We start from the raw sequence: 70458 nt of genomic DNA on the forward strand, positions 1-70458 counted from the left end.
CCTGAGGCCCCTCATTAGGGGTTCCCAGCATCCTCCTTGGTAAACACCCTAAGAGACCCGGCCACATCTTCGTTTCGCCCCTCCCTCTCCCAGGCCCTGAGCCCTCCTGACCCATCTCCGGGTCCCCTGAGCCCAGTCTCCCTCTGGCTCGTACAATTTCTGGAATCTGATGGGACTAGGTCAGAGTGTGTGACCTGCTAGAACTCTTAGCACCCACTGGGAGCCCCCCTCAAGGCAGTAGAGGACAGCAGCAGCCCTCCCTGGCAGTGGTAGCAGCCTCTGCGGCACCACTAACTGGCCTCCTTCAAGGGGCCCTGGGCGCTCTCGGGCAGTCCAGAGCCTGAAGTGTTGGGCACGGTGGGAACCAGCCTTTCCCTTCCTGTGCTAACAAGGAAGGTGCACCACAGTTCACTAGGGACTGGAACTTATTTTAAATTTTGGAAGTGGCATGGTGGCACACGCTTGTATCCCAGCATTTGGGAGGCTGAGACAAGAGGATCACAGTTCGCAGATAGCCTCAGCTACTTAGTGAGGCCCTCTGTAACTTAGTGAGACCCTGTTTCAAAATAAAGAATAAAAAATAAGACAGGGGGTGTAGCTCTGAGGTCAAATACCCCTGTGTTTCATCTCCAGACCCGCCAAAAAAAAAAAAAAAAAAAAAAAGGTCCTGGGGATTGGACCCAGGGGTGTATTTTGGGAGTCACATCCCCAGCCCTTTTTCTTTTTAAAAAGAATTTTTTTTTTTCAGAACTGGGGATGGAACCCAGGGGTATTGTACCTCCAAGTTACACCCTCAGCCCTATTTTTTGTCTTTATTTTTTTAATTAATTAATTAATTAATTAATTATTTTTGCGGGTCTGGGGATGGAACCCAGAGGCATTTGACTTCTGAGCTACACCCCCTACCCAATTTTTTATTCTTTACTTTGAAACGGGGTCTCACTGAGTTGCAGAGGGCCTCACTAAGTAGCTGAGGCTGTCTGTGAACCGTGATCCTCCAGTCTCAGCCTCCCAAATACTGGGATTACAAGTGTGTGCCACCACGCCTGGCTTTTTTTTTTTTTTTTTTTTTTTTTTGCAGTACTGGGGGATTGAACCCAGGGGCATTCTACATCTGAGCTACTCCCCCAGCCCTATTTTTTATTCTTTATTTTGAAACAGGGTCTCAATGAGTTGCAAAGGGCCTCACTAAGTAGCTGAGGCTGTCTGCAAACCTTGATCCTCCTGTCTTAGCCTCCAAATCTGGGATTACAAGCGTATACCATGCCTGGCTTTTAAAAATTTTTATTATTATTATTATTTTGTGGTACTGGGGATGGAACCCAGGGGCTTTCCACCGCTGGGCTACACTCCCAGACCTTTTTTTTTTTTTTTTGGTGGTGGTACTGGGGGTGGAACCCAGAGGCTTTCTATCTCCAGGCCATACTCCCAGACCTTTTTTTTTAAAAAAAATATTTTATTTGGAAACAGGGTCTCACTAAGTTGCCGAAAGCCTCACTAAATAGCTGAGGCTGGCTTCGAACCCGTGCGATCCTCCTGTCTCAGCCTCCCAAGCACGGGGATTACAAGCGTGCGCCACCACGCCCGGCTCTCCCAGACCTATTTTATATTTTATTTGGAAACAGGGTCTCACTAAGTTGCTAAGAGCCTCACTAAATAGCTGAGGCTGGCCTCGAACCCGGATTCTCCTATCTCAACCTCCCAAGTACTGGGATTACAAGTATGTGCCACCACACTTGGCTATTATTTATTTATTTTTAATTTGCTTTTATTTTTTATTTTTATGTGGGTCATATTGGAAAAGGCATACATTCACACAGTGCTTGGTGCCCTCCCCCTCCCCATGCCCTTTCCCCAACAATAAGTGTGACCATGCTGCATTCACACGTACACACATACTTGAATGTAGCTCCTCCATTAATCAACCTCAGCTTCTTTCCTTTCCTACCCTTCCTTCCTAGCTTTGCTGAAGTTTCCCCTGCATTATCTTCATAGACTTAGAAAAGTCAGTCATGAATTTTATATGGAGAAAGAAAAGACCCAGAATAGCCAAAGCCATTCTCAGCAATAAGAACCATGCAGGAGGCATCACAACCCCTGACTTCAAATTATTCTACAGAGCAATAGTAGTTAGAACAGCATGGTATTGGCAGAACAATAGACACACAGACCAATGGAGCAGAACAGAAGATACACAAACAAACCCACACACCAAAAGTGTGTGACGGGGGCCAAACTCATACGCAGGAGAAAGACAGCCTCTTCAACAAATGGTGCTGGGAGAACTGTAGAAAGATGGAACTAAATCCTCACCTCTCACTGTGCACGGGAACCAACTTGAGATGTATCAAAGACCTGGAAATCATACCAGAGACTGTGAAGCTCGTAGAGGAAGGCATGGGCTCAACACTCCTACATACAGGCACAGGCAGTAACTTCAACAAGACCTCCAAAGCACAGGAAATTAAAGCAAGAATTGACAAGTGGGATGGCATCAAACTAAAAAGTTGTTTTTTTTCAAACAGCGTCTCACGGAGTTCCAAAGGGTCTAAGTAGCTGAGGCTGTCCGCGAACCTGCAATCCTCTTGTCTCAGCCACCACATACTGCGATTACAGACGTACTCCAGGCTGGGATTGAACTTTTTTTTTTTTTTTTGCTGTACTGGAGATGGAACTCAGGAGCGTTCCATCTCAGAGCTACACCCCCAACTTTTTTTTTTTTTGTGGTACTGGGGGTGAAACCCAGGTGCTTTCTACCTCTGGGCTATACTCTAAGACCTATTTTTTTAATATATATATATATATATATATATATATATATATATATATATATATATTTTATTTGGAAACAGGGTCTCACTAAGTTGCAGAGAGCCTCACCAAGTAGCTAAGGCTGGCTTCGAACCAGTGCGATCCTCCTTTCTCAGCCTCCCAAGTGTGGGGATTAGAAGTGTGTGCCACCATGCCCGGCTCTATTTATTCTTTATTTTGTAACAGGGTTTCGCTGAGTTGCCAAGACCCTCATTAAATAGTAGCTGAGGCTGTCCTCGAACAACGATCCTCCTGTCTCAGCCTCCCAAAGGCTGGGATTACAAGAGTGCGCCACCATGCCCAGCTCCCCCAGCCCTATTTTGTTATTCTTTATTTTGAAACAGGGTCCCAGTAAGTTGTGGATGGCCTCAATAAGTAACTGAGGCTGGCCACAAACCTGTGATCCTCCTGTCTCAGCCTACTAAATACTGGGATTACAAGCGTGTGCCACCACACCCAGCTTGGGACTGAACATTGAATGCATGAGGCCCCAACTGCCCAGACCCAGCAAGGAACCTACATCTTTTAGGCCTGGCTGTTGTCAGTGTGGAGCGTGCCGAAGCCCAGCGCCTGCTTGTCACTTCCCACAGCCCAATGCAAGCCGGAGGAGGCCTCTGAAAAGTTCCGGCCATGGGCTGCTGAGGTCAGCCTGGCCGCAGTTGCTGCACCACCAGCCAGTGCCTGAGTGATCTCTGCTGCAGCTGGCCACCAAGCTGCCTGTGTTGTCCACATGCGATGAGCCATCATGGTCTCGTCCGAGGTGCTGAGGGTGCTGTCCTCCCGGTCATCAGCATGGCCTGAGCCCTGGAACACCTCCCTGCATGGTGGACACTGTGCACTGCGCTCAGCAGCTCCCCTTCCCTTGCCCACGGCTCCTCTGACCAGGGTGCCCAAGGCTGCTTCACCATCTGGGACCCCAGGGGCAAGCCTCAGGGAGCAACAGCCTTTCTTGGAGTGGAGACCAGGCAGAGAGGCAGGAGCAGACGCCTCTGGGGTGGGAACCTTCTGCTCTGCAGTCCTACTTTCAGCTTGCAGGAGAGTCCCCTGGGGCAGGGGAGGTGGCCAGAAGAGCCCCAAGCAGTCTCTGGCACTTACCCGAGTTCTGGGTCCAAGGATGGCCCATCTAGCTGGCCCTCCTTGCTCACTGTGGGTCTTTCTGGGCAGGTGCTGGCCCGGCTGCAAGCTGGGAGGGGTGGACCTGGATGCAAAGGGACTGTGAACATGCCCTCTCAGCCAGCGACCAGCACCCCTTGGTGGAGTGGGGTGCTTGCTGGGTGTGGCCAGGAAGAGGCCCCGTGTACATGGGCAGCATGACCCCAAGCATCCAGGTATAGGGTTCAGCATCCTGTATCCAGGGGACGGACACTGGACACAGAAGGCCACCCCATCACTTGAGCTCCATTCCCACACACTTCACACGACAGGAGCTTCCAAAATTAGACTTTATTCAGCTTCTAAGGAAGGAATCCACAAGCAGACAGGAAGGACATGGCCAACCCCACCTGGTCCAGCAGGGCTTCACCTGGCCAGATGACGGCCGACACGAGACAGCAGCACACGGGTCCGGCTGTGCACATGCTGCTGTGGAGTGGAGGCCCTGCATGCACAGCCGGGCAGAGCGGGATGGCGTGACCGGCCCGCTGGCACCCGGGCTCAGGGTGGCCTGGGTGCTCCTCAGGAAGCAGGCTCAGGTCCTCCCAGCCCTCAGGGTGGCAGGTGCATCTCCGGGAGCTGGCCCCTGACTGCACACGCCCACTCAGGACACAGACACAAAGAAAGACTTCCTTTGTCCAGGGTGGACTTAAGGCTTGTATTTCCTGACGTTTGCTCCAGTTTGTTTTTTCTTTGAAGTTAAAATTACCTGAGTAAAAAAATTTCAGACATTTAAAAAAGCCCAAGACGCAGAATCTGTAGGCAGAGGTGCAGCCAGGGGGGCTGTGGCCCAGGTCAGTGAAGCTCCCATGGGCTGGGCACGCCAGCCCTCTGGACCTGCCAGTTGGCACCCAGCCGAGAGCTCCTGGGGCCGGAGGGAGGCCCAGGGGCAAGGCACAGTGAGGTAGGCCCCAGCCAGGCTCTCCCAGGCCCACGGACAGGCTTGGTCCTGACCGGGCAGCCCCTGTGGTGGGGCTAGGGGCTGCTGGGAAGCCTTAGCTCAGACAGTCCAATGATTCTTTATTTGGGCCGGATTGGGCGGTGAGGGCAGGTGAAGCTTGGCCTGGGCCCCACGGGGTGGCTTGGATGCACCCGCACCCAGAAGATCCCGTGGTACGCTCCTCCTCAGGACCCCGGCTGGCCCTCCTACTGGTTTGGCCGGGCCTCGGACACCCTCCGGAGGCAGTACTGTGCAGCGGGTAGCGACAGGACCAGGCTCACAGTGCGGCGGCCCATCCAGTACAGGCTGTAGCCCAGCAGGCCAAAGAAGACAGTCTTCACAGCTAGCCGGGACACTCTGCCTGAGATGGACGGCGGGGGGACCCTGGGGGGGGAGGGGCAGGCTAAGCCTGGCTGGCGCGCACACCTCCAGCCCCAGCCGCTCTCGGGCATCCTGGCTTCCAGGGTCTGCGGGCGGGGCGGGGCTGGGCGGGCGCTCACGTCATGATCTCCTGGATGTTGAGGTCGGTGTTCCAGTTCTTCTCGATGCCGGGCACGTGGCCCATGCCCACGACACCCACGACCACAGACGGGACGCACTTCTGGGGCTCGGCTGTGGGGGAGGGGAGTCAGCAGCAGCTGCAGGAGGGGGGAGGGCCCTGCCCGCCCCCCGCCAGCCTGCCACCTTCAGAGGCACGGGGCAGCTCCAGGCGCCGGGCAGCCTGGCGCAGGGCATGGGTCAGGTAGATGTCACGCTCGGCCACGATGGTGCGGTGCAGGTCAGGGAACTCGCCGATCATCTCGGCCATCATCTGCTCCAGCAGGTCCTTCTGCTTGCAGCGCTCCACGTCGTCCTTGCTGGGGGCAGAAGGCATGCTGCTAGCGTGCTGGGCAGGCCAGCTGAGGCTGGTGCTGGACCAGGGCAGGGTCCACAGCCCCATGCTCTTGGGTTATGGCAGCTCGAGTGGTGGGAAGGGAGGCAGGTGCGGCCTGGGCTGCCCTACCTGATGGGGTCCGACAGGAAGCATAGCCCCCAGGCCAGCTTGACCTTCTGCCAGAAGGACAGTGCGGCAATGGCCCTCTTGAAGGTGACCGGGATGGGCCGGTCGCCCAGGTGGAACTTGCAGAAAGGCACCCTGCTGGCCTGGAACAGAGGCCGGGTATGGGGATCATGCCAGGCAGCCCCACCTCCCCGCACTCCCGGAGCAGCGCCCGGCGGCGCCTGGTGCCCACCTCCTTGAAGGCCTCCCTGAACTCGCCTCCAGGGGCCATGCCCAGCTGCTCAGTGATGTGGGCGGACACCTTCAGCAGCAGCATCTGCATTAGCCCCGACATGAGCCCGTTCTGCAGGGAGAGGAGGGACGTGAGGCGCGGCGCACAGGCTCGCTCCCTGCCAGGGGCAGGCGGCCCTAGAGGGCACAAGGGCCGGCTCAGAGCGGGGCGTCCTGGGCTCAACAGCCACCTTCCAAACATGGTTTTATTTATTTAGTTAGTTTTTGCGGCACTAGGGATGGAAGCCAGGGGCATTCTGCCTCCAAGCTACACCCCCAGCCCTGTTTTTTTATTCTTTATTTTAAAACAGGGTCTCACTGAGTTGTGGAGGTCCTCACTAAGTAGCTGAGGCAGTCTGCAAACTCTGATCCTCCTGTCTCAACCTCCCAAATGCTGGGATTACAAGCGTGCGCCACCACACCTGGCTAAACATGTTTTATTTTTATACTTTTTTTATTTTTTAATTTGGAAATGGTCTCGTAAAGCCAGCATGGCTGGCTTTGAACCTGCATGATCCTCCTGTCTCCGCCTCCCAAGTGAGGGGATTATAAGCATGTGCCATCACGCCCTGCTAAACATGTTTTATTTTTTAAAAAAGTTCTTTTAAGCCAGGCATGGTGGCACACGCTTGTAATCCCAGCATTTGGGAGGCTGAGACCAGAGGATCTCAGTTTGTGGACAGCCTCAGCTACTCAGTGAGGACCTCTGCAACTCAGTGAGACCCTGTTTCAAAATAAAGAATAAAAAATAGGGCTGGGTGTGCAGCTCAAAGGTAGAATGCCCCTGGGTTCCATCCCCAGTACTGAGAAAAAAGAAAAAAAAAAAAAAAAAAAAGCCTTTTTAGGCACCAGGCATGGTGGCGCGCGCTTGTAATCCCAGCAATCAGGAGGGTTAGACAGGAGGCTCCAGGTTCCCAGACAGCCTCAGCTACTACTTAGTGACGCCCTTTGCTGAGACCGGAGGATAGTGGTTTGCAGACAGCCTCAGCTACATAGTGAGGCCTTTCGCAAGTCAGTGAGACCATTTCAAAAAGCTCTTTTGTGCTGGGCATAGTGGCACATGCCTATACTCCCCATATTTGGAAGGGTGAGAGAGGGGGATCACAGGTTCAATAATAGCCTCAACAACTTAACAAGGCCCTCAGAAACTTAGTGAAACTGTTTCAAAAGAAAAAATAAAAGCGAGTGTGGTGGCGCATGCTTGTAATCCCAGCATTTGGGAGGCTGAGACCAGAGGATTGCAGTTCGGGAATAGCCTCAGCTACTTAGTGAGGCCCTCTGCAACTCAGTGAGACCCGGTTTCAAAATAAAGAATAAGCCGGGCGTGGTGGCGCATGCTTGTAATTCCCGCGCTTGGGAGGCGGAAACAGGAGGATTGTACAGGTTCGAAGCCCTGGCTTAAGAGACCCTGTTTCCAAATAAAAATATAAAAAAATAGGTCTGGGAGTGTAGCCTGGAGGTAGAAGGGCTTCCAGGAACCTCAGTACCACCAAAGAATAAAGAATAAAAAATAGGGCAGGGGTGTAGCTCAGAGGTCAAATGCCCCTGGATTCCATCCCTAGACCTGCAAAAAAAAAAAAAAAAAAAAAAAAAAAAAAAAAAAAAAAAAAAGGGCTGGGGGGGTTGTGAGCTCAGAGGAAGAATGCCTTTGGGTTCAATCCCCAGAAACGCATGTGCCGTGGGTACTGGAAAAGGGCCATCTGAGGATGCAGATGGTGCCCAGGGCCTTAGAGGCCGACTCACTGCCCACCACCTGCTGAGCCAAGAGACAGACTCATGGTGCCTGGCAGGCTGCGTCCACGCTTGTCACAGACGTGGCCCCTACAGGGCCAGGAGGCCCAGGCACAAGCCCCGTGCCCTGCCAGGGTCTTTCTGCCAGCAGCTGACACTCCAGGAAGGTCTGTCCTTGGGCCTGGAGGCGCCTTTGCGCTGTGGATGTTCTGCTCACTGTGTCCTTGTGGATCTGGGGCTTGGGCTACACCACGCGGCCCAGGCTAACAGAGACCTGGTGGGCACCTGGTGCACAACGTGAACCCAAAGGGCAGTGCAGTGAGCACCCCGGGCCGGGAACCTAGTGCCCTCAAGGACCCTCAGGGAGAACCGCATGCCTTCCAGCGGCCTCTGAGCCCCCAGGGATACCTCCCGCCAGGACCAAGGACCCTGAGACCCTCTCTCTGGAGGACCTACCACCCTCTAGACCAGGGAAGATCAAAGGGCCTGAGATGCCCCAAGGAGGACCGGGCCTGAGATGCCCCAAGGAGGACCGAGCGAGCGCTCTCCCCAGGCCCTCCCAGACCCCAGGCGGCGTGAGGGCAGCCGGGCCAGGGTCTCCCGGGCGCCGCCCCGCCTCTGCCTCCTGTACCTGCCGCACGGCCTGCTGCAACTTCTCCAGGCTGACCTCCTTGGCCTCGCGCAGCAGTGTCCTCTCGTCCATCTTCAGCATGGACACGCGGTACTGGCAGAGCTCCACGACCACCACATCAGGCTGCACCTCCCGGATGGTCTAGAGGCCAGGCCGCCCCTCAGTGGACACGCCGCCCCACGCTCCACAGGGCAGAGGGCTCGCTCGGCACCCAAGCCGCCCGCCCTTCCCGCAGCAGAGCCACACGCACCTTCACCACATCCCGCTTGCTGTCGTCGCTGAAGTGGGCAGTGCCCACCACGTACACCTTGCTCCCGTCCTCGGCCACCAGCTGGGTCACCGTGCGTGGCAGGTTGGGCCGCTCCCGCCGCCGCTTCAGCTTCATCTCCAGCAGCAGATTGAGGGCGTCCGCGTCAGCTGCAGTAATGGCAGAGGCCTGTGGGCGGGGCCCGGCTCCGAGGGGCAGTGCCACACGCTGGTAGCCAGGGCTCTCAGGGCTGCAGACGGTGGGCGTGTTTACCCTGACTGGCAGCACATTCTACACACCTGCTGCCCCGGTGCCTGTGGGCTGGGCACGCCCACGGGCCTGGGCTTTAGTTCTGCCCCACATCCCGCTGGGTTGCACAGGGGAGTGGGCGGGTGGGACGGGGTAACTAGTGTCCTGGGGGGCCGGGTCCTGCTCAACCCCAAGAGGACTGCATCTGGGGTGCAGGAGGAGTCCCAAGCAGTCTGCAGCCACCTTTGCAGGCAAGGCTGTGGGGGAACTGGAACTCAGTGAGCATGGGGCTCCTCATGCACACCCCACTCATGGTCAAGAGCCCTCTGTGATGCCCCTGTCCTACCCCCATCCCAAGCACCCAGGGAAGACATACACAGGTTCTGGGGTTCTCCTGATAGCACCCTCGGTACCGATTCTGAGGCCCCTGCAGCCACGACGGGCCCCGTGTCAGCCTGCAGGTGGAAGAAGATTCAAGCTGGTGTTCAGGGCCCATTCCCCCAGGCAGCTGCCCCGTGAGCTCTGCCCCATGGGGCAGACATTTCCTGGATGCCCCAATGGAGAGGCTGCTTGCTGGACTCTGGAAACCTGTGATTGCATGGAGCTCTCCGCAGACATGCAGCTGGAGTAACCCATGGAAACCACACTGGCACAGGTGGTGTCCTGGGACCCGTGTGCACAGCCCTGGGCTCCCCTGACCTCCTGGGGAGGCCGCCCCTCCCATGGCTGGCCAGGGACCCATATGCAAAGACCTGGACTACCCTTACCTCCTGGGGTGGCTGCTCCTCCCCCTCCATGGCTGGGCAGCAGCTTCTCGACTGATGACAGAGGACGCCTGAGGAGACAGGGCACGGTTCTCACTGGGGCCCAGGACAAAGCGGGACCTTAGGCTTCCTCCTTGACGCAGGCCGCTGAGGTCCAGGGTCCTCTGGGCTGGGCCTGGTGGGACAGAGGCTGGCAGCCTCTGCAGGTGTGAATGGTGCCTAAGTCAAGCCCCAGGCACAACAGACTCAGCACTGCGCGCAGACACAATGGTAGAAGGGGACCGGTGGTGCGGGCCAAGCTCCTGAGGGTCTATTCAGGACACAGGGGGTACCGCAGAACCTGCAGCATGAGCCCCAAGTCCCTGTGCAGAAGCTTCAAAGAAACGCTCAACCGCTCAGGAATGGCAGTGGAGGTGATGGCCGGCAGACACCAGCCAGACAGGAGGGGCTGGGAGCCATACAGGTGCGCGTCCTCGGGCAACGTGGAAGGAAGTGCGTTAGAGATGCCATGGGGCCACACAGAGGGACAGGTGACGTGCCAGCCCCAGGGGCTGAGTGCTGCACGAGGCTCTTCCCAGACCCGCTCAGGTCCGGTCAAGGTCCTCAGGCCCCCTTGGGGATGGCGTTCCTCCACCTGGCAGAACCTTAAAATACTCAAGCTTTGAGCCTCGGCAGCCAGGTGCCGCCACACATAGGGACACTTAGCACACGCAGATGTGGACGCTGGGCAAGCGTGCCAGGGGACAGCTGCACGCACGGTGGCCAAGGGCAGTGCAGGGGTGAGTCTGGCCCCAGCTTGAGGATGTTGCTTAAAACACCCCAGGTCTTGCCGGGCGTGTGGTGCACGCCTATAATCCCAGCGCTTGGGAGGCTAAGTCAGGAGGATCGCACGGGTTCGAAGCCAGCCTCAACTACTTAGTGAGGCTCTCAGCAACTTAGTGAGACCCTGTTTCCAAATAAAAAATAAAATAGGTCTGGGAGCATAGCCCGGAGGTAGAAAGCCTCTGGGTTCCACCCCCAGTACCACCAAAAAATAAATAAATAAATAATAAATAAAAAACAAAACACCCCAGGTCTGCTGGGGTGACCTGACTCTGGGCTGTGGTGAGCCGGCGTGGCTGTTCTGAGGTCTCTGTGCAGGTGCAGCCGCCCCAGGGCTCCACCCCACAGCCCTCTGGGCTCATGGTGCCTGGGCCCCTCCTAACCTGCAGGACTTTGGGAAGCGAGGGCAGGCGGACGTGGAGCTTGCTGCGCTCCCAGCTCAGGCCAGGCTGAGCTGCAAGTGTAGTCTCGGTATCTTGAGCGGCCTCCTCCTCAGAGAGGACACAGCGCAGCGTCCACACGGACAGTCTCTAGACCTAGACACACGCCTGACTTGTCCAGGCACTAGTCTGCCTTGGCGCTAACCAAGGAGAAGGCATTCTGAGCCCAGTGGACCTTCTGGAAGAGGAACTGGTGTGGGACAGGCCAGGGCCAGAGAGCAGATGGGCCCCAGGGAGGAGGGAAGCAGCCAAGACTGGGAAGCACTGCAGTCAGACCAGAGGCCACGTCTGAAACCCAGCTCTCAAGCCCGGGGAAGGGAAAGGGAAGGCCAGCCACAGGCATGGCCGGGCCCACTCCCCTCCCCTGGGTTTCTGAGTTGGGAACCCACCCTACCCAGGCAGCACAAAGGCCAGCACATCTGGGAGCACCACTGCTGGCTTGGGCCGTGCACAGCCAGGCCTTACCAAATCCCACAGGCACCACCTGAACCTCACCCCAGGGCCCCTTCTTCCCTCCCACAGACTAAAGCAGTCCATCTGTGCAAGGCAGTGTGCTGGTAGGCCAGGGGAAACCCACTTTCCAGCAGATCAACAGGAAAACGGAAGTGATCATCCTCAGGCCAGCGTGACACACGGAAGCAAACAACTCTTACTCACAGGCAGCGCCAGGCTGCCAAAGCGAAAACTCAAACCCTCAGCCGGCCCTCATGTCTGCAGGCAGCCAGGCAGACCTACCCCTGGAGCGGCCCAGGGGCCCGAGGGGACGGGCCAGCCCGAGGGCGGGGCGAGGGCTGCCCCTGCAGCCGGGGCTGGTCTCACTTCACGGAGTTGGGGGGTTGAGCGATCAGGGAGCCTGCCTGGCCAGGAGCCAAGTCCACTCCATGAGAGCCAGACCATGCCAGCGCAGCACCAGGGGTGGAGAGGCACCAAGGGCCTGCGACTGAGTGCCTCCCCAGAGACGGTCACATCCACTCACTTCCCAGCACTCTGCTGCCCGCGCCCGGCATGTGGTGTGCTGGGGAGCAGAGCCCCGCCTCCACCTCCCTGTGCCCATCTATCTGAGTACCCAGCTGCACCTCTGCTTCCTGCCAGTCCTTTTCAGGCCAGCTCAAGGCCTCAGCAGACACCACAGATCCCCTGCGGCCATTCCCTGGAGATAAATGCCTCTCCTCCCCATGGCCCCAGCAGGGGGCTCAGCAGCTTCCAGCCCTGTACTCAGCCACACCCCCAGGCCAGTGCTCAGACCCTCCAATCAGCTGAACAAGACTCAGACCTGCAGGACACAGCTGTGGGACTCGACTCCCTACACAGTCTGCAGCGACCTCACAGGACATACTGAGCCCAACTGTGTGTGTGTGGTCCTGGGGATGGAACCCAGGGACATTCTCTCTCCAAGCTATACCCCTGGCCCTATTTTTTCTTTTTCTTTTCTTTTTTGTGGCTCTAGGGATCAAAACCCATGGGAATTCTACCTCCCAAGTACACCCCAACCTCGTTTTATAATTTTTTATTTTGAAACAGGGTCCCACTAAGTTGTGGAGGGCCTCACTAAATAGCTGAGGCTGGCTCTCAAGTACTGGGATTACAAGCATGGGTCACACCATGCCTGGCCTGAGCCTTGTTTTTTTTTTTTTTTTGGTACTGGGGATGGAACCCAGGAGCATTCTACCTCTGAGCTATGACCCAGCATTTTAAAAAATTCTTTATTTTTGAAACAGGGTCTCACTGAGTTGCAAAGGGCCTCACTAAGTAGCCGAGGCTGCTCGTGAACTGTGATCCTCCTGTCTCAGCCTCCCGAATGCTGGCATTACAAGACTGCGGCACCACGCATGGCTTATTTTGAAAGGTCTCACTGAGTTGCGGAGGTCCTACTAAGTGGCTGAGGCTGGCCATGAAACGTGATCTTCCTGTCTCAGCCTCCCAAAGGCTGGGATTACAAGCGTGCGCCACCACGCCCGACTCCATCCCCTAGGATTCCTGGGGAACAGTCCTCAGACCCCGGGACTTCCTGACACCCTGTGGCGTGCCGCAGAGAAGACGCTGGCTCAAAGGGCAGGAACGTCCCATTCCTCTCAGGGCGCCCTGCGTCGGAGGTGCACCTTTGGGACACGTCAGAGTAGCCCAGGCTCGACGTGGCACGTGGCTGCCCATCTCTGGACCGCTCAATCACAGGGCTGGCCCTGCAGCCGAGGCCACACCCACCTCGGACCGCAGTGCGACCCGCCCGTCCCAGCTCTCCGGGTGCTCTAGGGACGAAAGTGCATCCTCCCCAAACTCTCTGGGCGGCCCCAACCCCCGGGCAGGGGTCCGGGAGCGACGGCTCGAGGCGGCCGCCCCGCCGTGGAGCCAGTGCCCTCAGGAGACAGCAGGCGGCTCCGAGGACGCGGGCCAGGCGGGGCCCGGCCTTCCAGCTGCCAGGCTGGGGAGAAAGTGCGGCCGGGGTTCCCAGTGTGGACCCCGGCCGGCCCGCGCCCTTCCTCCGAGGCTGCCTCCACTTCCACCCGGCTCCCGGCGCCCGCCCGGCGCCGCCCTGGAAGGCCCTCGGCGCCGCGCACCAGACCCCGGGCGGCCCGGCAGGGAGGCGCCGGCCTCGGCTGCGCTGCCCGCGCCCGCGGCCCCGGCCCCGGCCCCCCTGCCCGCACGGGGCGCGCCCGGGAGCGGGGGCCCGCGCCGCCGCCGCCCGCCCGCGACCCGGCCCCGCTCGCGCTCGCGCCCCTCCCGGCCGCGGCGTACCGAGCGGGGCGGCGGCGCTCCCCAGCCGGACTCATGCGCGCGTCGCGGGCGGGCGGGCGGGCGGGCGGGCGGGCGGGCGGGGGCGGGCTGCGCGGCATGCCGGGAGGCTCCCAGGGGCCCGCGCGCCGCCCCGCCCCGCCCCGCCCCGGGTCCTAGCGCCCGCCCCGTCCGCCCCGGGTCCTAGCGCCCCGCCCCGTCCGCCCCGGGTCCTAGCGCCCGCCCCGTCCGCCCCGGGTCCTAGCGCCCGCCCCGTCCGCCCCGGGTCCTAGCGTCCCGCGTCCTAGCGCCCCACCCCTCTCCGCGCCGGGTCCTAGCGCCCGCCCCGTCCGCCCCAGGTCCTAGGCCCGCCCCGCCGGCCCTGGTCCTAGTGCTCCCCCCCCTCTCCGCCCCGGGTCCTAGCGCCGCGCCCCGCCCCGCCAAGCTCGGTGCACTGGAGTCCTCTCTATGCGAGGCGGGGGTCGGCTTGGCGTCCAGAGACAATGGAATCGAAGCGTCCTGCAGCCTTCAGTGCGAAGGAACGTGGAGTCGGGGGATGCACTCACGTGGTCTCCTCCCGGTCCCCTAGCGTCGCACGGACCACCCGGTCCACCACCCGGCTCTCAGGCTCTCATGGGGTCTGGCCCCAGGCTCTGAGGCTGGCCCAGTTCGGGAGCTTGGACGCAGCTGAGGTTTTAGGGCGTGCGGGACCCCCACTGCCGTGTTGGAATGCTCTGTCCCCCGGGGTGGGGGTTGCTGCAGCCGGGCTGACCCGCCTCAGGGCCAGGAGTCTCTGCACAGGGCTGCAGTGTCCGCGGGCCCAGGCGCTGGTGAGTGGGCGGCTGCGGCCAGGAGGATGGGGACCTGGCATCTCGCCACCTGAGAGCCCCAGGACGAGCTACTCCCTGGCCCAAAGTGGGCACCAGTGACTGCCCTTATCAGGGCATGGCAGGATTACCCAGCAGGGTAGGGGTGGGAAGGCAGTCCAGCCCAGCCCTCAGGCTTGGCCTGCAGGAGCCAGCCTTTCAGGTTCTGGGAAGGGGCCATGTCCCTACCCCCGAGGGGTTCTTTTCTTTTTTGCAGTACTGGGGATTGAACCCACCTCAGGGCTATACTCCCAGCCCTATTTTTTATTTGTTTTGAAACAGGGTCTCACTGAGTTGCAAAGGGCCTCAGTAAGTAGTAGCTGAGGCTGTCTGGGAACCTGGAGCCTCCTGTCTCACCCTCCCGAATGCTGGGATTATAAGCATGCCCACCACGCCCACAGCCCTTCGGTTCTTAAGAGCTGCCCCTGGCACTGGTGACTTGCAGAGGCCACAGTATCCCCTGTCCTGAGTCTGGAGGTGGCCCTCCTGGGGTGTGGCCACTGTGGGAGATAATCCTGTCCACTCGCACCAGGCTGGGCTGGCTGCCAGCTGAGCACAGAGGCCACACAGCGTCCAGGCAGCGACTTAGCCACCAGGGCCTGACACCCACTTCTGGCTCTGGCCTCTGGTCTTGCCCTGACCCAGCCATTCTCATTGCTTCTGGCCTGTACAGCACAGTATGCTCCTTCCTGGCCGCACTCACAGAAGGGCAGGTGGGGCGGGCAGGCCAAGGTCACCTCGGCTCCCTCTCCCAGGGTCTTCAGTACCTGGCAGAAACCCTAGCTCTGGGCTGGTGTGATGGGAAGAGGACTGGGTTCAGCCTGGATGGGCAGATTCCACGCTGTTTGGTGAGAGCCAGAGGACAGGCCTGGGGGGTGAGGTGGCAGCACCCCAAGCACTGTAATGCCCTGTCTGCTTCTGCAGGACACAGACTCCAGACTCCACCCCAGCCACAGCCGTGCAGGAGGTCAGCGCACGCAGGAATGGCTGTACGCTTACAGCACCCCTCTCCCCAGAATGGACTCGGTCTGAAATGTCCTGCCGACTCCCGGGCCTCCTGTGCCCACCTCTGCTCTCCCATCTCCACTCACTGCTGGTGTGATGGCATTCCCAGGGAACCTCTACCCTGGGCTGCTAGGCCTCACCTGGGCAGACGGGCCGGTGGGGAGAAGCTGAGTGGTGGATGGGGGAGAGAACTGCACTCTGGTCTCCTGCTGGGCAGATGCCTGGGCTGCAGGAGTGCTGGCAGGGGAACTGAGGCGGTCCTGGGCCTCCCCATATGCCAGGCTGTGCTAGCAGAACAGCGTGCCAGCTCACCAGCTCTTCGAGCAGGCTGTTTAGGGCTCTTCTGTCCTGGGCCGTGGGAGGGTGGCCGCCAGGTGGAGCCCCGGAGCCTGAGCCCTGGGCTGGTGGTGAAGGCCCAGGTTCCTCCCTAAGGTAGGAGGTGAGCTGCGGGGGAGTGGGGAGGAGGCTCCGGAGAGAGGGCCCAGATGACCAACAGCAGCCATGCCCAGGGCCCGTGCCAGGCCAGAGGGGCCCTTGGGAAGAGGAATGAGCTGTCTGAAGCCATTCGTGCCTGCGGGGTGAGGAAGGTCCCCAGCCAGCTTTACAGGGTGCACGGAGGAGGGCTGGGCTGAGGTGGAGCAGGGTGACTTCATCTGGGAGCGGGAGGAGGCTGGAGCCTAGGACAGAGTCAGAGGAGGGGTCCCTGGGAGGGGAGGGACCATCACCATGCTCTTTAGGACTGGCCAACTGCTCCTGGGAGGGAAGCACAGAGCCAGAGGAACAGGCCTGGGGGTGCGGCGGCCCCAGCCACTGCCCAGCTGCAGCCCCTTGCAGTTCAGCTCCACACGGAAAGGGCTGCGTGCGACTGCACCACCCACCTCTTCCTCGAGGACTTGGCCTGGAATGTCCTGCCGGGCTGTGGCCCAGAGCAGGGCCAGCAAAGCAGCTGCTGCCCGGGTCCTGGTCCCACCGGACTCCAGGGCCTCCTGTGTCCACCTCTGCTCCGCTTGAGCTCAGCAGGCCCAGCTGTGGCCAGGCTTGGGATGGCTGTGGGGGCGAGGGAGGCCAGTGTCCCTCAGGTCTCCTGGGACACCCCGGCAGGGTGCCAGCTCCCTGCTGTGAGGGAGTGCTTGTGGGCTCATCTTCCCCAGGGGAGCGGTGGCCCAGGCGCAATGGCTGGCTTCCAGGAAAGCGTGGCAGTGCCCAGTGCCACCCAGGATGCCAGGGAAGGGGTCCTGAGTCAGCAGAGGATGTGCTTTTTGGGGACAAGGTGTACTGGCGGCCCCTTTTATTTCCTGTATCTGATGCTTTGACATCTGGGGCCTTGCTGATCCTGTGACCCCCTATGGCTGGCTAACTCTGGAGTTGGCAAATGAGATCTTAGGCAAGCCACTCCATCCACTGGGCCCACCCCCGTCAGCAAGCATATACTCAACCACAGTCCTCCTGCCCATCACCTCAGGACAGGTGCCTGGCCGCCAGGGCCAGCCCCTGCAGAGCACAGCACAGCCCTTCTCACCAGCCCCCCGCCCCAGCCTTCACAGTGGAGGCTCAGCCCCCCTCCCTCAGCCTGCACCCGGTCCCGGTACTCCCCAATGGCCCTGCATGGTGTGGGGTGCCCCTCCTCCAGGATCTCTGGGCAGTAAAATGCCTTCCCAGTGGCAGGCAGCTCCTGATCTGCTGTCCTCCCCAAACCAGAGAATGACAAAGAATCAAGACAGAGCCGGGCGTGGTGGCGCACACTTGTAATCCCAGCATTCAGGAGGCTGAGACAGGAGGATCGCAGTTCATAGACAGCCTCAGCTACTCAGAGAGGCCCTCTGCAACTTAGTGAGACCCTGTTTCAAAATAAAGAATAAAAAAGAGGGCTGGGGGTGTAGCTCAGAGGCAGAATGCCCCCTGGTTCTATCCCCAGTACCACAAAAACAAAAAACAATAAAACACATCAAGACAAAAGTGTCTTTTACGTGGAACATGGGCTGCAGCCTAGGGTGGCAGGTGGGTCGGCTCTGACCCTGTCAACTGGGCCCACCCTCTCATCCATGGCTGATCGCTCCCCAACCTCGTGGGGTTTCTGGCCCTGCTGCCCGAGCTGCCTGCCTCCAAGGAGCCTCCCTTCAGACCCAGGGGGGGCTGTGACTGTGGGGGACACAGTCCCACCCAGCCCTGGGCTTGAGGTCAAAAGCCCCTGCCCTGACCCCAACACGATGTGCACCCAGACCACACCGAGGCTCCTCCTGACTTTGCCACCCCTCTGCCCCTGGCAGTATACTGACAAACCCTGCTACCATGCGTCTGAGACGGGGGTAGGTCACCTGCCTGGCTCTCTCCTAGGGCCGGGGGCCACCCCGTGACCCCAGGAGCACCAGCACACGCTGTGCCTTGGCAGCCCTGAGCAGGCACCCCGGGGCGAGCCCCTGAGCCAGGCAGGAGGCGCGGACGCGGGGAGATGGGGCTCGGCAGGAGCACAGGCGTTATCAGAATAGTATTTATTGATATGCTCGGTGCTACCTTGTTAACACTGCATTGCAGGGCCGCGTGGCTGAGGTAATAGGGGCGGGGCCCCCGGGCCCAGGCCCCCCAGGCAGCCCCGAGGGGGCATGGTTATTGCGTTGGACTCCTTCCCGCACTGGCACACTGGTGCACACACCTGCCCTTGCCTGCTGCTCACCAGGGTGCCGCTGGCACGCCCCTGCTGGCTCGCTCAGGCCCGTGCACATGCCATCAGCACGCGCGCTCGCGGACTCGCATGCACACGGTGCCCACTCTCGTGCTCGCCGCACCCGCTCACACTGGCACACGGCACCTGCAGTCTCGCCTGCACACTCGCACTCACGCTCACGCACGCACAGGGCCCCTGTGCCCGCTCACCAGCACACACACACCGCTCACACGCGCCATCCTTTGCTTGAACTCACCCTACGTCTCCTGATGATAAATACGTTCGTCAGTTACAGTCATCATAGTAAAATAAAGTGTATGTTAGGCTACAGGGAGAAAGTGCACGTTGATCCGGACCCAGCGTGGTCCTCAGGTCCCTGCAGGGCTGAGCCCGAGGCGGTGGCCCCTGGGGCATGGTCCCACAATTGCTGCCACCTTCCCGCCCCTGGCCTGCCCTGGGTCAGAGCTGAGCTGTCCTGCCATGGCCTCAGTGCACAGCAAAACCGACTAAAAAAATAAACTCTTCACCTGGCAGCCCAGCACCTCAGTGGAGCTTGCTTCTGGGTGGGCAGGGCGCCACACCGCCTGCCCAAGCCCAGCCCACACCCGGAGCCAGGTCCAGCCCGGTGGAAGGGTGCTGAGCCCCACGGCATGCGGTCAGGAGGCTGGGGATGCGAGCGATACCGGCCACTCAGTTGGGCGTGGCCGGGCGCCCGGCACATGCAGAGGGCTCCCAGCGGCCTGGGCAGGCCGCCCCTCAGAACTCCACAGTACTCACGACCGTTCTTGGCTCGTCGAAGGTGGCAATGAGGATCTGCTGGGGTGGAGGGATGGTGATGAGGTCGCCCACGTCCGGGGGCGCGCGGGATCCCCCTTCCTCCTCCTCCCGGGCCTCGTACAGTGTGTTGATATGGAGCAGGGGGTGGGTGGCGTTTCGGCTCAGGATGGTGAGGGCGTCGGCCTTGCCCGGGTTGGCTGGTGACAGAGGGGCCGCAGCTGGGACCGCAGGGGGCGAGCAGACATGGAACGGGGTCCCCGAGGGGAGCGCGGCCCGGGCGGGGTCTGCAGGGTACTGGGCTTCCTTCTCGGGGAGGGGAGCATCTGTGAACAGCCAGGTAAGAGGCACCTCACACTCCACACTACCCGCTGCCCACCCAGGCCCTGGAGGAGGCGGTCCTCCCTCCTCTGGGCCTCCATGGTGAGGCCGCGACTCCTGCACACAGCAGCCTGCCCTCCCTGCCTCCTCCCGGGCGCGGGGGCTTCTTTCCAAGGGTCCTGGGAGTTGGGGTCCCATGGGCCTTCCCCTGGCCTGTGCCCTGCCACCCACGTGGGCCTGTTCAGCCCTTTGCCTCGCCCACGCTGTCCCCGGCACCCCTCCCTCCCCGCCCTCTCGAGGTCCACTCTCCTCCCTACCTTTGGTGGGTGCCGCGGCCAGGCCCAACCCGCACTCCTCTGTCTGGGACAGAAAGCCGCCTTCCTGGCTCCGGGAGGCGGGCAGGGCGGCGGGCGCCACCTCGGGCTTGGCTTTCTTGGTGCCCAGGATGTAGGGGTGCACGTCCAGGGAGAAGTGGCGGGCATGCTTCTTGTCGGCGGCGGGGCCCGCGTCCCCCCCGCCACCCTTGTAGTGGTGGGCCGCGCGGGCTCCGGCGTCCAGCAGCGGGGCGATCAGCGTGTCCGTGGCGGTCTTCCTGCGCACCGGCTTGGGCTTCTCGGCCTTGCTGTTCTCCACGCGCATGATGGCCAGCTGCTCCTTGAAGGGCTGGGGCAGCGGGTTGCTGGTGGGGATCCACTTCATCTTCTTGCGAGGCCGCTTGACCACGGGCGGCTCGGCGGAGCCGTCGGGCTCGGCGGGGTTGGCGCTGGGGTCCACGGTCTGGATGCCCGAGTCGCGCACGGTGGGCGTGGTGTCGTGGTTGGACTGGGCCAGGGCGGCCAGCAGCTGCCGCACCACGTTGTCGTACATGAGGTCGCTCTCGTTGGTGATGAAGTCCAGCCGGTTGAGCGACTTGATGTGGTCGCGGTTCTCGTTGCAGAACATGGCCAGGATGTTGATGTCGCAGAACTGCGAGCGGCGCCACTGCCGGCGCGTCTTGATGCCCACCTTGTGCAGCTTGTCGAAGATGAAGTTGCTCTTGCGGAAGATGAAGAGGTGGATGAGGTTGACGAGGATAATGAGGTTCATGAAGCACAGCAGCACGATGTCCACGCCCGCGATGATGCGCTGCAGCTGCACAGAGGGCAGCTTGCAGCTCACGCGCACCGCGGGCCCCGCGCCCGCCGGCCCATCGGGGGCGGCGCCCAGCGCGCAGGTGAACTCGTTCTGCTTCTGGGTGGCGTAGTAGGTGCACAGGTAGGAGATGGGGACCACGCTGAGCAGCAGGATGAGCACGTGCCGCGCCAGGTAGAGCTTGGCCAGGAAGTTGCTGCGGCCCCGGCGTTCCAGGTACTTCTCAAACAGGTTCTGCTCGGGGCTCTTCTCCTTCTCCGCGTTCTCGATGATCTCGCGCTTCTCCCGCTCCGTGATGCCGGGCCCCTTGGACTGGATCTGCTTCTCGATCTTGGGCGCACGGCCCTCCGCCGCCCGGTGGTAGCAGTTGTCGATCTCCTGCAGCAGGAAGTTGAGCTCCGAGGTGAGGCGCGTGGAGGCCAGGAACTCCCAGCCCAGCGCGGGCACATACATGATGGCGGCAAAGGCGAGCAGAGCGTAGGGCAGGAACTTGTGCTCGAACAGCGACGGCCACAGGCTGGCGTCCACGCCGGGCAGCGCGTCCCGCAGCTCCGTCCAGCAGTAGCCGCGGGCGTACAGCGCCTGATCGCGGGTGAAGTTGTGCGGGGTATAACAGTAAATGGGTTCCTCTGGGGGCAGAGAACAGATGCGGCTGGAGCAAGAGGTGGGGCCGGCCTGGGGAGGCGGGCTGGGGTGAAGGGCACGGTGGACCTGGTCACCTCTGTGCTCTGCCCCTCTCCCACACGGGCCACTGGCCTCTCCCCGTGGCCCCCCCCAAATAACCTCAGCTTTGCTCGGGAAGAGACACCCCTCCCCCCGGCCAGGCCAGCCTCTGCCCCATCCCTGCCCTGGGGGTTGAGGAGGGCCCCTGCCAGCTCCAGGAGATGACCTGTACCTCAAAGAATGTGCACAGCCAAGCATGGTGGTGCATGCCTGTGATCCCAGAACTTAGGAGGCTGAGACAGGGGGATCACAGCCTTGAGGATCCAAGCTACACCCCAGCTCTAATTTGTGTGTGTGTGTGTGTGTGTGTGTGTGTGTGTGGCACTAGGGACGGAACCCAGGGCCCTTCTACCTCCGGGTTATACTCCCAGACCTATTTTATAATTTTTATTTGGAAACAGGGTCTCACTAAGGTGCTGAGAACCTCACTAAGTAGCTAAGGTTGGCTTCGAACCCCCGCCATCCTCCTGTTTCAGCCTCCCAAATACTGGGATTACAAGTGTGCGCCACCATGCTTGTCCCCCTATTTTATTTTTACTTCAAAACAGGGTCCTGCTAAGTCGATGAGAGTCTCACTATTTACTGAGGCTCTCAAACCTGCAATCCTTCTTCTCGGCCTCCTAAGTACTAGAATAACAAGCATTCACCACCACACCCAGCTCCCAGCTCTTTTTAAGACAGGGTCTCACTAAGTTGCCAAGGTGCTCTCCAACTTGCAACCCTCCTTCTCCGCCTCCTAAGTAGCTGGGATTCTAGGTGTGTGCCTCGGTGCTGGGCCAGGGAGTCCTCTGTGAGTTGGGAGGGGGACAGATGCTCCTGTATGGCCAGAGGTGGCCATGGTTGCTCAACTTCTGAGAAAAGAGAGGGGTGTCTCTCTAAGACCCCACATGTGGGAAGGGGCAAGCCGGGGACCTGATGTAGGAGGGCAGTCACGGAAGGCTCACCGGCTGGGCTCCAGCATCTGCCACCAAAGCTGAATGGAGGTGGGGCACAGCAAAGGACACCAGGCTGCGCTCAGCCCAGTGCTGGGATTGGCATTTTATTTTTTCCCAGAGAATCTGGAGGCTCCAGCCCCTCACACCTCTTCTGCACATATCAAGGCCAGCACCCCCAGGCACCAGGCCACAGTCACCTGGGCCACCCCTTGGCTGTGCCTCTCAACCCCCAAATATGGCCCCAGGGAAGGTCTGCTTGGAGTTTTCATACTCGGGCTTCAGCCTTCCACCCCATGGGGGCTCAGCCTGCAAAGCAAAGGGCCTGACGGGTCTGCCTCTGCCGGCAGTTGGTGGGTATCTGGGAGACCCCGGATGCTTCCGGGTCCATGAGGCTCCAGGACTCTGAAGAGCCCAGGAAGCCACTGCCCGTCCTGAAGCCAGAGGAGAAGCAGCCAGTGCTTGAATGGGAGGGGTGGAGGCTCTCCTCTAGGGCAGGGCAGCATCTCCAGGGAGCCGCCCTGCCCACACCTGGAGTTCCCATTCCTGGCTTCCAGAACTGAGAGAAAGCTGTTTCTGTTTTGTATTTTGGTAATGGGGATTGAAACCAGAAGCACTCTGCTTCTGAACTACCCCAGCCCTTTTTAGTTTGAAGCAGAGTCTCCCAAGCTGCCGAGGTCCTCACTGAATTGCTGAGGCGGGCCTCGATCCTCTGTTCTCAGCCCCCAAGCACTGCAACTGCAGGTGTGCAGCGCCATGCCTGGCCGTCTGCTGCTCTGAGCCCTCCAGCTGTGGCTGTTACTGCAGGTGGCACGAGGTCCCATGGGGCCTGGGTGTGCACACCCAGGCCTGACCCGAGGCCCCACTGCGCACACGTGCACTTGCTTGGTTCTGACTGCTGAGCCAGTGTCCAAGGAGGGAGAGCAGCAGCGTCCTCCATCCCCCGGTGGGGCTGGGCAGCCTGGATGAGGCCAGGTGTCGGGTCTGGCTAGCGTCTCCAGATCACCGGGTCTCCTAAAGCCTGGGCACTGTGGGGTCCATGAAGAACCGGGTGCCAAGGCACCCGGTTGCCCAGGAGATGTGGAGGACAGAGCTGGGCCTTGGGGCACTGGAGCCCAACAGCCCCCCTCCTGCATGGCTGGTGAACACCTAGACCCCAGCCTCCCTGCCTCCACCAACCTGGGGGGGGCACTTCCTGCCTCCAGCCGCCCACCTCCACCTGTCTCTCTCCACCCAGGAAGGAATGTGGGGCCAGGAGCCTGGTCCCCAGCGCCTCGCAGACTGGCCGCCCTCTCCGGCCATTTCTCGGCAGGGGCTGCACACCTGAGTGTGGCGGGAGCCCCGCTGACCTGGTCCCTCCCTCGGCATCTCTGGCCGTCCGGTACCCTGCCTCCCTCTAAGGCCGGCAGGGGCTCCCCTCCTCAGCCCTGGCGGGTCCTCTCTGGCCCTCACCCCTGCTCCGACCGCTAGGACCTGCTGTGCCAGCTGCCCGCTGACCGGCCGGGGCCGAGCCGCAGGTGCCGGGCGCCCAGCGAGCGGCAGGGTCCTGGGGGCAGCGGCCGGCGGGGTGTGGCCCAAGGTCCCGAGGCCGCGGGCGGGGTCGGGCGCGCTCACCTGCGAAGTTCTTGGTGAAGACCAGGGTGACCAGCAGGATGGGCACGAGCACCGTGCCGATGGTGACCACGCGGTCGAACGGCAGTTCCAGCTTGAGCTGCAGCAGCAGCGCGGCCAGCGCGCCCGCCTTGTCGTCCTGCGCGCCCGGCAGGATCAGCTCCCGCAGCTTCTCGCCCGCCAGCAGCGCGGTCGCCATGTCCGCCGACTGCTCCAGGAGGTGGTGCATGGGGCGCGGGGCGCGGGGCGCGGCCCGGGCGCGGGCGCGGGCGCGGGCGCCGCCGCCCCGGGGTCGCGCCGCGCAGCAGCCGGCCGGCCGGCCCGCGAGCCTCCCGGGGCGGCGGGAGCCGGCTCCCCCGGCTCCCCGGGCCGGCCCGTCCCGCGGGGCTGTTTACCTGCGGCGGCCGCGCCGGCTCCGCCCCCCGCGCAGCTGCGGCGCCGCGATGACTTAGCAGATCGCGCTCGCTGCCACGGAGGGGGGTCGGCGCGCCCGCCCTCCCCGCGCCCCTCCGCGGCCGCGCGGCGCCCAGACCGCAGCCGAGCGGGCCGCCGGCTCCCCAGCCTCGCCGCTCCCTCTGGCCAGCACCGCCGGCCCCCGTCCTGGCCCTTGCCCGACGCCCCGCGCATCCCTGCCCGCGGCCGGCCCGAGTGTCGCCTAGGCGCCGGGGGCCCTGCCCCTTCCTCTGGGTTGGGAAGGCGCCGTTTGCCTGGAGTCCTTGGACCTTCCGCCAGCTTGCCCTGTCACTGAAGTCTTCCCTGTCTGCCCTAAAGGCCCTCCATCTGATGGACGCGCTCCTGCGTGGACTTCACTCTCCACTTACTGCCTCTGGGCCAGCTCGCCCAGCCCCACAAGCCCCAGACACCCATCACTCAGGTTCCCCACGGTGGGGTTGCCTGTGACCTTGAGCTTTGCAGAAGGGCCGGGCCAGTCACACCCACCTTGGCTGCCCAGGGACCACACTGCCTTCCAGTGTCCCCATTCTGTGGCGGAGGTGGCCCTCGGAATCTGGGGTCTGCCTAGAATTTGTGCACATTGGTGGCTCAAGCCCTGACCATGCCTCTGGGCTCCCATCTTTCTCTGGTAGGCTACACTTCCTTGTCCCAACCAGATGTTGGCCCTTTGTGAACCAGCTGTGCGTGCCCCTCCAAGGCTGTTTGCTTTATCCATGGGGCTCCAAAAATTGTATGTATCTCCAAACTATTCTTTTTTTTTTGGTACTGGGAATTGAACCCAGGGGCATTCTATCTCTGAGCTACATCCCCAGCCCTATTTATTATTTTGAAACAGGGTCTCACTAGATTGTGGAGGCCTACCTAAGTAGATGAGGCTGGCCGTGAACCTGTGATCCTCCTGTGTCTGCCTCCCAAGTACTGGGATTACAAGTGTGCCCCACCATGCCTGGCTCATTTTTTTTTTAAAGTGGGGTATTAAGCCGGGCATGGTGGCGCACGCTTGTAATCCCCGTGTTTGGAAGGCGGAGACAGGAGGATCGTGCTGGTTCGGAGCCGGACTCGCTGGCTTAAGAGACCCTGTTTCCAAATTAAAAAAAATAAAAATAGGTCTGGGAGTGTAGCCCAGAGGTAGAAGGGCTACCAGGAACCCCAGTACCACCAAAAAAAAAAAAAAAAAAAGAGGGGGTATTAAGTTGCCATATAGCACCAAGCCTGTTGAGATCCTTAATTTTTTTTTTTTTTTTTTTTTGGTGTGTGTGTGGCACTGGGGATTGAACCCAGAGACCTTTTACCTCTGAGCTAAACCCCCAGCCCGATCTTATTTCTTATTTGGAAACAGGGTTTTGCTAAGTTGTGGAGGGCCTCACTAAATTGTTGAGGCTGGCTTTGAACCTGCGATTGTCTCAACTTTCCAACTACTGGGATTATGTGCACTATCACACTTGGAGAGATCTTTAATTTTGATGGGGTCAAAATCATCTCTCACGCTGGGCCTGGTGGTGAATGCTTGTAATCCCAGCATCTGGTAGGCTGAAACAGGAGGATTACAGGTTCACAGCCAGTCTCAGCTACTTAGCAAGGCCCTCCGCAACTTAGACCTTGTTTCCAAATAAAGAATAAAAGCTGGGCATGGTGGAACGTGCTTGTAATCCCCGTGCTTGGGAGGCTGAGACAGGAGGATCGCACAGGTTTGAAGCCAGCCTCAGCTACTTAGTGAGGCTCTCAGCAACTTAGTGAGACCCTGTTTCCAAATAAAATATAAAGTAGGTCTGGGAGTATAGTCCAGAGGCAGAAAGCCTCTGGGTTCTACCCCCAGTACCACCAAAAAATAAAAATAAAATAAAAAATAGGGCTGAGGGTGTAGCTCAGAGATAGATGCCCTTGGGTTCAATCCCCCAAAAAACCTCTTTCTGGCTTGTAGTTTTGTCTTTTCTGACGTCACAGAGACATTCTAGGGTCCCTGTACAAGGGTAATGGTGTACCTTTCTTTTCTGATGTCACAGAGACATTCTAGGGTCCCTGTACAAGTGTAATGGTGTGCCTTTCAGTCATTCAGGCTTCAGAGAACAGGCATTACAAAAGGAGTTTGTTTTAGGAGCTGAGACAGGAGGATCGCAGGTTTATGCCAGCCTCAGAAATTTAGTGAGACACTGTTTCAAAATAAAATAGCTAGGCATGTTCCTAATCCCAGTATTTGGGAGGTTGAGACAGGAGGTTCACAGGTTCAAGCACAGTCTCAGCAAGTAGTGAGACTCTCATTACCTAGTGAGACCCTGTTGCAAATTAAATAAAATAGGGCTGGGGGTGTATCTTGGAGTTCGAATGCCCCTGGGTTCAATCCCCAGTGACACACACACACATATACACACAAATAATAAAATGAAATAGGGCTGGGGATGTAACTCAGAGGTAGAATGCCCCTGGGTTCCATCCCTAGCAATACACACACACACACACGCACGCACGCACGCACGCACGCACACGCACACACACAAACCACAGGCTGGTTTCTATTTTGAGGTGAATCAATTCAGGATGGCATGTAATTTGAAGATTTCAGATTACTGTATCGTAGATTGCAATCGAAGCAAATACCATGGCGTTTGTTGTCTGTCTAGCAGGAAGAATGCTCACAGGTAGCGGGCAGCCCATCTCCTCCACACCGGGAGCTGGCTTCCCAGCGCCAAGGAAGCGCGCTCTTCAGGCCCTTCCTCAGAGCAAGCCCCACATCCCAGGCGGGTTTCTGTGTTCTTGCCGAGTCTAGCCCTTCACCTGTGTTCCTGTAACAGGACTGGAGCCACACCTCCACACGTGGATGGGCATGCATGCCCACTCTCTTTCAATCCTGACATAGGTATTCATGGATTTACTTTCCCATGTTTTCAGAATGACTTGGTCACGTTTCTGAGCACTGAGGCTGCCTTGGATGTACAGACTTAAGGAGAGCTGAAGTATGTCCTGAACAATACCTTCCAAGAACACAGCACATCTCTCCATCTACTTAGGTGTGTCTTGTGATGGGACTCAGATGCTCCCTCTGCAAAGGGCTTACTGCATTAGTTCACTAGATTATCTCCTAGATGCATCATAGCTCTTCTCTATAAACAGCATCCTAATTTTCTGTTGTGCATTTTATGGGTTGTTCTGGCACAGGGGATGCTCCTGAGTTCAGCTGTGCTGAGCTGGTGTGCCAGGTTGCAGAGTTGCAGCGTTTTGGTGCCACCCCCATGCCTGGGGCATCATCTGGAACACAGTGGTTGCTAAGTGCCAGTGGCGGATGAGTAGATGGAAGCCTGTACCCTGCCAGTCTCTGGACAGTTATTGCCATATAGCAGAGGAAGCATCAGGAGCCTGAGTGAGGCCCCAGGCCCCCACCCTGCAGCACACCTGACGCTGCCCTTGCTCCTGAAGAGTCCTGGGCACACGTGGGTGGGGACCAGGGCAGAGGTTCTTAACAGCTTCCTGGAGAGGGGGCTCAACTCTTCAGAGGCCCCGACCTCTCTACACTCTGGAGGCCTTCCAAGGGGAATACACGGAGGGGTGGAGAATGGCCGCCACATCTGGGGTCCTCACATTAGGCAGCCCAGACTGCAGGAGCCCTTCCCAAGTCCTGTGTGGGGAAAAAGCTGCACTAGGGGAACAGCTTGTCCTTATGGGGACAAGCAGCACAAACAGCGCTGATCTGACCAGCAGGTTCCTGACTGGCCGGGAGAGTACTACAGTAAACTTTCAACCCCACTTCTTAATGAGGAGAACAAGTTTTCTCAACTCTTAAGATCCATGAAGGTGGAAACCAGAAAAATGTAATGTCAGGCTGTCTCATTCCAGCCCTAAGTGATATCCTCCCCCGGAGACATCAACTGCTCAGTGAGGATTCCAAGTTCAAGGCCAGCCTTAGCAATGCAGCAAGGCCCTGTTTCAGGATCTTAGAAAAAGGGAGGCTGGGGTGTGGATTAGAGGTGGAATGCTTCTGGGTTCCATCCTCAGTGCCCCCAAGTGATGCATTTTAATTCAACCTCGCCTCCACATTATTTATGAAGTCTAGTAATATGTGTCATTTTGGTTGGGTTCTTACAATTAATGGTAAGAATGACAGGTAAGTCAGAAGCCGGGCGTGGTGGCGCATGCTTGTAATCCCAGGATTTGGGAGGCTCACAGTTTGCGGACAGCTTCATCTACTTAGTGAGGCCCTCCACAACTCAGTGACACCCTGTTTCAAAATAAAGAATAAAAAAATTGGGCAGGGGGTGTAGCTCGGAGGTCAAATGCCTCTGGGTTCCATCCCCAGACACATATACACAAAAAAGCCAGAATAGCCGGGCGTGGTGGCGCAGGCTTGTAATCCCCATTCTTGGGAGGCGGAGACAGGAGGATCGCGCTGGTTCGGAGCCAGCCTTGCTGGCTTAAGAGACCCTGTTTCGAAATAAAAAATATAAAAAGATAGGTCTGGGAGTGTAGCCCAGAGGTAGAAGGGTTTCCAGGAACTCCAGTACCAAAAAATAAAAAATAAAAATAAAAATTAAAAAAAGCCAGAACAACACATAAGTCAGGAGTGGCGCAGCAGGCCTATCATTCCATTGCTTGGAGGCAGAGATAGAAGGATCACGAGATCTAGAAGACCATTTCAAAAAGAAAAGAAAAAAAAAAGGGCTGGGCATTTAGCTGGGAGGTTCCATCCCCAGAGCCACAGGGGAACGATGAATTCTCACCACCATATTCTTTCAGTCTCATGGTCTCACAAGTCAAATGAGTCCTCAGTGTATAAGCATATTTTGTCTCTAAGGAAGCAAACGAGGGACTGAAGATGTGCTTGTTAGCTAGGACAGGACAGGCGAGGCTGCACAAACAAAACCCCACTTTTTACTTACTTAGTTTTGTTGTGTAGGGGCTTAAACCCAGGGGCATTCTACCTCTTTTCAGGCTATACCCCTAGCCCTTTTTATTTTGAAACAGGGTTTTGCTAGGTTGCTGAGGCTGTCCTTAAACTTGTGACCTTCCTGCTTCAGCCTCCCAAGTACTAGGATTGCAGGCACGAGCCACCATGCAGAGCTCCCCACTTTTTCATGGCCTAAGCAGCTCCAGGTGCTCCCCAGCCCTGCAGACTCAGAACTCCAGGGGCCTCTGGCTTCACATCCTTACTGGAGAAGTGTCATCCACCACCCCAGTGTGCAGCTAGGTGGCTAGCAGGGGGCAGTGAGTGGCACCTCACCCTAAAGCTTCCTTGCCTGGAACTCAACCGTCTTCACCACCTGAGGCTTGGGGCGGGGGGGGGGCAAATTCCATTACGTGCCTAGGAGAACAGAAAGGACAGTGGTGCCTTCAACTTTTAAATCATCAGGTTTTGCACTGGGATACAGGCCTTTGGGAATGGGATGGGACTGAGCAAGAGGAGCAGCAGCCGCAAAGATTCCAGTGGGGAACAGCCCACTGGTGTCCTGGCCTCCTGGGTTACGGCAGTACTACATGTACCTTGTCACTTTCACTTCACCCCAGAAACCAACAAGCTTTGCAGTACTTACAGTGCATTGGGAAAGACCTTAGCCGGGCATGGTGGCGCACGCTTGTGATCCCGGTTCGCAGACAGCCTCAGCGACTTAGTGAGGCCCTCTGCAACTCAGTGAGACCCTGTTTTCAAAATAAAGAATAAAAAAATTGGGCAAGGGGTGTAGCTCGGAGATAGAATGCCTTTGGGTTCCATCCCCAGACCCACAAAAAAAAAAAAAAAAAAAAAAAAGTGAAGGAAGCTAAGCCAGGTGTGGTGGCTCACGCTTGTCATCCCAGCATTCGGGAGGGAGGCTGAGAGACTGGAGGATTATGGTTCGCAGACAGCCTCAGCGACTTAGTGAGGCCCTCTGCAACTTAGTGAGACCCTGTTTCAAGATAAAGAATAAAAAACAGGGTTGGGGGTGTAGCTCAAAGGTGAGTGTTCCTGGGTTTCATCCCCAGACCCACAAACAAACAAACAAACAAACAAAAAAGTGAAGGAAGCTGGATGCTGTGGTACGTGCCTGTAATCTCAGTACTCAGGCTGAGATAGGAAGATTGTAGGTTCAAGACTAGCTGCAGGGATTTTGTGTGTGTGTGTGTGTGTGTGTGTGTGTGTGTGTGTGTGTGGTAGTGGGGATGGAACCCAGGGGCATTCTACCTCTGAGCTACACTCCTAACCCTGTTTTTTATTCTTTATTTTGAAACAGGGTCTCACTGAGTTGCAAAGGGCCTCGCTAAGTAGCTGAGGCTGTCTGTGAACTGTGATCCTCCTGATTCAGCCTCCAAAATGTTGGGATTACAAGCGTGCACCATCATGCCGGGCTAGCCCTACTTTTTATTCTTTATTTTGAAACAGGGTCTCACTAAGTTGTGGAGGCCTCACTAAGTAGCTGAGGCTGGCCATGGACCTTCAATCCTCCTGTCTGAGCTTCTCAAGTACTGGGATTACAAGGGTGCGCCACCACACCCGGCTGGCTGCAGGAATTATCAGCAACCTGGCAAGACCCTGTTTCAAGACAAAAAAAATAGAATGGGCTGGGGGTGTAGCTCTGAAGTAGAATGTTGCTGGGTTCAATCCCAAGTCACACACGCACACACATGCATACACACGCACACAAAGGGAAAACTTAGATAACTTAAAAACAAACAAGGCCGGGCGTGGTGGCAAACGCTTGTAATCCCAGCATTCGGGAGGCTGAGACCGGAGGATCATGGTTCACAAAAACCTCAGCTACTTAGTGAGGCCCTTTGTGAACTCAGTGAGACCCTGTTTCAAAATAAAGAATAAAAAAATAAGGGAGGGGATGTAGCTCTGAGGTCGAACATCTCTGGGTTCCATCCCCAGACCCACAAAAACAAACAACAGCAAAAACAAAACCCCAAGGAGACACGTGGTTTTCAAGTTTCTTTCAGGGGCTCTCCGGCACATAATTATAACTCAAAGCCTCCATGCAGGCGGTACTTGGCTTCTCAGTGGCTGCTGCAGGCCTGGGCAGCTCTGCCTCCCGCACGGGCAGGGCCTCCTTCCCTCTCTCCCAAGAGCCCCCAGGCTGAGGCTGTCAGTGAATCTGTACCCTCCTGTCTCAGACTCCCAAATGCTGGGATTACAAGCGTGTGCCACCACACCTTGCTGCACCAGGCTTTAAACAGAGAAGAAAATGCAGAGGCCCTGAGGCCCAGGGTGGGAGGAAGACAGAGGCAAAGGTTGCTGGAGGCTCCTCGGGCTGTGCTGATGCATCCTGCCACTGCCGAGTAGGGTGGACACAGGAGCAGAAACAATGCTGGCCTGAGCTGCTCAGCTCCATCGGGACCAAGCGCCTCCCCAAGGTGCTGTTTCCTGGAGCGGGCACCTTGCCCATTCTGGTCCCCCGGGGTGGAAGGCCCCAGCCATTTCCTCTCTAGGGCTGGTCCCTCTGGCCCCCTGGCCCTAGTGCTGCACGTGGACAGGGCTGGGTGTCTCTGTGGGGGATACAAGAAGGGTGCAGGCCTGCAGGTCAGGACAGGGGCTTCACCATGGCACTGGGCCAGCCCCTGCAGGCCCCTCTAGGCTCCATCAAGTCTGGGTAGAGCAGTCCTGTCCTGTGGAGGGAGGGGTACTGCAGAACTGGAAGAGCCTCATTAGCCATGCAGATTCCACACTTGCTCACAAAGGGCTAGGCCTGGCACTGCTCCTTCTTGGACTTAGTGGTGCTAGGGATGGAACCAAGGGCCATTCTACCTCTGAGCTATACCCCCAGCCCTATTTTATTTATTTACTTTGAAACAGGGTCTTAGTTGCACAGGCCCTAAGTAGCTGAGGCTGGCCATGAACCTGCGGTCCTCCTGCCTCAGCCTCCCAAGCACAGAGATTACAGGCATGGCCCCCATGGACTTTGAAAGGGCCCATCTCAAGGGCTGCACTTCAGCAGCAAGGCCTCCACAGTGAGGTAGCCAGGGCACAGGGCTCGGACATTCTACTTCTGCACTCAGTCTGGCATGACTGGCAGGGAGCCCGCCACTCACGGACATCCAAGAGCTGGGGCTCTCCGTGGTGCAGGCCCAGGCAGTCCCTGCCCACTGCGCCCTTCTCCTCAGAGGCACTAGCCCCGAGGCAGCCCTTGGCCCGGGCCAGCCTCGCCTGACGCTGTGGCTGTGCATGGCCAGCTGTGGCCTGCAGCTCCAGCTGTGTGGATTTGGGGACCTGCTTGCTTCCTGGAAGGTCTGACTCGGGAGGGAGCAGAGGAGGGCCAGGTAGCTCGAGACTGCAGCCAGCAAGGACAGAGAGGCCCCGCGGGCCCCTGATCACAGACACAGGCACATTCTGAGGTGGAAGGGCTGGGTTCACTTGAATGTTTATTGGGGGTGCTAGTGGCAGTGACTGCCCAGTGACAGAAACAAGCTGGCGTGTATCGAGGTCAGCAGTGAGAGGGGCAGGGGCAGCCTGGCCAACATGGCCGTTCCTCCCCACCAACACTCATGGGTACAAGACAAGGGGACTGCAGGAGACATGGACCCGACAGAAACAAGAACACAACCAGCAGGACCAGGGATCCACAGGCCCGGGCGTCATCTCTGCACGTGGGCCCGACTCTTCTTTGTCCTGGGGAGTGGCGCCATGGACAGGAGTGACTGCCATCTACTCACAGCTGCAGGGAGAAGCCAGTGCATGGAGTGCAGCTCTCCCTAGGCTCTTTTTTCCCTCCTTATGTGCGAGGGACCTCAAGTGTCCAGGGGAGAGCTGCCACTGCCATCCAGGGGCTGCAACAGGTGTGGAGTGGGGGGTCCTGAGTGAGGACCAGCAGAGAAGGGGGGGGGGGTCAGAAAGCCAGCCCATCCTTCAGGAAGGCAGCAGGGGCACTCACTGTTGGAGAGCCTGCAGCTCGGGAGGGAGATCGCACCCAGTGTAAACGCCATTTGTAACGCTGTACTCCAACAAAGCGCCAAAGCAGGGGTCCTGTGGGAGCAGGAAGCAGGGTGAGGCCAGCCACGCCTGGGCTGCTCGTAGGCCTAGGCCGCAGTCGGCCCAGTGGTCCCTGCTAGTGACCTGGCCCTTCCTGAGCCCCTCCCCGCAAGGGAGTCGCAGCCCTGTGCCCCGCACTCACTCTGACAAGCACATGAGGGTTTCCTAGCACGATCAGCAAGGCCTTGGGTCTGGTGATTGCAACATTAAATCTTTTTGAGTTAGATAAGAAACCCAAAAAATACCGATCATCTTCAAACCTATCTTCATTTGAACGGACCTGAAAAACAAAGAGATGAATAAAAATGTCATTGTAAGTCTTTTTGGGGATGAAAAGAACTCTGGATACACAAAGACATTTAGAGGGTAAACAGCAGCACCACCCATTTTTGGTTAAAAAATGGGGAGCACAGACTCACGGGCATTCTATCCACAGACAGAAAGACCCAAGTGGTAGGGTTTAGGTGGTTTTTTCTTCTTCCTTCTTTTCTTTGTGCTAGAGACTGAACACATGGTACTCTACCACTGAGATGCATCCCCAACCCCTTTTTAAAAAATATATTGAGACAGGGTCTTGGCAGTCTGCCCGGGCTGGCTTTGAATCTGTGATCATGCTGCCTCAGGCTTCTCAAGAAGCTGAATTACAGGTGTGTCCCACTGTGCCTAGCCTTATTTTCTTTTTGTATTTGGACTGATTTATCTATAATTAACATGTACCACTCAAGTAAGTTAATTTAAAAGTAGAGGACGGCGTCTTGAGAGCCAGCCTCAGCTCTCGCTGGCCCTGGACGGAGCTGCCGAGGCCCGTGGCTGGTGGCTCCTCCTGGAACGACCCTGCCCTGCTGCTGCCACCTCTTTCTGCACATCTGTCGACTGCCCTTCCTCACACACTCAGTGCTTCCTCCTGGCCTCTTCTCACCTCCGTCTCCTGGGCTTAGAGGCGTTTATTAAATAACTCTCCACAGTCACTGCACTGGTGGCAGCTGGGTCTACAAGATCCCCACCCTGCAGTATGATCCATGCTAGGGATCAAGCAAGGTGCCAGCACCCAATAAACATCACACACCTTCAAGCCACAGCACAGACAGGATACCTACAGTTGAAATGACGATGACCAGATATTCTTGCCCTTGAAACTCCTCTACTGATCCAACCTTTATGTCCATCAAGTCAATGTTTCGCAGAAGAATTTTTATTTTCTCTACCTTTAAAAGAGATTAAAAATTAAAGATAACATTATATAAATCTGGTAAGTTTTTAACCTATCACAGCATAAGCAAAACACTAAACAGGATCATTCTTACTAAGTTGCTGAGGCTGGCCTTGAACCTAAGATCCTCCTATTCCAACAACCTCAGTGAGTATTGGATTACCACTGATAACAATGTTGCTTTTTAATTATGCATCATAGCTATTCGAGTCTGAGTTGATTAAAACACAAAGTCCAATGTTATTCTTATTTTATGGAATTAGGGATTGAACCCAGGAGAGTCTACTTTTGGGCCATATCCCCAGCCCTATTAAAAAAATTTTTTTTACGTGTGTGTGTGTGTGTGTGTGTGTGTGCACGCGCGTGCGTGCGCTTTATATCAGGGATTGAACCCAGGGGCATTTTACCTCTGAGCTACACCCCCAGCCCTATTTTTTATTCTTTATTTTGAAATAGGGTCTCACTGAACCGCAAAGGGCCCAAGTAGCTGAGACTATCTTTGAACCATTATCCTCCTGTCTTAGCCTCCCAAATGCTGGGATCACAAGCATGCACTACTATATCTGGCTTTATTTTTTTTTTATTTTGAAACAGGGTCCTGTTAAGTTGCTGAGGCTCACCCAAAACCGGTGACCCTCATGTCTCAACCTCCCAAGTACTAAAATTATATGTAGGTGCCACTGCACCTGATTTATTTGGTACTAGGAGATGGAGCCTAGGGGCATTCTACTTTTGGGCTACACCCTAACCCTTTGTATTTTTTATTTTTTTGCGGTACTGGAGATGGAACCCAGGGGCATTCTACCTCTTGGACTCCACCCCCAGTCCTATTTTTAATTCTTTATTTTTGAAACAGGGTCTCACTGAGTTGCAAAGGGCCTCACTAGGTAGTAACTGAGGCTGTCCATGAACAGTGATCTTTCTGTCTAAGCCTCCCAAATGCTGGGATTACAAGCACGTGCCACCATACCCGGCTCCCCATAGCCCTTTCTATTTTTTGTTTTGAACCAGGTCTCGCTAGGTTGCTGAGATTGTCACTGAACCTGCAATCCTCCCATCTCAGGCTCCCAAGTACTAGGATTACAGGTGTGTACCACCACGCCAGGCTATACAACTACTTACAAAGCATTTGTATTGTATTAAGCGTTGTAAGTAATCTAGAGATCATTTGAAAGTATAGGGGAGGATATACAAAAGCTTATGTCAACACTGCGCCATTTCACAGGGCACCTGGGTATCGTAGGCTTTGGCATCCATGAGGATCCTGGAACCAAGCCCTGTGGACGTGAAGGGATGATGGCACTGTGCTGCCACCATGATGCTAGGAAGGTGAGAGCACTGAATGTGTTTTCAGCTTATAGGATGATCAGGATGTGAATCCCAATAAGACAAGGAGCTTCTGTATAAATTTTACTACATTAAAGTTAAAAGTGTTCCTAAACAAGGGCACAGGTGCAGTTGAGATGATATCTCTAACACAACCTCCAAGGGTCTGAGATCCATAGTACATGTGGAAAGACTGCAGGAAAAAACATTCAAGATCAACTAAGTGGGCATTAGATGTGAACAGGCCATTTAGGAGAATCGTGAGGTAGCTCTTGATCACCAGGATTTCAAAGGAAGCCCCGGGCACCCTCCCACATGACCCTGCAGGGCAGTGGACTGCCTACCTGTGGGAGCCTGGCCACGAACACCCTTGTCATCCTGAGGAAAAGCCTTACGTGGCAAGAAATGTAGAACAAAAGGTCCCAACATCATGCTGGAGAGCATGCAAGCCTCCTGGTGAGTTGCACCCCAGCCACCGGCAGAAGCCTGATTCTCGTGCCTGTACCCAGACCGGCAAGCCAAGGGAGAGCTTGCAGGGCAGTACAGCGAGGGCAGCGGGTCACAGCCTGACAGCAGACAGCAGAGAGATGGAGCCAAGGCACCTGGGCTCTGCCTGATCACGCCACGCCATGTGCCTTCTTGAGCACCACACACCGTTGGCCCCATGGGGTGGGGGAGGCGGGGCAGAGCTTCGGAGACCAGAGGGAGGGGCTCTGGAACAACCCAGGCTGCACTGCAACCCAGGCTGCAGTGCCTCCAGGGAGCTGGAGACACTGCTCCCGAGGTGGCCTCAGCCTGCCAGCAGGATCTGCCATCACTGTTGACTGCTCGGATGCTCTTGCCAGACAAATGAGTCACTCGTGTAGGAGCCTAGAGGCCCATCTGTGCTGGACTCTAAGAAGAGTGGGGACAGGAGGTAGTGTGGTGGACTCCTGCCAGTTGAGTGGAGAGACCTTGAAACAAGAGCTAACCCCAGGAGGCTGCGCAGCGGCCGAGGTGGTACAGAGGCCCCGGAAGCCTCAAGCATCCTGGGGCCAGAACAGGCCTGAGGACTGACACCAGGGCTGAGCCTCGGGGAGGCCAGTGAGTCCTGGGCCATCGAGGACAGTGTGGTGTCATGTGAGCTGATTCTTTTGGACATCTGCTAGTACCCAGCCAAGGTAATGACAGCTGAGTGAGCAGACGGGCAAATCCACTACCCAGAAAGCAACCATGTAGCCAGAAAAAGAAGATGAAGACCTTTCAGTGCTCTGGAAGTCAACTAAAGACATACAGTGTAGGTTAAAGCCTGAAACTGCTCAAGTTGGGGTGAGAAAAATGGGAGCCTATGGTGCTTCAGTTGGGGTGCCTCACCTGGGCAGAGTGGGCTACAGTGGCGAGTGACCTCAGAGACGGCATGCAGGGCTGAGAGCTCCACTCCTGGGGTGGCGTGGGGACAAGCATGCTCCTGGCGAAGGCTTTAGGACACCAGGGTCTGGAGGGAAGCGGCAACCAGGAAGCCTCGCAGCAGCTTGAGCTCTACACCTGATGGCAAGCGGAGCCGCAGGGCCAGCATGGCAGTTGACTGGCCGAAGGTAGGAAGCACACCGCTGTCCTGCTGGCCAGCCAACTCAGCCTGAAAACCAGGCTTGAAAACAGAAAACAAGCCGGGCGAGGTGGCGCATGCCCGTGACCCCAGGACTTGGGAGGCCGGGACAGGAGGATCGCAGGTTCTCAGCCAGCCCCAGCTACTTAGTAAGACTCTGTTCAAAATTAAGAATAGAAAATAGGGCTGGAGTACAGCTTGGAGGTAGAATGCCCTGGGTTCAATCCCTAGTACTATAATACATACATACATACATACATACATACATACATACATACAAACATAAGTAACAGAAAACTCACAGGGATAGCTGCTGCCACATACCAGAGACAAGCATTATACAATAAGTTCAGGCAAAACGAAGATGAGAGCAAGAATAAAACACAATACGGAAGGTGGACATGGTGCTGGTGCTCCAGCCCGCAAGGCCAGGCCGTGGGAGGCTGAGACAGGAAGAGCACAGGCTCTTGGTCAGTCTTAACAATATAGTGACACCCTAGCTATTTATTTTTGCGGTACTGAGAACGGAACCCAGGGGTATTCTACCTCTGAGCCCCAGCCCCAGCTCTATTTTTATTCTTTTATTATTTTTTTTAATGGTACTGGAGATGGAACCCAGGGGCAGTCTACACACCCAGCCCTAGTCTTTATTCTTTATTTTGAAACAAGGTCTCACTGAGTTGCGGAGGTCCTCACTAAGTAGCTGAGGCTGGCCGCATACCGCGATTCTCCTGTCTCAGCCTCCCAAATGCTGGGATTACAAGTGTGCGCCACCATGCCGGGCTAGTGAGGCCCTATTTTAAAATAAAAAATAAATTTGGGTTAGGGATGTAGCTCAGAGGTAGAATGACCGTGGGTTCAATCCTCAGTCTCCACCTACCTCCCTCTCCACCACCTCCACAACCTGGGAATGTACCTTTAAAAAAAAAAAAAAAAAGCCCCACAACAATGAAAAGGAAAATCAGAACCCAAAGTTGCTATACTTTCTGAAATACCTAGTTTTCAACAAAAAATTACAGGATATGTAAAGAACCAAAAGTGTGGCCTACACTCATGACACTGCCAGAACTGGGTATGTTTCCAGATGAGGCTCAGCAAAGACTTCAAAGATGCAGTACACGTGTATCGAAGAAGTGAGGAGGCCATGTTAAAAAGATGGGCAGACACGATACGCAGTGATGCCCAGGGCGGCCAGAAACTGTAACGAGGAGCCAGGTGAAAGTCTCTTGCTAAAATGGCCCACGTCACATTCCACATGGCAGAAGGAGAAGAGGGTGAGCTTAGGACAGACCGACAGAAATGATACATGCTGTGGAACGGAGGGCCTGTGGGACAAATCAGACAGGAGTGAAAGGCAGTTCCAAGAAGAGCAGAGCAGAGCAGAAAACAGTGAACAAACACTGATCCAAACTTATCTGATGAAAACCAATCTGCAGATCTAAGAAGCTCAGAAACCCCACAGAAGAGTAATTCCAAGAGATCTGCAGCCAGACATCACAGAAAACCACTCAAGCCCAAAGACCAACCCTGAGAGGAGCAAGAGGATGGGCCTTCCTGATGCAGCACGGCGGTCCCACCAGCAACGGAGTGCTTGGGCATCAAACAGGTGCTAACCCAGGGCTTGTGGCCGGCAGATCCACCCTTCAGAAATGAGAGTGGAAAGAAGACATTCCTCCAAAACACACGGACTGAAAGAACTGGTGAAGAGCTGGTAGCTGGTGGAGCTGCCTCCAAGAACGCTAAAAGAAGTGCTTCAGCCTTGAACCACACAGTGCGAGTCTTTCTTAATCTCACAGGTTCTTCATTCATTTCTAGTTGATAGGATTTCTTATATTTACCACTTCAAAAAAAGAGAGAGTAAAGGGATTTAAATAAGAAAGACAATTTGGCCATTGGAAAAGAAAATATGAAAAAGGAACTTCAGTAATAATCAGAAACATGAAGACATTTGAGCGTGGAGACAGTCTAGCCAGACAGGCCAAAGTCCGTGAGCAGACAGCTCTGCTGCTTATGCTGGAGGTTTGCTCTGCATCCACAGCACAGTGTGGCACAGGCCCCAAAGCTCATAGGATGGAGAAACAGCTCAAACACTGACCAGCTGTGTGCTTCTGCAAGTTAACAACTTCTTCCTCCTCTTCTGACTTTTTGTTGTACTGGGGATTTAACCCAGGGGCATGCATACTACCACTGAGCTACATCCCCTGCCCTTTTTACTTTTTATTTTGAAAGAGAGTCTCACTAAATTATTCATGTTAGCCTGGAACTTGCAATCGTTTTGCCTCAGCCTCCTGAGGTGCTGGGATTATAGGTAGATGCAGTAAGGCATTCTACCTCTGATCTATAAGCTCAAACCTATTTTTTAAAAATTTGAAACAGTGTCTCACTAAGTTGTGGAGAGCCTCACTAAGTACCTGAGGCTAGTCTTGAACCTGTGATCTTCCTGTCTCAGTTTCCTAAGTACCGGGATTACTTAGGAGCATGAACCATCATACCCAGCTAAGAGGGGCTCTTGATGGGCTCTGTGCAGTGTGGTGCATTCAGCTTGCCCTCAATGAAGGGTGTCTGTTCTGAAGATGACCTATGTGGTCAACTGTCTGTCTGCTTCCCTGCAGCTTCTTCCCTGTGTTCATAAACCACAGGGGCACGTGCTGAGGGACTGAAATTCCACCCCTGGCAAAGCTCCAGGGCAGGTACATAGACATGGAAGTTTCTGGGTGTAATATTACATGAAGATCTTACTGGACTAGTGATGCTACCCTCCATATGTATATGGAAGAATCCCAGGGAATGAGAACCATCTCTTTCAAGAATGACAACAGTGGTCCCTTTGAGAAACACTAGTTGAGAGCTTGGGTTGGCAAGCTTGTTCCTGAAAGGCCAAATATCATAGGGGGGGGGTGTGGGGTGTGTGTGTGTGTGTGTGTGTGTGTGTGTGTGTGTGTGTGTGTGTCTTTTCAAGCAGAGTCTGAATTGCTGAGGCTAGCTTGAACCTGTGATCCTTCTGTCTCAGCCTCCAAAGTACTAGGATTATCAGTGTCAGTCACCACGCTTGGCTCCCACACGTTCTTAAATCGACACTAATGACGTATCCATTTAGAACATAAAAGCCAAGCTCAACTCTGGCTGTAGAAAGGCAGGCACTGACTCAGACAGATGGACTGTGGTCTAAGCTTTATGTTTATTCTTCTTGAAAAACTTGCCGTCTTTCAAAACGAACTTGCTTCTGCCTTCCATGGAAATCTGCAGACCAAGGGACCAGGGTCACAGTGATGGCAGAACGAGGTCAATCTGAGCGGCGTACCTGCTTCCGGTAGGGTGTGATGACTCCGATGTCCCTGGTGGACACCTGGCTGGAGACACTCCGGGCCAGCAGGCAGCAGTAGCGCATGACCTGGACAGCCTCAGCTGGGTTGAACCACGAAGGACTTCTCCCTTCACGTGCCTCACTGCCCTGAGTTAACAGAAAAGCAAAACCTCACTCACTAAGGTAGGGCTGGGAATACATAGTGAGTATGACACAAAGAATCTTTACTTTCATGCAAAACTTATAATCTAGTAAAACTTATCATCTAGTAGGGCAGTTATTAGAAATTTATGAGAACACAGCTGGGCGTGGTGGCGCATGCTTGTAATCCCCGCGCTTGGGAGGCTGAGACAGGAGGATCGCACGCATTCAAAGCCAGCCTCAGCTACTTAGTGAGGCTCTCAGCAACTTAGTGAGACCCTGTTTCCAAATAAAATACAAAAAAGGTCTGGGAGTATAGCCTAGAGGTAGAAAGCCTCTGGGTTCCACCCCAGTACCACCAAAAAAAAAAAAAATTTATGAGAACACAACCCTATTAAGTACTATGAAGGGATTACGGGCAGGGATGGAAGGTCAAGGGAGAACATTTTTTTTTGTACTGGAGATTGAATCCCAGGGCATTCTACCTCTGAGCTACCTGTCCAGACCTATTTTATTTTTCATTTTGAGACAGGGTCTTGCTAAGTTGCTGAGCCTGGCTTAGAACTTGTGATCCTCCTGCCTCAGTCTCACAAGAAGCTGCAATTATAGGCAAGTGCCACTATATCTGATGATCAAATGACTTTTTTTGGTATTGGGCATTGAACTCAGAGGCATTTTACCTTCACTCTATACCCCCAGCCCTATTTTTAGTTTGAAACAGGATCTCTCTACGTGCTGAGGCTGTCCTCGAACTTCCTGTGTCAGACTCCCAAGCACTGGGGATTACAGGCATGTGCCACCACACCCAGCAATAAAATGACTTTTTTTAATAAAAATTTTTAAATTTAATATATTTTTATTGGTGCATTGTAGTCAAACACCTCAATGGAATACAAGACTTGTGAGGATATACAAGCACACATCATTCAATTAGTCTTTATCCGATCCCCATCCCATTCCTCCCCTTCCCTCAATCCCATGCTTGATTTAGTGATTGACTTTGATATATTTGTTTACGTACATCATGTGCTTTAAAGAGATCCCATCTTCCCCCATCCCATCCCCTCGGATTGGTCACCTTAATTGCTCCTCCACAGGGCCCTTTCTTCAACTAGATCTCCTATTACCCATTTCTTCCTAGTTTTTGCATATTAGGGAAAGCATGTGATTTTTAATTTTCAGTGATATTTCTCTGTGTATGCCGCACTGTAAGTTCTGAACCCACTCTTGAAGGCCCTGGCACCGGCCTGGCCACCCGGCAGACTCTGATCCCAGCCTTACTGGCTCCAGTACTGGCCTTGCCTCATGGCAGGCTCCGATCCTGGCCTTGTTGGCCCCGGCACCGGCCTCACCCCTCGGCAGGCTCCGATCCTGGCCTTGTTGGCCCTGGCACCGGCCTCACTCCTCAGCAGGCTCTGGTCCTGGCCTCGCTGTCCCAGCACAGGCCTCACTGCATGGCAGGCTCCCATCCTGGCCTCAGAGGCCCCGGCCCCGGCATTGCTGTGCATCGGGCTCAGGTCTCTGTCACTATGAGCAGGTCATCTACAGATGTTCCCTTTTTTCTTCCTTTTTTTTTTTTTGGTGGTACTGAAATTCCTGGAAACCCTTCTACCTCCATGCTACACTCCCAGACCTATTTTTTTTTATAGTTTTATTTGGAAACAGGGTATCTTAAGTCAGCGAGGCTGGCCTCGAACCTGCGCAATCCTCCTGTCTCCACCTCCCAAGTGCGGGGAATACAAGCATGTGCCACCACGCTTGTCATTCTTCCATTTTTTTTTAAATATGAGAAAGAGTACATGTATTTTCCAAAAGCTGGGACCCCAAATACCTAGTGGCAATGAATTCTGTCTTCCCTCAAAGGCAGAGGTCCACAGCTTCACTTCGGAGAGCAGGCTCTTCTGCTCCACATGCACCCTGGTCTCCCGCTCTGCAGAGAGGAGCGTGGTGGCCATGAGGGCTGATATCTACCACAACATGTAGCATGGCTGCCCATCCTGGCTATGCAGTGCTCCCTCTGAAACCCCCCAAACCCTTCCACTTAGCATGTTGTCCAGAATCCCCGAGCTTGTGTGGTAGGAGCAGTCTACTTTTGGGAAGATTTCCTCAAAAGTTCAAGGTGGATTGGACTGGATCTGTCTATCCCTCCAAATACTGGTCACCACCACGCCACTGCCACCACCGCCATCTTGGTTCTCTCCTGAACACCTTTCCCCAACAGTATGATTTCCAGAACTCCTGAGCATGTGCAGCAGTAGCAATCTACCTTTGAGGACATTTATTTAAAATTTTAAGGAGGACTGGATTGGATCTCTGCCTCTACCAAATACTGACCACCACTGCCGCTGCCACACCCATCTCGGTTCTCTTCCGAGCACCTTATTCACAAAGCATGTGGTCCCAAATTCCCGAGCACATGCAGTGGTAGCATTCTACCTTTGGGGCTATTTCTTCAAAAGATCAAGGTGGCTTGAATCAGATCTCTGCCTCTCCCAAATACTGGCCAACACCATTGGGGCTGCCTCCACCATCTCAATTCTCTCCCAAACATTTTTCCCACACAGCATGTTGTCCAGAATTCCTGAGCATGCGTGGCGGTAGCATTCTACCTTTGGGGCAATTTCTCCAAAAGATCAAGGTGGATTGGGTCAGATCTCTGTCTCTCCCAAATACTGCCCTCCGTCGCCCCTACCTTCCTCCTGGTTCTTCTCTGAGCTCCTTCCTTACATGGTATGATGTCCAGAATTCTTAAGCATGTGCGGCAGGAGCAGTCCTCCTTCGCAGATTTTTTTCCAGAAGTTCAAGGTGGACTGGTTAGGATTTGTCTGCATCTCCTGAATCCTGGCTGCCGCTGCCACCATCTTGACCCCTCTACAATTTATTTATTTATTTATTTATTTATTTATTTATTTATTTACTTATTGGTGGTACTGGGGTTCCTGGAAGCCCTTCTACCTCCGGGCTACACTCCCAGACCTATTTTTACATTTTTATTTGGAAACAGGGTCTTCTAAGCCAGCGCGCGCGGCTGGCTTCGAACCTGCGCGATTCTCCTGTCTCTGCCTCCCAAGCACGGGGATTACCAGCGTGCGCCACCACGCCCGGCCCTCTCCAATATATATATATATTTTTGGTGGTACTGGGGGTGGGACCCAGAGGCTTTCTACCTCCAGGCTATACTCTCAGACCTATTTTATATTTTTTTATTTGGAAACAGGGTCTCACTAAGTTGCTGAGAGCCTCACTAAGTAGCTGAGGCTGGCTTTGAACTTGTGCAATCCTCCTGTCTCAGCCTCCTAAGCGCAGGGATTACAAGCGTGCGCCACCACACCTGGCTCTCCAATATTTTTTTTTAACAAGAGAAGACAGTATGTATGTTTTGAAGAGGTTGTGAGATCGAGCACTCAGCAGCAATGAATTTTATGTCTCCTTCATGTGTGGAGGCCCACAGCCTCACTGTATGATCTGCTGTTTCAAGCACAGCAGATCCTGCTGTATTCTGGATATATGCTCCTATCTGGAATTCTCTAGTATATCTATATATACATCAATAATAGCATATTTTATTTGGCTTCCTTCTCCTCACTATATTACTTCCCCAAATCCTTTTCCCCAGGATCATTTACCAAACTAACTGCTAGATATGTGCCCACATCAAGTTGTTTAGGCTCTGAGTCCTTCCATTCACTCACCTATTTTACAGAGAGAATAACAACCAACTCACGAAGTGACTGTGACAATTATAAAATAGAGCTTATAATAGTTATCCATTATTTAGTATATAATGAAACAGCAGGATCTGCTGTTTCAAGCACATCCTGGCCCCCAGCGCAGCATAGAGGAGCGTGGTACCCAGGCGCGCTGAATGCCCCGGACGTGCGGCTCGGCTTCCTGCTCGGTACTGCTCGGCTCCCTGCGCTACGTCCAGATCATTTTTCTTACAAGGTATGTTGTTAAGAGTTCCCCAGCATGCGTGGCTGAAGTGGTCTTTTCTCTCATCTCTTCTGGGATGTTCTTCCAAAAATCACTTGCGTGGCAGGCACCTCCTTGTCATCTAATTCCACCATTATCCACTCTCTCCTGTATTCTAGATAGGAAGTCATGGCTAGAAATGTCTCCTTAAGTTGTCCCAATCAGATATTAAACCAAAATCTGATGTCCAGGGCTTCTCCGAGGAATGCATGTCCTTTTTGGTGGCCGCAGTTGCCACTGTGACCGTGGATGCCATTGCCACTGTGACTGTGGCCGCCTCCATCTTCCTCTATCTAAAACGACTTTTTTTTTTTTTTTTTTGGTGGTACTGGGGTTCCTGGAAACCCTTCTACCTCCGGGCCACACTCCCAGACCTATTTTTTATTTTTGGAAACAGGGTCTCTTAAGCCAGCACAGCTGGTTTCGAACCTGTGCGATCCTCCTGTCTCTGCCTTCCAAGCACGGGGATTACAAGCGTGTGCCACCACGCCCGGCTAACTAAAATGACTTTTGACAAGAGTGCCAATAGGAAAAAAGTCTTTTCAACAAATGACTTAGAAAATTGGCTATCCACATGCAAAATAATGAACCCGAGTCCTTATATGAGCATAAATTAAAATTAACACGAAAGTAATGATGCATGCTTATAATCCTAGTACTTGGGAGACTGAGACAGGAGGATCGTGAAAATTCAAAGCCAGTCTCAGCTATTTAGTGAGGCTCTCAGCAACTTAGTGAGACCCTGTTTCCAAATAAAATATAAAATAGGTCTGGGAGTGTAGCCTAGAGGTAGAAAGTCCCTGGGTTCCATCCCCAGTACCACAAAAAGATAATAATACAAAAATACAGGACTAGCCAGGCGTGGTGGCACACACTTGTAATCCCCGCGCTTGGGAGGTGGAGACAGGAAGATCGCGCAGGTTCTAAGCCGGCCGTGCTGGCTTAAGAGACCCTGTTTCCAAAAATAAAAAATAGGTCTGGGAGTGTGGTCCAGAGGTAGAAGGGCTTCCAGGAACCCCAGTACCACCAAAAACAAAACAAAACAAAACAAAACAAAAAAAACACCAGGACTAGAGGTGTAGCCTAGAGGTAGACTGACTCTGGGCGCAATCCCTAGTAACACAAACATACAAAATATTGACTAAAAATAAATCAGAATAAAATAGAAGACCTAAGTATATAAACCTATTAGAAGAAAACATAAGTGAACAGCTCCACAGCAGCGGGTTTGATGATGACCTCTTGGACATGACACCAAAAGCATGGGAAACAACAACAGAAAGAACCCAGACAAACTGAACTGTGGCAAAACCAAAATATTGTATGCATTAAAGGACACAATCAACAGAGTGAAAGAGATAACCTATGTTGTGTCTAATGACTGAATACTACAGGAATAGAAAACATTTAAAAATCATAGATAGTGCTGGGCGTGGGGGCGCACACTTGTAATCCCCGTGCCTGGGAGGCAGAGATAAGAGGATTGTGCTGGTTTGAAGCCAGCCTCGCTGGCTTAAGAGACCCTGTTTCCAAGTAAAAAATATAAAATAGGTCTGGGAGTATAGTCCGGAGGTAGAAGGGTTTTCCAGGAACCCCAGTACCACCAAACACAAAACCAAAACCAAACCAAAACAGAAAAACCCCACCATAGATAAAGAGTTACTATCCAGCCAGGCGTGGTAGGCGCACTTGTCATCCCAGCATTTGGGTTCGCAACTCAGTGAGACCCTATTTCAAAAACAGAAAAGACTAGCCGGGCGTGGTGGCGCACACTTGTAATCCCCGCGCTTGGGAGGCAGAGACAGGAGGATCGCGCAGGTTCGAAGCCAGCCGCGCGCGCTGGCTTAGGAGACCCTGTTTCCAAATAAAAATGTAAAAATAGGTCTGGGAGTGTAGCCCGGAGGTAGAAGGGCTTCCAGGAACCCCAGTACCACCAAAAAACAAAACAAAACAAAACAAAAAAACAGAAAAGACTAAAAAATAGGGCTGGGGGTGTAGCTCGGAGGTAGAATGCCCCTTGGTTCCATTCCTAGTACTTAAAAAAAAATTAATGAGATGGAAAGTTGTAGCATAACTTCTAAATCGATGAGAAAAAAATTCATTAAATAACATGCTTGTAATCCCTGTACTTGGGAGGCTTATACAGGAGGGTCACAGGTTCAAGGATAGCTTCAGCAAGGAGTGAGTGAGATTCTCATCAACATAGTGAGACGGTTACAAAAAGAAAAATAGGGTTGGGGGTGTAGCTTGGAGGTAGAATGTCCCTAGGATCAATTCCCAGTACCACAAAAAAAGAAAAAAGGAAAAAGAACACAGGTGAACACTAAGGTGCCTGTCTCTAATCCTAATACTTGGGAGGTTGAGACCAGAGGACTGCAAACTTGAGGCCTGCCAGGGCAACTAAACAAGACCCTGTTTCACAAAGATGGGACTGGGGTATAGCTCAGTGGCAGAACAGCCCTGGGTTCAATCCTCAGTGTCACCAGAAAAAAGAAAAAAAAGCCCACTTGTGTATGATGTGATGCCACTGCTTTCTCCCACAGAGCATACCAGGTCAGGACACAGAAGAGTGAATCATACATCCTCATACACAGAACGTAAAACTTGAGTATGTTCTTAGGACATTTACCAGAACTGACACCTAATTGGCTACAAATTTTTCAGGAAGCTTTTAGGCCTAAGTGCTCAATCAGAACCTAATAAAGTCAGAAATAAAAAAGAGAGGCAAGAAAAACCAATTCTTGGTTGAAAGAAAAATGCACAGGTTTTCCTCCTGGAAGGGCCTGGCAGCGAGCCTGGTGAGGCCAGAGAAGAGGCGGAGCTCGTGGAGGGCAGCCACTCTGCTTCCTCACAAGAGGAGGAGGTGAGGTAGAAGGCCCTTGGGTTCAACCCCAGTACCACAAGAAAGAAAGAAAGAAAAAGAAAAGAGCGCGCCTCCTGGCCTCTGTAAGCAGGTGGTGAGCTCCCGAGACCCTCACAGGGCTCACTGTGTGTCCAACTCTGCTGCTGCACTGAAAGGAACGGAGACAGCAGCGCCCGCCCGGCTCTGCCACGATGGAGAGTGTGCAGCGCCCTCAGAGGCCAGCAGGGGATGTGCGGCCAGCAAGGCAGACGGCTTTCTGATGTTTCTTTTCCAAGGAGGGGTCTGAGCATGCAGGGCAGCAATCCTGCGACCAGTTCACGGGGGCGGTGGCATTTCAGCACTGGAGTGTGCCATATTCTGCACGATCAACAGCCTCACTGCCATCTATCCTCAAGACACAGAACACAGCCTGGCGGATAATAAACATTCAGAAAACTCTAAGAGCTGGGCGTGGTGGCGCATGCTTGTAATCCCAGTACTCGGGATGCTGAGAAAGGAGAACCGTGCAGGTTCGAAACCAGCCTCAGCTACTTAGCGAGGCTCTCAGCAACTAATGAGACCAACAGCAACTTAGTGAGACCCTGTTTACAAATAAAATATTTAAAAAATTGGCCTGAGAGTGTAGCCTGGAGGTAGAAAGTTCCTGGGTTCCATGCCCAGTAACACCAAAAAACAAAACTAACAAAAACCCCAAACACTTAATAAGTAAATTCCAGCTAAAATTTGTGTGCCTGTGTGTTGGGGTATTGGATAAGGATTGAACCCAGGGGTGTCAAACCTCTGAGCCATGCCCCAGCACTTACAGTCTGAGATACTGGGGATGGAACCCAGGGGCATTCTACCTCCGAGCTACACTCCCAGCCCGGTTTTATTTCTTATTTTGAAACAGGGTTTCACTAAGTTACAGAGGGCTTCACTAAGTAGCTGAGGCTGGCTGAGAACCTGCGATCCTCCTGTCTCATTCTCCCAAGTACTGGTGAGCGTGTGCCACACCCAACTCGCCCCAGCATTTGTGAATAATTTTTACTTGGGAGGGCGGGGAAGTGGCCGCGGCCACCACAGTGGAGAAGCCTTGATTTATCTGCTTGGAGCTCCTATCTGGGAAGAAGATGCTAATTAAAGTGAAGATGCTGACCGGGAAGAAACTCGAGATTGACAGTGAACCCACAGACAAGGTGGAGCGAATTAAGGAGCATGTGGAGGAGAAAGAAGGAATCCCCCACAGCAGCAGCAGCTCATCTACAGTGGCAAACAGATGAATGATGAGAAGACAGCAGCTGATTACAAGATTCTAGGAGGCTCGGTCCTTCGCCTGGTTCTGGCTCTGAGAGGAGGAGGTGGTCTCGGGCAGTGGTGGACCTGCCCTCTGTTACACCTCCTTATCCTGCTGCTCATAATGAGGCACCATGTATCCTCTTACTCTCTGGGACCCCAGAGCCACTGCCCCCCCCCCCCAGCTTTGTGTGTCTACAGGGGGAGAATGTGAGGTTCCAGGATGCAGTGTTCCTGGCCCACAGAGCCCTTGCTGCTATTGGCTTTAGTTTGCAGCCCTGTGTTTCCCTCTCTTATATGTCCGTTTGTCAATAAAAACTTCCTGGCAGGCGGGCGTGGTGGCGCACACTTGTAATTCCCGCGCTTGGGAGGCAGAGACAGGATAGCACAAGTTTGAAGCCAGCCGCTCTGGCTTAAGAGACCCTGTTTCCAAATAAAAAAAAGTATAAAATAGGTCTGGGAGTGTAGCCCGGAAGTAGAAGGGTTTCCAGGAACCCCAGTACCCCCCCCCAAAAAAAATTCCTGGCCTCCTGAAAAAAAATAAAAAATTTTTATTTCGAAACAGGGTCTTGCCAAGTTTCTAGACCTGCACTCCTGTCTCAGACTCCAAGTACTGGGTACAGGTGCGTGCTACCACACCCAGCTACAACTTCAGTGAATTCTTTTTTTTTTTTTTTTATGGTACTGGGGATGGAATCCAGGGGCATTCTACCTCGAAGCACACCCCCAGCCCTATTTTCTATTCTTTATTTTGAAACAGGGTGTCAGTGAGTGGTAAAGGACATCACTAAGTAGCTGAGGCTGTCCATGAACTGTGATCCTGTCTCAGCCTCCCAAATGCTGGGATTACAAGCGTGCAGCCCCACGCCTGGCCCTACTGTAGTGAATTCTAATGACTGTATACTCCCTCCTCATTTGAAATATAAATAGGAAACAGGCCTTGTTCACACCACGAGCAGGCTCAGTCCCCGGCACCACCACCGGCAGTCTCCAGTCCTGTGCTCCGCCCAGCTCCTCATGTGGTACACCCAGATTTATACAGCTGCTCCCTGGTGACCACCTCCCCGTGGGCAGCTAGATGCAGCCTGACTAGCCCCCCCGCTGACCGTGCAGACCACCTCTCAGCACGTGAACTCTGTGTGCTCGACCTACGAGCCTCTAGCTGAACTGCCTGTGGTAGATGTGTTTGGACAGCGCCTGGACCCTTGATGGTGTTGGCCCAGGAGCGTCCCCAGCCAGTACCTTGACCTCTGTGCACGGCCTCCAGGGGCGCTGTGTACTGCAGGTGCTGGGCGGTAAAATCTTATTCCCGGCCTGCATCTCCTGATCACCGAAGGGTTCAATCTTAAGGTCCTACATTAAAACACTGATGTTTCTGGACTAAGCTGTGGCTTTTTTTTTTTTTTTTTTTTGCAGCACTGGGGATGGAACCCAGGGGTATTCTACCTCGAGCTACATCCCAGTCCTATTTTGTATTATTTATTTATTTATTTATTTATTTATCATTTGTTTCTGTGGTACTGGGGATTGAACCCAGGGGCATTCTACCTCCAAGCTACATCCCCATATTTATTTATTTATTTATTTATTTATTTATTTAATTAATTAATTAATTTATTTTTTGCGGGTTTGAGGATGGAACCCAGGAGCATTTGACCTCTGATCTAGACCCCCTGACCTATTTTTTATTCTTTAATTTGAAATAGGGTCTCACTAAGTTGTGAAGGGCCTCACTAGGTAGCTGAGGCTGTCTGCTACCAATCCTATTTTTTATTATTTATTTATTTATTTATTTATTTATTTATTTATTTATTTATTTTTGGTGGTACTGGGGATGGAACTCAAGGGCCTTCTACCTCCGGGCTACACTCCCAGACCTATTTTATATTTTATTTAGAAACAGGGTCTCTTAAGCCAGCTGAGGCTGGCTTAGAACCTGCGTAATCTTCCTGTCTCTGCCTCCCAAGCATTGGGATTACAAGCGTGCGCCACCACACCCGGCTTATTATTTATTTTGAATCAGGGTTTCACTAAATTATGAAGGGCCTCACTAAATAGCTGAGGCTGACTTTGAATCAATCTGCGATCCTCCTGTCTCAGCCTCTCAAGTACTGGGGTTACAAGCATGCGCCACCACTCCTGGTTCATCTATGGAATTTTTTTCTTGGTCAACTACATACATTTTTTTCAGGGGGCAATAAAATCAGGATTTGAACCTAGAGGGATTCTACTTCTGAGTTACATCCCCAGCCCTATTTTTTATTTTGAGATGGTCTTGCTAAGTTGCTAAGGCTGGCCTCAAACCTGAGATCCTCCTGTCCCAGCCTCCCAAGTACTGTGATTACAAGTGTGCCCACCACACCACCACGCTCAGCTTACGATTTATTTACAACAACTTAGTATCTGTTTTATAACACATTAAGACCAACTCACTTTTTTTTTTTTTTTGCAGTACTAGGGATGAAACCCAGGGCCATTCTACCCCCAAGCTACCCCCAGTCCTATTTTTTTAAAATCTTTATTTTGAAAAAGGGTTTCATTGAGTTGTAAAGGACCTCACTATGTAGCTGAAAGTAGCCACAGACCCTGATCCTCCTGTCTCAGCCTCCCAAGTACTGGAATTACAAGCATGCCCACCATGCCCAGCTTCTTCTTTTTGGTTTTTGGTGGTACTGGGGGTAGAACCCAGGGGCTTTCTACCTCTGGGCTATACTCCCAGACCTATTTTATACTTTATCTGGAAACAGGGTCTCACTAAGTTGCTGAGCGCCTCACTAAGTAGCTGAGGCTGGCTTCGAACCTGTGCGAACCTCCTGTCTCAGCATCCCAAGCGCGGGGATTACAAGCGTGCGCCACCACGCTCGGCTTATGCCCAGCTTCTCTAATAAAATACTACAACTCCATTCTATAATCAGTTTCTCACGAAAAAGTCTACAGTAATTTTTATTTAGATTGCATTAAACAGAGAGGCTAAAATCTGTACAGAAATGACATTGTTCAGATACTGGGCCTTCACTCATGAACACACTTGTCTATTTCATGCACTCAGGCGAAGCCTCAGGCTTTTTCCACTGAAACCTGGCTTATCTCGTGAAGCCCATTTCTAGACATGCTAGAGGGAATCTCTCTGCTGCAATTCTGATTTGTTTTCTGCTGTACAGGCAGGTTCTGAGATGGGAAGAGTAGCCATCCAGTAGGGAGAGTACTCCTGGGGAGAGGCAGCACATGAAGGCTGGTGGCATCAGCCACTGAGAAGGGGACTGCCCCGTGGCAGCCTCTCTCCTGGGCTCCCTCTTGTAGAGGATGGGAATGCATAGTCACTGATGCATACAGCGCCACTCTGCTGGCGTCACACAGATCCCGACACATTCCTTCCCAAGAGAGTCAGGGAGGAACCAAGGCAGATACTGTGCTGGGTGGTGCTGCCATTTGGATCCATGCCCCAAGAAACCTGGCTGCTGCAGCTGACACCAGCACTTCCTGCCCTGTCTGGTCGTGGCCCCGATCAGGTAATAACTGGAACCTCTTTCTTCAGGTGGGTGTATATAAAACTTGCTTTCTGGTTCTGAGAACCAAATTCCTACTATGAACGATTTGATTTCAGTGAATACTTACAATTCTTTTTAGCTATTGAGCATCTACCCTCTCCTTCTGTGAGAGGGAGACTCTGTTACCTCACTTGCCCCCTGCCCTAGAGCTGGGCTCAGGCGCGCGGCTGAGTCGTTCCTACTCTGATCCCCGAGGATGTGGCCTGCAGGGTGCTGCAGCAGGCCCTGTTGGGCAACAAGCTCCCCATACCCAGCGTCCTTTGGTCCTATCCACCTCACCTCCTTAGCCTTCTCATCAATGCACCAAACTTTTTTTGTGTTTGTGGTGCTAGGGTTTGAACCCAGGGGTATTCTACCTTCAAGCTACACCCCCAGCCTGGTTTTGTATTCTCTATATTGAAACAGGGTCTAAATTGTGGAGGGCCTAAGCAGCTGAGGCTGGCTTTGAACCTGGATCCTCCTGTCTCAGCCTCCCACATTCTGGGATTATGAGAGTGTACCATTACCCCCGGCTCTGCACCAAACTCTGATATCAAGAAGCTCATCCAGCCTGATTCTCTTCTTGGAACCCAAAGACCATCTAATGCTAAGATGGAAGGCCGCTGTCTTGGAATGCCCACCCCATGACGGGCTGCTCCTGAGCCTTTTCCTATGGAGCCACCTGACAGAAGTTGGGAGCAGCCCTCTGCGCTGCCTTTTACTCTTACAGAGCAGCACCTGTCTGTCCCACCGTAGACTCCTGGTGAATGCTTGGTTACTGACGGACCACATACACAGTGACACAGATGAACACCAGGAACTGCACAGGAGGTCAACCTGGGACAGAAATTACTCACCTGAAACAACGTGGACTGCCCTCCCTGTCCTTACGTGGCACAGCAAGCATTTAGTGGCTCGAGGTGTGACTTACCCTCACCCCGTGGAAGATGAGAGGGAAGCCTTTCTTTGGCAGCTTCTCCCAGCCCAGCAGAGAGGTCACCACTTTGGGGTCTGAACAGACTTCGAGCTCCTTGTGATAGAAAAGCCTAGAGGGCAGTGCCAACAGGGCCGAGTGGGATCTGTAGTTCTTTACCAGCTTTGTGACCTGCAGGGAAAGGAAGGCACTGGTCACTAGGAGGCCCAACGCTGGAAAGTTCCTACCACAAGGAAAAAAGCAAATCTGAGGCCCACCTCAACGTTCACCCCATGCAGCAGCCTCTCTGCTCTTGTCAGATCCTGCTTATAGCCCAAAATCTGGTAAGCAAACTCCTTAGATGACTTGATTCCAAAGTCCATTTTAACAGAAAAGGCGACATAAGGAGGAAAGAGAAGGGCCCCTCTTTGCTCCCTGCCCGGGCGGTGACCAGCTGCCCAGCTGAGTCCCTTAGGGGCACAGGCAGATCCAGATGTTCACCTTGTGTGCTGCTGGCCTCATGCTGCAGCCACTGTCTTTGAGCGAGGCCCTGTACAGCTGCAGGTTAGCTGGGCAACAGCACGTCAGACAGCTGTGGCCTCCCCGCCAGCTGCCAGCTGGGAGGGCAGCACCAGTGAGGAACAACACTTTACTTTGTCTCCAACTGGTCCACAAGTTTGTGCAGTACTGCCTGGTGACCTCAGGACTTCTGACCCAGGGCAATAAATGCAGTAATTCATGAAGCACATTGTGTCCCACCTCTAAGATGTCAATCAAAACTCTAAACCTAAGCCAGGTGTGGTGGCAAAGGCTTGTAATCCCAGCCTCTGGGAGGCTGAGACAGGAGGATCGTGGTTTGCGGAGTCTCAATTACTATTTAGTGAGGCCCCTTGCAACTCAGTGAGACCCTGTTTCAAAATAAAGAGTAAAAAATATGGCAATGGGTATAGCTCAGAGGTAGAATGCCCCTGGGTTCTATCCCCAGTACTGCAAAACAAAAACAAAAACAAACTCTAACCCTCATCATGCATGGTGGCACATGCCGTAATCTCAGTACCTGGGCGGCACAGGCAGGAGGATCGCAGGTTTGAGGCCAATTCTGGCAAACTAGTGAGATTCTAAATCTTGTCTAGTGTCAGTCACTTCATAGCTCAAAGCAGCACTGGCAACTGGCGGAAGAGAAAGGGACGCATGGCCCTACAGAGGAGAGAGGCAGGAGCCTCAGGATCAGACCTTGCTGTTCCTGGGCCTTGCAGCCATGTGCTGAGAGCACACACCTTAAAAGGTAGTAGGGCAGGGTGTGGTGTAACGTTGCTGGCCCTCCAGTGATGAGGCCAGGCTGGAGCAACACTTTTTCTTTCCACAAAGGCAGCTGTAGCACATGTTTGTAATCCCAATACCTGGGAGGCTGACACAGGAGGATCACTGGTTCAAGGACAGCCTCAGCAAGTAAGTGAGACTCTCATCAACCTAGTGAGAACCTGTTTCAGAAACAAGAATAAAGCTGGGTATGGTGGTGCATACTTGTAATACCAGTATTTGGGAGACTGATGCAGGAGGATCACAGATTCAAGGACAGCCTTGACAATGTAGCAAGACTCTAAGCAACCTAGTGAGACCGTTTCAAACTAAAAAATAAAACAGGGCTGGGGGCATGGCTCAAAGGTAGAATTCCCCTGGGTTCAATCCCTGGTGCCATACACACACAAAATAGGACTGGGGTACCCCTAAGTTCAATTTCCAGTACCAAAAAAAAAAAAAAAAAAAAGGAAAAGAAAAGAAACAGGGCAGCTGGCAGGTCATGGGGACAGAGAGAAAACACACACCTCCCACAGGCAGCCAGGTCCAGCAGATGTCATGGCCACCATCTCACCCTCGGGGCAGGTGCATGGGGCATGTGCTCTTGGGAGAGCAGTGCTCTTCTGGTGGGTGGCCCCGCAGAGGCCCTCCCAGCCTGAACTCTCTTAATACATCCACTCAAGTCTCTTTGCTCCATCTCTACCCCCTTTATTCCAGTGGGGTAAAGGGCCCCAGGCTGACAAACAGGAGGTGGTTCTAGGCCATTTTCTTGAAAATGTTCCATGATCACTGTTCCTCATTCATACCAGGAGCACAAGGTCAGGTAGAAGTCTTTTTTTTTTTTGTATTATAGCAATTTAACATTTTTGTTATTAAATTAAATTTTTTTTCTTGTAGTAATGGGGATTGAACCTGGGGACATTCTCCCGGTCCTTATTTTTTGAAACAAGGTCTCACCAGGCTGATGAGTCTCACTACTTGCTGACATTGTCCTCAAACTTGCAGTCCAGTCCTCCTGTCTCAGCCTACCAAGTACTGGGATTAACAACAGTTCAGAGAATAATAATACATTTTCCATACTATAATAGTTTCTTATTGTTTGGATAGTGGGCCCTAACAGACCTTGGTTGCTTAGCTCAGTGTGCTGGGGACTCCCAAGGATGTAGGTTCTAAAGTAGGTCCTAACCCCTTACAACCTGACTGAAGGCAGCTGCAAGCCAGCAGCCCTTTCTCACAACCTCCTGGTGGCAGGCCTTCTCTTCTAGGTAGTTACAAGAACCACTTTCTGTTCTTCCTACATTGATATAGTAACACAGATTTTTCTTTTTTTTTTGGTGGTACTGGGGTTCCTGGAAGCCCTTCTACCTCCAAGCTACACTCCCAGACCTATTTTATATTTTTTTTAATTTGGAAACAGGGTCTCCTAAGCCAGCACACGGGGCTGGCTTCGAACCTGCACGATCCTCCTGTCTCCGCCTCCCAAGCGCGGGGATTACAAGCGTGCGCCACCAGGCCCCGCTAGTAACACAGATTTAACTCCTATTGTTTTGGATCTTGAAGATTCTCTGCCTCAGCATTAGAATATCTGGAACCCAAAATGGCTCCCCACAGGGCCCTTGGGAGGCATGCTTCCTGGTCCCTGGAAATGAAGGGAAGGTAGGGAAGCCAGTGAGCTGCTCATCCCACCCCAGCTCTGCACCGGGCCCGTGCGCAGGCTTCTGAGGGCGAGCCTTCAGCATGGGAGCCTGAGGTGTGGGCATTTCTGCAGAGTTGCAAACTCCTCCCACCCTTTACAAAGGCTTCTGCCAGGACCCATGGCTTCGTGGATGCAGAAAAGTGAGATGAGAACAGTGCGGCGGCCCCCACAGGTGGCCTGTCCTCAGAGGGTCCTCTTATGGACACTGCCACCCCAGCCCTGCTCCCATGCTTCAGGGGTGACTTAATGAAGAGCCTGGGACTCACCAACAGGGGGTTGTATGCACCGCAAGCACCAAACGCATTCTCATCTCTCAGGTACGCTGGCCGGGACATCAGCCTCTCCAACATGGACACGTTCAGCCCGTAGGCCATGGCCAGCCTGGACTTGATGACTGGGCCAAGCTGCATAGGGTCTCCAGCAAGCACAATCTGTGGCACACACAAGGTCGTTGACTGGGGGGCGGGGGGCTCCAGCAGCACACTGCCCCCACCAGAGCAGAGGCCAGCCTGAGGGAGTGTCGGGGTGGCATCCCCAGGGTTAAGGTCAGGCTGTGAGGCAACCCTCCATGTCTACTCTGCTGTAGAAGAGGAAGGAGGTGAGAGATCAGAGTGGAGCTGAGGACAGTGTGGACAGCGCCTGAGGCTCCTGCTACTGGGAAGCCGCTGCACTTGCTCCTCCCCGCGGCCCTCTACCTGCCCCAGCGCCCTCAGCCAGGCTTCCTGTCCTGCTGGCCTCTCAGAGTGCTAAGAACATGGAGGCAGGGCCTGTGCTTCCAAAGTTCTGCTGCGTGTGGCCCTGGAGACCACCCACAGCCCTTCTCCTTGATGCCTCGTCCTTGTGGAGGCCCCACACATGGCTGTCATGCAGCCCTGAAGTCACAAGTGCCTCCTTGGCCCTGCCCGTGCTCCCTACAGCCTAGTGACAGGGCGCGACATGCCCTCAGGTGCTCAACATGCTGTGTGTGGCAGATACCCGATGGCCACTCCCCAGCTGGTGGTACAGGAAGGAGAGGGGAATGTAAGATGATGTCCACGTCACGAGAGAGGCACCAGGAAGGGGCAGCTGAGACACACGGAGCAGGAGGGCTGGGAGTCTCAGAGAGAAACCTGGAGCAGCCTAGAGGGAGTGGGCAGGCCCGATCCAGCAGGGCACGAGGCCTCACTCTCCCCTCTGCACAAGGCTCACCGAGAGCAAGGGTAGCATCTGCTGACTGCCACTGTGTCCTAACATCTCAATCGGTTCTTAGCTTCTGTGTGCAAGTGAATAAATGATGATGAAGCTGCCCCTTCCCTTCCAGCCCCAAAGGACAGACACCTGACCCCGTAAGGCCACAACTGTCACGGTGGGAAACACACAACACACAGCGTACGGGCCTTACCTGGCCATTGACATCTGAAATCAGTCCCAGGGGAATCAGGCACTCTGGCTCACTCGCCTGTCCAGCCTCATCCACAAACACGTGTGTGAAATGTCCAACTCTAAAGCCAAAGATGACAAAGAGTGACAATTCCTGTCACAACCGATGACCACAGTGGCAAGGCCCTGCTCTGCGCCATGGGGTACTGTGGGCTGCCAGGGCAAGCATGAGTCTGGGCGTCACCCGGCTGGGGTGATGATGGCCACAGGCCTGCTAGGAGACGCCTGTACACCCTCAGCACCTGATGCTCTGTAAGCAGCATGTGTGTTTGCTCAGAAGTGTGTGGATGGAGCCGGGGCACTTCGCCCTTGTGTGCCTGTTTCTCATGTGGGGGGCAGGGTCAAAGTGAGTGGTGTGGGCCGTCAAGGAGCTGCACTGGGACAGGCTGGCTGGGCAGGCGGGCGTGCCCCACCATCTGCTTCCTCTTGAGCCGCTGGCCCACAGCTGCTCTCAGGCTGGGTGCAATCTGACCCATTATGGTCCCGCTGAGGCCACACCAGCAGATAAGGAACCAGGTTCTGTGCGGAGGGAGGCAGTGACAGGATGAGCCTCAGGGTAGGCCCTGACCGTGGAGGCTGAGTTCTCACCTCCTTGTGAGATCCCACCACCAGGTGAGACACGCGTGGGAGGCCCAAGTGCTGCTGGCTCCATGTGTTTCCCGCCTACATCTGGAACCACAGGCTGGCCTTTAGAATCTCAAGCTATTGGCCGGCAGAGAGGCGGCTCTCCCTGAGCAGGTGAGGTAGCTGGCAGTGCACATCCATTCCCTTACCTCCTGCTTTTCCTGAAAACAACGAAGGCCACACATCTTCCCAGAACACAGCAACTGTCCAGTTGTGGACTAGATGCCATCACTGGTCACGTGCCCCACACGGCGCCTCTCCATGCCTGCCCCTTCCGGGCCGCCACAGCGGCAGCACCTCGAGGACCGCAGGCGCTCTCCAGCCTGGGCCCCCTGCCTCCTGGGAAGATGCCCTTCTCCAGCACAGCAGCTCCCCCGCGCCTGGATGTCAGCACTCCACACTCTGTGAACACCAGCCCTACCCTGCTCTGCGTGAAGCCTTCTGTTTCACAAGACCTGACATACACAAAGGAGGCTAGGCTGTTCTTGCTGGGACTTCCTCCACGCCTGACACAAGTTAACAAAATTCCTCACCTCCTTTAGACCTGCACTGTCTGATCCAATAGCCACTTACACACGTAGCTCTTGGGCACCTCACAGTGGCTGATCTGAAATATGATGTGTTATAAGTATAAAACACTTTTTTTGGTGGTACTGGGAGTGGAACCCAGGGGCTTTCTACCTCCGGGCTATACTCCCAGACCTATTATCCATTTTATTTGGGAACAGGGTCTCACTAAGTTGCCGAGAGCCTCACTCAGTAGCTGAGGTTGGCTTTGAATCTGTGTGATCCTCCTATCTCACCCTCCCAAGTACTGGGATCACAAGCGTGCACCATCACGCCTGGCTAAAACACACTTTGAAGATAGGATCCCCCTAATAGGTGTAAACTATCACTTTGTATTGATTACTTGATGCGGTGGTCCTTCACGAGCATGAGGAGCTAAAGTGTATTCATGAAGCCTCTCGTACCCCGTTGGTGACAGTGGCTCGCTGTACACTGCTGTTGGGAGTCCATGGCAAGGCACGTGAGGCCCTGCTGGTCACCCTCACAACTGCTGCCCTGGGGTGACCCGCACAAGCCACCTTGCTGGATAACCGTGCCTCTCTCCTCAGCCCCACCGGCTCCCAGCCTGGCTCTCAGCACCGCAAGCTGCCTCCTTCCCTTCTCCACCTCCAGCACAGTGCTGTGAACCCTCAGCCCTTCCTCCTGGCTCTAGCGTGTCCTCTGGAGGCTGCCCTTGACCCAGGAGGGTGCCCCCACAGCGCCTGACAACACTGGCATGCAAGGCCTCAACAGGGGCCGGCTGTTTCCTACAAGACCTGCCTTCCAATGCCCCCAGCCCTAAGCTACTCGCTCCCCTGCTCAGTGGCCTTTCACTGGCTTCCTGCCTAGCACCTCTCCTGGCTCCAAGCCCTAGCTCCAGCTCCTTTTCCAGGCCCCTTCCCGCCATGCCTCTCGCCCCAACGCTCTGTCTCTAAAGCATTCTTTTTTTTTTTTTTTTGTAGTACTGGGGTTCCTGGAAACCCTTCTACCTCTGGGCTACACTCCAAGACCTGTTTTATACTTTTTATTTGGAAATAGGATCTCTTAAGCCAGCATTGTCTCCGCCTCCCAAGTGCGGGGATTACAAGCGTGCGCCAACACGCCCGGCAGCATTCTTTTGGTAAAGTGCTTCGGCTTTTTTTTTTTTTTTGCAGTACTGAGGATGGAACCCAGTGGCATCTACCTCTGAGCTACACCCCAGCCCTATTTTTTATTCTTTATTTTGAAAAAAAGGTCTCACTAAGTTGCTGAGGCTGGCCACGAACCTGCAATCCTCCTGTCTCAGCCTCCCAAGGCTAACCATAGAACCTCTGCATGTGCTAGTCCATTTACCAGCCTCTCCTGCTCTTGTGCCTTGGGGTCTCTGAGGTCACAGATATCCCCACATGTCACTCTCACCCCATGGCCACCTCCTCCCTCCAGCGCTCAGTCTCCATGTGGCCAGCCCCTCAGATTAGGTCTCGTCCAAGGGGATCTGTGTGCCATGCGTGGCCTGGCGCTTACCTTACTCCTATCTGGTAAAACAGCCCCGCACTGCTGCATGTTGTGATTATTATCCGAAAGCGTGAGGCTTTCCAGATATCTTCCCCATCTTTGCAATACGGTTTGATGGCATCAATGATGGTCTGGGACAAAGAGTGAAATAAAATTCAAATTATTGTTTCCTTATTTTTTGTGGTAGTGGGAATGGAATCCAGGGGCCTTCTACCTCCAGGCTATACTCCCACATCTATTTTATTTTTTGTGTGAAAATAGGGTCTTGCTAAGTTGCTGAGAGGCTCATTAAAATGGCTGGGACTGGTCTTGAACCTGCAATCCTCCTGTTTTAGCCTCCCAAGTACTGGGATAACAAGCTGGAACTACCATGCCCAGCTAAGTGTTTATTTAAATTGTACTGGATGACAAACCTGAAAGGAAATACACACACACACACACACACACACACACACACACACAGACATACATATATGCATTGTGTGTGGGGGGGGGTTACTGGGGACTGAACCCAGGGGCATTCTACCTCTGAGCTATATTACCAGACCCTTTTAATTTTTTAATTTTGAAACAGGGTTTCACTAAATTTACCAGACAAGTACTAGGATCACAGGCATGCAACACCACACCTGGCTGAAAGGAATTCTTTATTTTTGCGTGTGTGGTACTGGGGATTGAACCCAGGGGTATTCTACCTCCGAGCTATATCCTGAGCCCTATTTTATTTATTTTTGGTACTAGAGATGGAACTCAGGGGCATTCTACCTCCAAGCTAAACCCCCAGCTCTATTTTTTAGTCTTTTTTATTTTTGAAACAGGGTCTCACTGAGTTGTGAAGGGCCTCCCTAAGTAGCTGAGGCTGTCCACAAACTGCCATCTCTGGTCTCTGCCTCCTGAATGCTGGATTATAAGCATGCGCCACCATGCCTGGCCTATTTTTTATTCTGAAACAGGGTCTTGCTAGGTTGATGAGAGTCTCACTAATTGCTAAGGCTGTCCTCAAACCTAAAATCTTCCTGTCTCAGCCTCCTGAGTACTAGGATTAAGTGCATACCACCATGTCCAGCTATAAAAAAAAAATTGTTCTGTGGCACTGAGGATTGGACCCAGGGCACCCTACCTCTGAATTATACCTCCAGCCCTTTTTTTTCTAATGTTCTTTAATTTTTTTTTTTGTACTGGGGATTGAACCACCCATGGGAATTCTACCTCTGAGCTATACTCTCTGCCTTTTTAATTTGTACAGGGTCTTGCCAGGTTGCTGAGTCTTGCTAAATTGCTGAGGATGGTCTTGCTTTAACCTGCAATCTTCCTGTCTCAGTCTCTCAAGTACTGAGATTACAATTGTGTGCCACTATGCCAGTTTTTTTTTTTGGTAGTACTGGAGATTGAACCCAGGGACATTCTATTTCTGAACTACAACCCCAGACCTACCGACCGACCGACTGACCGACCGACCGACCGACCGACCTACCTACCATCTATCCTGTGTGTGGGTGGGAGGTACTGGGAATGGAACCCAGGGGCATCATACCTCTGAGCTGTGCCCCCAGCCCTATTTTTTTATTCTTTATTTTGAAACAAGGTGTCATTCCTCACTCAATAGTTGAGGCTGGCGGCAAACAAGATCCTCCTGTCTCAGCTTCCCAAATGCTAAGATTACAAGTGTGTGCCACCACGCCTGGCTCCCAGCCCTATTTTCTTTTTACTTTTATTTTGAAAAAAGGGTCTAAGTTGTGGAGAGTCTTGCTAAATTACTGAGTCTGGCTTTGAACCTGTGATCCACCTAGTTTAGCTTCCTAAGTGTAGGATTATGAACTTGTGCTACCATGCCTGGCCCAGCTTTTTTTGTTTTTGAGAGTAAGTTGCCCAGGCTAGCCTCAAACTTGCAGTCCTCCTGCCTCAGCCTCCCAAGTAGCTGGGATTATAGGTGTGTGTAACTGTGCCCAGCTGAGATTATTTCCTTAGCTGAGCATGGTGGTGCATGTTTGTAATCTCAGTACTTGGAAGGCTGAAACAAGAGAACTGCAGGTATGGGGTTAGCTTCAGCTACTGAAATCCTCTTGTTTCAGCCTCCCAAGTACTGGATTACAAGTGTGTGCAAGTTAGTGAGACCCTGTTTCAAAATAAAGAATAAAAAATAGGGCTGAGGGCATAGCATGGAGATAGAATGCCCCTGAATTTGATCCTCAGTACTGTTAAAATTTTTTTCCCTTAAATTAAAATGTTTTATATATTTATGAAATCTGAGTAAGAAATAAAATAAATAGATAAATAAGTGCCTGCAGATTCTTCTAGGAAACAACCTCATACTTCTAGTCTCAACTTTTTTTTTCCTGTTTTAGGGATTGAACCTTGTGCATGGTAGGCACATATTATACCATTGAGCTATATACTCAGCCCTTACTTTTTTTTTTTGCGGTACTGGGGATGGAATCCAGGGGCATTCTACCTCCGAGTGATATCCCCATCTCTTTTTTTTATTCTTTATTTTGAAACAGGGTCTCACTGAGTTGCAAAGGGCCTTACTAAGTAGCTAAGGCTGTCCGCGAACAGCAATCCTCCGGTCTAAGCATCCCGAATGCTGGGATTACAAGCGTGCGTCACCATGCCTAGCTCCTACCCTTTATTTAAAAAATGTTATTTTGCTGGGAGTGGTGGTGCACACTTTTAATCCCCACGCTTGGGAGGTGGAGACAGGAGGATCGGGCAGACCGCGCTGGCTTAAGAGACCCTGTTTCAAAAATATAAAATAGGTCTGGGAGTGTAGCCCGGAGGTAGAAGGGCTTCCAGGAACCCCAGTACCACACACACACACACACACACACACACACACACACACACACACACACACACACACACAAAGTTATTTTAAGATATGATCCTGCTAAATGCCCAGGATGGCCTCAAACTTGTGAATCTCTAATCTCTTACCTTACCCTCCCAAGTAGCTGGGATTACATGTGTGTGCCACTCACTGTACCTGACTTAAATTTTTTAAAAGCAATATTTCATTCTAAAATAAACCAGGAACTGATAATTCCCCTAGAGGGATATTCCTAACCCAACCAATGAAACAGAATTAAAATGAAATGATACATTTGGGGATCAAGTAAAAGAGTAACATGAAAATTTAGCAAAGCTAAGAATGTCCACGAGAGAACTAGTAATTCAAGAGAGCCTGAGAACGCAATGAAGTATTCAGAAACAAGACCCCACATGGAGCTGAGCTATAGCACAGGGCAGAGCCACTCTCTATCATGATCTCCCAGGGTGGCCAACACATCGCCATCCTATTTCCTGCCCAAGCCTGGCATTTCCTACTCTCTGAAGAGGCGCCCAGCCCACGCCTATGGCTCACCTCCTCAAACCTGCAGGTAGCATTCACCCGGACCATGGCAGCTGGCTTCAGCACCTTGCTCTCATGCAGCCGCAAACACACGAGGTCAGCAGCACTGTTGGAGGGGGCACAGACCAAAATCCGACTGTCTGGCAAAGCATAATGTACCTTCATCCAAGACACAAAAGACCAAGGATCATAACTATTAACTCTGCAGAAACCCGAGTCTGATGTTCAACACACAGGTTTTGCTTTATGGCAACTCAGAAAGGCTCAGATATTAACAAGCAAGGCCTCTGCCTCACTGTACCACTACTGAGACACATGGGTGCATGGTTAAGGTTCTCTGCGCTCTCCACAATCCTAAACCACCTCCTAAGGCAGAGCCAAGTCACACTAATCCTCATTTACTCAGCTCACAGTACAGAGCTGGGGCAGGAAACTCAAGGTATGTTTGCTAATGGGAATCTCAAATGACAGAAAAATGCTCCATATAAAATATTTTCATAGCTGGGCTTGGTGGTGCAAGTTTGTAATCCCAGCATTCGGAGGCTGAGACCAGAGGATCGCAGTTCGTGGACAGCCTCAGCTACTTAGTGAGGCCTTCTGCAACTCAGTGAGACCCGGTTTCAAAATAAAGAATAAAAAATATGGCAGGGGGTGTAGCTCGGAGGTCAAATGACCCTGAGTTCCATCCGCAGCCCCGCAAAAAAAAAAGTTTCACAAATTAAATCTGAAATATAAACGGAGGTATCAGCAACTTATGTTGAACAGTAGCTTTATGCACTGTCAAGGGAACTTCTGCAGTCAAACTTCACAATGGGATCAAAGAGCTTACTACTCTAAAAATTAAGTTTCCTTAATATCATATGAAGCTTTTGAGACTCTAATATTTACATAAGCAAACTCAATATTATGAGACAACTAGATTTCTTAGTTCTTTACAGCTTCCTGACCTTACCTGCAAAACAGCCTCAATTATTGTCACCGTTTTTCCAGTTCCAGGAGGTCCAAAAAGAATATAAGGGAGAGGACGACAGTCACCACTCAGAATCCTTCTAACTGCCAGCTTCTGGTTTTCATTTAGCACTGGATTGAAAAACTCCCTATTTCTGGCTTTAAGGATGTGGATTTCACCTATTGTAGTCAAAGTGGAAAGAGTAGTTAGAGGCTGGATGGTTTTGCACAGCTGTAGGACACTTCCTTCTTGATTAGGTATCAGAGCACACAAGCCTTCAAGGCCGAAATACAACCAGTTAGAGGGGCTGCCGCTCTTCAGTGTGACCACTGAGCACACAGCACAGCATGTTCCTGTAACCATCTGCCTGTGCCTAATGAGGCCATCAGGAAAACTAAGTTTTCTAAGAGAAAAAAAGGCCATTCAATTTATTCTTCTACTTTATAGATGCAATATTGCGTAAAATATTAGATACCAGATTTCAAAAAATTTAACTAAAAAAAAAATATTTTTGGCTGGGTGTAGTGGCACACACTTGTAATCCCAGTACTTGGGAGGCTGAGACAGGAGGATCACAGACAGGTTCATGGCGAGCCTCAAGTTACTTAATAAGGTCCTCCGCAACTTAGTGAGATCCCATTTTAAAATAAAAAAGAAATGGTTCTGGGGGTATAGCTTGTAGGTAAAATGTCCATGGGTTTAATCCCGAGTTCTGAAAAAAAATATTTTGTATGGTACTGAGGATTGAATTCAGGAACATTTTTACCTCTGATCTTACCCCCAGCCCTTTTTATTTTTTGTTTTGAAATAGGGGCTTGCTAAATTAGCCTGTGCCAAGCCGGGCATGGTGGCGCACGCTTGTAATCCCCACGCTTGGGAGGCTGAGACAGGGGGATCGCAGAGGTTCAACCCAGCCTCAGCTACTCAGTGAGGCTCTCAGCAACTTAGTGAGACCCTGTTTCCAAATAAAATATAAAATAGGTCTGGGAATATAGCCCAGAGGTAGAAAGCCTCTGGGTTCCACCCCTAGTACCACCAAAAAAAAAAAAAGTTAGCCTGTGCCTGCCCTGAACCTTTAATCCTTCCATTTCACGCTCCCAAGTACAGGGATTACAGGCATGCACCATGACTGGCTTAGATACCAAAATTTAAAATGTCCTTAACCACTGGGCGTGGTGGCGCGCGCTTGTAATCCCCGCTCTTGGGGGATGGAGACAGGAGGATCACGCAGGTTTGAAGCCAGACTTGCTGGCTTAAGAGACCCTGTTTCCAAATAAAAAATATAAAAATAGGTCTGGGAGTGTAGCCTGGAGGTAGCAGGGTTACATCCCCAGTACTACCAAGAAAAAAAAAAAAAGTGTCAATAACCAAGCAGGTGTGACAGTTGGGAGGCTGAGGCGGGAGGATCATTTGAGCCCAGGAGCTTGAGACCATCCTGGGCAGTCTCAAACTAACATGTCTACAATGATTTAAAAGCTCAAATGACCAAAAATAATCCATACTCCCAAGTTTTCTCAAGTACCAAGGATAAGTGTTGAGACTTCCTTTGGTTCCCCATCTTCTTGGCTATGCATATCCCTTGCCCAGAGCATATTTCTCAGGGAAGTTATTTCTGGGCAGGATATCTATTATCATTTCAATCTGGAATGTCTCCCAAAGCTATATCTGATCTCCAAAACAACAAGGTTCCAAAGTGGGGCATGCTGGAGGCGGTGATCACGGGTGGTGTGGCCTGGGCATGGTACCTGTCCCTGGCTGGTTCCCCTCTCTGCTTCCTCCACCATGCCCTGCTGTCAAGGTGTTCCTGCCTTGGAGCTGGGGACCATGGACTGAGTCCTCTGAATCCATGAGCTAAAACAAACTTTTACTACTCTAAGATCTTTTCCTTCTTGTTCTTTTTTTTTTTTTTTTTTTTTTTTGCAGTACTGGGGATGAAACCCAGGGGCATTCTATTTTCGAGAGACCCCCAGCCCTAGTTATTTATTCTTTATTTTGAAGCAGGGTCTCACTGAGTTGCAAAGGGCCTCACTAGGTAGCTGAGGCTGGTTGTGAACCTGGATCCTCCTGTCTCAGCCTCCCGAATGCTGGGATGACAAGTGTGCGCACCATGCCCGGCTCTGTAAGATCGTATCTGCTATCTGACACAGCGATGCCAAGCTGCCCCGTGCAGTGCTTCAGTTGCTCTTGAGCCCCTCACAAACGCTTACCCAAATCATCTGTCTCCGTAGTAAACGCTGGTACTCCTGGCAGATCTTTGGCACCAACACGCCTTTCCTTTGTTGTATGTTTAGTTTGGTCCTTCATGGTTTTCCTATTCTAGAAGTGATCATGCAGAAAATAGTTTTAAAAATCCCAGCACATACATACCTAGCAGGGAGGAGATCACCATCACTAAGGAGGTTTTCCTAGGGTGAGGCTATTCACAGCACTCTGCATGTGCTGACCTCTAGAAAACTTGACTACAAAATCTGTGGATGTGTGTGTGTGGGGGGACACAGTTTTGTATACACTGGTTTAGTTTGAAGAGAAAACAAATCTACCAAGATTCTGCTTGCCACATTTAACAGCTCTTTGGTCACAGGTCATATCTTTGGAAACAACAAAAATACAAGTTATCTGATAAAAAAGATATCAAAAGCTGCTGATACTTTTTTTGGTACAGTGATTAAACCCAGAGGCATTCTACCTCTAAGCTGTATCCCTAGTGTTCTAATTTTTATTTTGAAACATGGTCTTGCTGCCCTGCTGAGTACATCCTTAAACTTGCAATCATCCTATCTCAGCCTCCCAAGGACTGGGATTACAGGTGTGGGCCACTACACCTGGCTAAATCTATCATTTTGTGTTTGTGGAGAGATGCTCTGATATAGTAAAAGGATTTCTAAACCGGGTGTGATGGTGCACACTTGTAATCCCAGCATTCGGGAGGCTGACACAGGAGGATTGTTGTTCACGGACAGCCTCAGCTACTTAGTGAGGCCCTCTGCAACTTAATGAAGTCCCATTTCAAAAAATAAAAAAATAAAAAATAGGGCAGGAGGTTTAGCTCGGAGGTTGAATGCCCCTGGGTTCCATCCCTAGACCCACAAAATAAATAAATAAACAAATAAATAAATAAAATAAATAAATAAGGGTTTTTTGTGGTGGTGGTACTGGGGATAGAACTCAGGGGCCTTCTACCTCCGGGCTACACTCCCAGACCTATTTATATATATTTTTATTTGGAAACAGGGTCTCTTATGCCAGCTAAGGCTGGCTTCGAACTTGCACGATCCTCCTGTCTCAGCCTCCCAAGCGCGGGGATTACAAGAGTGCACCACCACGCCTAGCTTAAAAAAGGGATTTCTAAATATTAGATTTAGTTTTAGAATTTGTTATTTAGGGCCGGGCGTGATGGCACATGCTTATAATCCCCACGCTTGAGAGGCAGAGACAGGAGGATTGCGCAGGTTTGAAGCCAGCTGTGCTGGCTTAAGAGACCCTGTTTCCAAATTTAAAAAAAGTATAAAATAGGTCTGGGAGTGTAGCCTGGAAGTAGAAGGGCTTCCAGAAACCCCAGTACCACCAAAAAAAAATTTGTTATTTAAGTTTCAACAGCAGAGAATTATAGGTGGTAAGTTCCACCATGGCACATATGATTTCCCTCATTGCTACCACATCTCTTGCTGATCTTGAGAAAGCTCAGTCAGGGGATCCGCAACAGCATAGATCCCCCATGAAGAATGTCTAGCATTCTTTTCTTCATAAAATTATTTTAGGATTATTTGGATTAATATGTATAATTAGAATTTTATTTATAAGCATTATAACTAAAACTGATGGGCAGCAGCTTGTGAGAGACTCAGGCAGCAAAGATTTTTTCCCAAGGATAAAGTTATTGGGCCAAACATTAAGTTCAAACTGACCTTAGTTAGAGCCACTGTATAAGATTAAGTTTGAGTCAGCCTGGTGAAGTGAGACAAAATACACTATGATTGTTTAAATGTCTAGCACCCTTACCCTAAACTTTATAGAAAATAATAACTTTTACTGTCCTCGGCAATCCTGCTTGCATGGCTATTGCCCTGGCTTTTCTGCCAAAAAATAAAGTATAAAAATTATAACAAATCCTGAATGAAATGGAGAAAGATTGATCTCGTGTGGCATCCTTCTCTCATCGGCCTCAGTTTCCCCCTCATCAGCACACAAACCCCGACTCTGCTAGGGCTGGACCCCAGCACCTCATTAACAAAATGATAAATAAAACCATCACTCCATTCCCTTCACTTCCATTTCATGGTGCTGGGAATTGAACCCAGAGCCCACACATGCTGAGTGTGAGCCCTACCACTGAGTTACATACCCAGGCCACTTATATTTTATTCACACAAATATGCTGAGCGTCTAGGACAGTATCTGGGACCTACAGGTGCTACATCAGCATCTAGAGAGTGACTGGATTGTAGAAGCAAAGTGCAACAACCACAAAAGCACGAATGTTAACAATCTGGTGGGGCTGGGAATGCAGCTCAGTGGTAGAGCATTTGCTTAGCATGCCCAAGGCTCTGGCTCCAATACTCCGGACTGGAAAAAAATGTACTGACTGTGTCTTCTTACAGGTATTTTCTATGATTATAAAATTATATAAATGTACCATTCTGTCTTGAGTATATGCAAAATCATGAAATTAAAAAACCCAATAGGATATATAACTATATCTTGCTTTTCTCCCACTCAATATATTAATATATTAGATATAAATATAATTGTATGTAAACTTACATTAAATCCATTTTGTTAATATTTTATTTTTAAGTGTGATTTTGAGTTATTTGGGAACTATACTCCTTTAACCCTCTAATCAAGTCAGAGATAATATAGCTGGAAGTGAACTCACAGTATTATTTATATAAAGTTATCGAAATCATCAAAGCACTACCTTGGTGGTAGACTCTCCACCACTTTTGGTGTATTGTGCGTGGCTCCAATTCCCCATCACCTGGGGAGATTGTAAAATGATTTCTTCTGGAAACAATACTTTAAAACAAGAAAAGGTAAGAGGTCAGATGTTACTGAGCTTAAAATATACGTATGGAGGCAACCTAAACACTTCTGGCTGACCCTAAAGCAGTTCATATTCTACTTCATTCCTTTCTATACCCTTCCCCCTTATACTGTTTCTAAATTAGTATTAATATCACTATCCTATATTCTTTGCAATAATGTAATTTACTTTTCTTTTTGTAAGTACAAAGTGAATTGTAAGAAATGCAATGAGTTAAGCTGGGCATGGTGCTGCACCCTTGTAATCCTAGCATTTGGGAGCTGAGACAGGAAAACTGGTTCACAGACAGTCATTTACTTAATGAGGTCCTTTGCAAATCAGTGAGACCCTGCTTCCAAATAAAGAATAAAAAATAGGGGTAGGAGTATAGCTCAGAGGTAGAATGCCCCTGGGTTCCATCCCCAGGACTGAAAAAAAAAAGTAATGAATTTATTTTCTTTTGTGTGTGTGTATGTGTGTGGTACTGGGGATTGAACCCAGAGCCATTCTATACCCTCAGCCCTATTTTTGAAACAGGGTCTAAGTTGCAGAGGGCCTCACTAAGTAGCTGAGACTGACTGGGAACCTGAAATCCTCCCATCTCAGTGTCCCAAGTACTGGGATTACAAGTATGTGCCACCACACCTGGCTTAAATTGATTTTCAATTTCTTAAGCATGCCATTTTTATTTTTTTTTTTACAGTACTGGGGATGGAACCCAGGGCATTCTACTTCTGAGTGAGACACCCAGCCGTAATTATTTTTTATTTTGAAAC

The 70458-nt window shown here is 52.8% G+C and overlaps 2 protein-coding genes and 1 pseudogene across 4 annotated transcripts; 1 reads left to right on the top strand and 2 right to left on the bottom strand.

Annotated features, from left to right (window-relative positions):
• Positions 1–5109: 5109 nt before the first annotated feature.
• TRABD (TraB domain containing) lies at positions 5110–9849 on the bottom strand (the record flags this gene model as incomplete). Its single annotated transcript, XM_080706640.1, has 9 exons — positions 9799–9849; positions 9408–9486; positions 8786–8952; positions 8536–8676; positions 6136–6246; positions 5907–6046; positions 5588–5760; positions 5404–5515; positions 5110–5287 (listed from the first exon to the last, which is right to left on the bottom strand). The coding sequence occupies exons 1-9, from the start codon at positions 9826–9828 to the stop codon at positions 5110–5112; spliced, it is 1131 nt and encodes a 376-aa protein (XP_080562766.1). The 5' UTR covers positions 9829–9849.
• Positions 9850–19055: 9206 nt separating this feature from the next.
• PANX2 (pannexin 2) lies at positions 19056–24020 on the bottom strand (the record flags this gene model as incomplete). 2 transcript variants are annotated; one of them, XM_080706626.1, is made up of 4 exons in its annotated part: positions 19073–19112; positions 19198–19399; positions 19712–21154; positions 23795–24020. In XM_080706626.1, the coding sequence occupies 4 exons, from the start codon at positions 24018–24020 to the stop codon at positions 19073–19075; spliced, it is 1911 nt and encodes a 636-aa protein (XP_080562752.1). The 2 variants fall into 2 exon arrangements, with proteins under 2 accessions (XP_080562751.1, XP_080562752.1); XM_080706625.1 differs by having other exon boundaries at positions 19056–19399.
• A 24660-nt stretch (positions 24021–48680) lies between these two features.
• Positions 48681–50052, top strand: LOC308270319 (ubiquitin-like protein NEDD8; annotated as a pseudogene). Its single transcript has 3 exons — positions 48681–48979; positions 49045–49053; positions 49957–50052. The product of its transcript is annotated as a ubiquitin-like protein NEDD8 (transcript).
• The last annotated feature ends 20406 nt before the right edge of the window (positions 50053–70458 follow it).

The sequence above is a fragment of the Muscardinus avellanarius genome, assembly GCF_963383645.1.
Source record: "Muscardinus avellanarius genome assembly, chromosome: 11".
NCBI classification, from domain to species: domain Eukaryota; kingdom Metazoa; phylum Chordata; class Mammalia; order Rodentia; family Gliridae; genus Muscardinus; species Muscardinus avellanarius.